The sequence below is a fragment of the Ctenopharyngodon idella genome, chromosome 10 (assembly GCF_019924925.1).
Source record: "Ctenopharyngodon idella isolate HZGC_01 chromosome 10, HZGC01, whole genome shotgun sequence".
Taxonomy (NCBI): domain Eukaryota; kingdom Metazoa; phylum Chordata; class Actinopteri; order Cypriniformes; family Xenocyprididae; genus Ctenopharyngodon; species Ctenopharyngodon idella.
The window spans coordinates 45,144,847-45,216,935 of record NC_067229.1 but is presented as its reverse complement, the minus strand read 5'-3'; the positions used below and the strand labels follow the sequence as shown (position 1 = coordinate 45,216,935).

At 37.2% G+C, this 72,089-nt stretch overlaps 2 protein-coding genes and 1 long non-coding RNA gene across 4 annotated transcripts in view; 2 read left to right on the top strand and 1 right to left on the bottom strand.

Annotated features, from left to right (window-relative positions):
* LOC127521640 (uncharacterized) overlaps positions 1-12,106 on the top strand; it is a 30,932-nt gene extending 18,826 nt beyond the window's left edge. Inside the window, exons 3-4 of one of the 2 annotated variants that reach the window (XR_007932429.1) lie at positions 1-80; positions 11,275-12,106. The exon at positions 1-80 is cut by the window's left edge and continues 39 nt beyond it. This is a non-coding gene — a long non-coding RNA (uncharacterized LOC127521640). Of the gene's footprint in view, positions 195-11,274 lie in introns of those variants that run through there. The other variant, XR_007932428.1, reaches the window with a different exon arrangement.
* Positions 12,107-20,307: 8,201 nt separating this feature from the next.
* rasa1b (RAS p21 protein activator (GTPase activating protein) 1b) lies at positions 20,308-34,306 on the bottom strand. The gene is made up of 26 exons (XM_051909981.1): positions 34,164-34,306; positions 33,078-33,752; positions 32,811-32,963; positions 32,490-32,625; positions 32,332-32,402; positions 31,575-31,692; positions 31,432-31,463; positions 31,247-31,299; positions 31,015-31,165; positions 30,068-30,146; positions 29,859-29,982; positions 29,618-29,774; positions 29,450-29,537; positions 25,773-25,853; positions 25,528-25,685; positions 25,369-25,445; positions 25,108-25,280; positions 23,734-23,893; positions 23,515-23,657; positions 23,023-23,138; positions 22,823-22,909; positions 22,502-22,569; positions 22,294-22,382; positions 22,114-22,191; positions 21,190-21,324; positions 20,308-21,118 (listed from the first exon to the last, which is right to left on the bottom strand). Exons 2-26 carry the CDS (start codon positions 33,569-33,571, stop codon positions 21,035-21,037), a joined length of 3,105 nt encoding a protein of 1,034 aa, XP_051765941.1. The 5' UTR covers positions 33,572-33,752; positions 34,164-34,306; the 3' UTR covers positions 20,308-21,034.
* A 722-nt stretch (positions 34,307-35,028) lies between these two features.
* Positions 35,029-64,246, top strand: edil3b (EGF-like repeats and discoidin I-like domains 3b). Its single transcript, XM_051909982.1, has 11 exons — positions 35,029-35,436; positions 37,953-38,027; positions 41,621-41,650; positions 42,962-43,090; positions 50,290-50,403; positions 52,602-52,783; positions 54,727-54,882; positions 55,295-55,439; positions 55,525-55,709; positions 59,883-60,038; positions 62,100-64,246. The coding sequence occupies exons 1-11, from the start codon at positions 35,370-35,372 to the stop codon at positions 62,247-62,249; spliced, it is 1,389 nt and encodes a 462-aa protein (XP_051765942.1). The 5' UTR covers positions 35,029-35,369; the 3' UTR covers positions 62,250-64,246.
* The last annotated feature ends 7,843 nt before the right edge of the window (positions 64,247-72,089 follow it).

Here is a 72,089-nt window from a genome sequence, read left to right as displayed (position 1 = left end):
AAGGTTCTGATCTGGATACTTTCATATCACTTCAGTCAGAGCTCACAGATCATCTTACGAAGATGGTTCAATCACAAGGGGTAAAATATTTAATATAAATAAAAATTCTACATATAACATGTATATATGCGTGTGTGTGTTTGTCTGTAAAAATATTTGCACATTTTTAAATAAAAACTGATATTTGATCAAAATATGTTTGTTTCTTTTTTATGTCACTCTTCGGTGTGACAGCCCAAATATCACACATCATAAGAGCATGTCAGTTTTCATGAATGAATGATATGAATTCATACTTCAGTATACATTGTATGTTACAAAAAAACTGAATGAAACAAGCTTTTAGTTTGCCTTATAAGCAGGTAAACTTTTTATTTATTTTTATTGCTCATTATAAGCAGGTGGTTTTAGGGGGAGGGGCATTCTCATACTAGAGAGTGTTTGATTGGTCAAAAATTTGCATATGACCCTGTAAAGACATTAATATTACTAAAAGATTAATATTAATATAAGAGAAAAATTCAATATGTGTATACCCGCTAAATGTTTTTGGGGCTCTTTAAGCTTTGAAAAATGTATTTCAAATTGTTCAGCAAATAAAATTTTTTTTTTTTTTACATCAAACTTTTAGAAACATGACTGTGTTGTGGTAGAGAAGATGGTGGGGAATCTACATTCTGACTAAAATATGTTGGAAAACCAAAGCTATTCAAAATACTGAGATAATTAGGAGATAATAGGCCTGAGATAATTAACACAACATTATGAATTATTAAGCAATATCAGCACCATTGAGTTGAGAGGGGTGCTCAGGCTCTAGTGTCTGGTCAGTATGTGGTGTTGTGAGTGGACACTGGTCCTCGTGTTAACAGCCTCCTCTCATCCTCTCAGGAGGCTCTTGTTAGACGAGGTGCCGCTGAAATTAATTAGCGTGATTCACAATCTACTCCACAGCCTGGAGGTGAGCGGGACTGTCATGTCTCTTTGTAAAGACTGTGCCTGTCCGGTGGAGCTTGTATTTACTCTCATTAAATTCTAAACAAGCCAATAGTGTTTAAATAACCAGCAGACATTAACAATGCACTTCCAGTAATTAGTTTACAACTCTTAAAAATGGAGAAGCCAGCAGTGGGCAGTACGTTAGCTGTCTCAGGACAAATATGAGCATTTATTTTTTTCTGCACTATTGCAATAATTATGTTTATCTGGTTAAAGTGCCCCTATTATGTTTTTTTTCGGATATAACCTTTCATGTAGTGGGTGATATAGCTGTTTGTAAATGTAAAATGTCTGTAAAGTTTCAAAGATGAAAGTGCATGATAAATGGAGTTATTTTCTCTCAAAAGAAACAACAGATTCTGAACTGCCTGAAACGAGTCATCAGTAATTCCTGCACAAACCTGTGTAGGTTTGTAACAAATTTGCATAATGCCAGTCTGTAATCTTCACTGGCTGCCCACGAACGACCTCTACTTTGCCCCGCCTTCAAACACTGTAGTTGTAGCTGAGACTGGAAGAGTTTAGCTTGTGTTGTCGATATGTCGAGAAGTTGCTGTTTTCTGCACTGAGAAAGTGAATCCAATACATGCAATTCCAAAAGATGAGGACTCACGCTGCAATTTATACTGTAAAACCATCATGGCGATGTCATTGTCACTGTTCGTTGTGTAATTCAGTTATGGTAATGGTCGTTTAGTTTCTGGCATGTTCTGTAAGCTGTCGACCAATCACAAAACTGGGCCATCTGACCAATCAGAGCAGAGCAGGCTCTGCGAAAGGAGGGGTTTAGTGCTAACAAACCATTTCAGACACTGTGAGAAAAGAGCTGGTACTGCAATTATGAGAAAATTAGTGTTTTTGACTTTGGATGAATGTAAACCTACTGTAGGAGGCTTTAGACTGCCTTTAAAATAGCATAATACACATTAAAAGATATTCTTTGTGTGTGAGGCAAATTCCAAACATAATCGCTTATGTATATTGGCTTGGTGTAAATTCTGACTACATGAACTGTCCAAATGTTACCGGTTGTTTCCTGTGTCCATGTTCTCCATGCATGACCCTTATATGTACTTAGGTTCATGAAACCCTTCTATGTTGACACTGAACATTCACACTTAAAAAAGGTTCAAGAAATGTTTTGATGTTCCTGATCATTTTTATACCGTAAGTCTACACAACATGCAAAGTATGTGAAACAAGTTTGGGGAGAGTTTATAGATAAGTGTCCTACCGGAATTTGCTGTTATCCTGGATGTGTGTTAGCATTGTGGCACTTCATATTACAAAGAAGGTAGTGCCTGATGATTACAAGTCATGTTTCTCTATGCTTGTTAATTATGTCACATTGATGGGTTAACCACATATAATAAAAAAAAGTGATATTAAATACTTTTTTTATGTTTTTTTAACAAACACACACAAACACACGCACACACAGTAACCTATATGGTAAAATAATATATTTTTAAAAATGTAGTTTTACTTTTAGAATTTTTTTGGGAGAAAATATATTTAATAACAAGGTATTATATATATGTATATCGAAGTTAACAGGCTAAAGGCAATAGAACTGGAGTGATTTCAACAGATTTAATAAACATTCACTTTCTTAAAGGGTTAGTTCACCCAAAAATGAAAATAATGTCATCTATTACTCACCCTCATGCCGTTCCACACCCGTAAGACCTTCGTTCATCTTCGGAACACAAATTAAGATATTTTAGTTGAAATCCAATGGCTCAGTGAGGCCTGCATAGCCAGCAATGACATTTCCTCTCTCAAGATCCATTAATGTACTAAAAACATATTTAAATCAGTTCATGTGAGTACAGTGGTTCAATATTAATATTATAAAGCGACGAGAATATTTTTGGTGCGGCAAAAAAACAAAATAACGACTTATATAGTGATGGCCGATTTCAAAACACTGCTTCATGAAGCTTCAGAGTATTATGAATCTTTTGTGTCGAATCATGATTCGGATCGCATGTCAAACCGCCAAACTGCTGAAATCACGTGACTTTGGCGCTCCGAACCACTGATTCGACACAAAAGATTCATAACGCTCCGAAGCTTCATGTAGCAGTGTTTTGAAATCGGCCATCACTATATAAGTCTTATTTTGTTTTTTTGGCGTCGCTTTATAATATTAATATTGAACCACTGTACTCACATGAACTGATTTTAAATATGTTTTTAGTACCTTTATGGATCTTGAAAGAGGAAATGTCATTGCTGGCTATGCAGGCCTCACTGAGCCATCGGATTTCAACAAAAATATCTTAATTTGTGTTCCAAAGATTAACGAAGGTCTTACGGGTGTGGAACAGCATGAGGGTGAGTAATAAATGACATTATTTTCATTTTTGGGTGAACTAACCCTTTAAATAAACAAAAAAGAGATTTTTGACATGGATGTGTGTATTAACTTTATATAAGGAATTCATATGAAAATTCATATGATTTATATGTTAAATTAGCAAGTGTATATAATTTATCTCAACAAAAACTATGAGACCTTTCATATTTTCCCATGTGCTATGGGGAAGCTTTTAGCTATGGCTTAACATATCCAGAGAACATTAAAGTTGGACATCTCAATGGACAGAGGGTGGGACGGGCTGTCTGGTTGTGTGCAGAGAGGTTCGGGGACAGACTATTGTCCCGTCACGGTCTCAAACCCCACTAGAGTCTCTCCCCCATTCTTGGAGTCAGACAAGGCTAAGAGGTTTCCACATTCACGTCCACCTCAACTCGCTCCCCACTTCACCGCAGCAATGCATGATACCGGCTCACTTCAGCCCGGAGAGGAGGCCAGACTGCAGCTGCCCGTCTGGGGCTGCATGAAAGAAAGAATGGGGTGTTTTTCAGTTGGGGCGGAGAGGGAAGCTGTGAATGCCCTCCCAAAGAGAGATGAGGCATATTGAAAACTATATTAAATTACCCTGATTAACAATTTAGCCACGAACAGGAGAGGCAGGGAGGGGTTCTATTGGCAGAGCCAAAGCCTATTCACCACCAGAGCTGCGGGGTCGAAAGGTCCCCCAAGTTCACAGGCTCTGCGGCTTTGTTATGCTAACACACAATCTCAAATCAGCAGCCAAGTGGAGTGTGAAATAGAAATGATTCCTTGAGAACTTTCAGCGAGTTTGTCGTCCACACCACCCCCTCCCCCAATACTAGAGGTCCGTCTGCTCCAATGCCTGTTAAAAACTACTTCGTCCATCCCATGGGACAGAAAACGACGTCAAGTGACAACTGCAAAATGTCAGAAGTAGTAATTTGATGATTAGTTTATTAAATAGCATTTTGTCTGAAACTATATTTGTATTCTTGGATGCTGCATTCATGACAAACAATTGTAATAGGGTGTTTAACTTCAGAAATTAACAGATTTCATTGTTTTCTATATGATATATTAAGGTCATATTAAAACTGTGTTGAACTTTTTTTTTTTTTTTTTTTACCACGCCGTCATCGTTTATGGATCATCAAAATCCATCATATATTAAATTGAATCAAATTGATAAAAATCTAAACAAAAAGTGAACTAATAAACCATTTTGATATTTTGGTGTTTGTGTGAAAATTAAAACGCAAATTATGACTGGCTCTCAGTTGTGACATCATTTCCATCACTGTCAGCAATTTTACTGCTGATAAAGTTTCTTCAAAAGTAGTTAATCAGGTAAACAACAGTAGGCTTGTTCGAGAAGCATCGGCGCTGCGTAGACCGATCGGCGTATGACATCAAAGTACCGCGAGAGCGTTTGGAGACCACGCGACTCCTCTCTCGCGCTCTCGCGGTACTTTGATGTCATACGCCGATCGGTGTACGCAGCGCCGAAGCTTCTCGAACAAGCCTAATGTCAGTGAAGAACAGGCATGAGATACAAATCAAGGTAAATATCACTTGTAATATTTGAAGCAAGCTGTAGTTTTGACCAATTATGACAAAATCATGATCATATTATTTAATGTTGTAGATACGATGCATAAAATGCTAGCCACAAAATTAGCTTTAGCAAGAAAAAGGGTGTATTTGAGATGTGGAAATGTTCATGACAAAAATGACAGATTCCTAACCCTATGTATAGGCTATACCGATGTAAATTAACCATGGTTTTATTATAGTAAAAGTGTAATAACCTTGGTTTTTTGGCAGATTGATTACCATTTGTATAATCACAGTTTTACTACAGATACCATGGTTAAACTATGGTTAGTGTAGCAAAACCATGGTTAATTTGTGGTTAGCATGGTTTAACTATATTAACCATGTTTTTTTTTCTGTATTAAAACCATGGTTAATTTTCGTAACACACACACACACACACACACACACACACACACACTTGGACATTGTTAGTAGACATAAACCAAAAGTGTGTTTTAAAGGAGTTTATTTTCCACAGTTTATTTTTCCACATAGTTGAAGAGACACCCACAAATTATGGTTATATACTTATAAATTATAATAATTTTTAAGAGTAGATGTCAAGTAGATGAAATTTTAATGCTGAATGTTCAAGGATTCCGTGTCCACTGGGAACCATGTTGCGTCCTTGGGGAACCATAGAGCCGCTCCACACTACAAGTAAACGATGGGTCAACCATTGTTTAAATCCAGGTCAACATGGCTCGCCCTCATAGGTCATATTCAGTGATAATCAATGACCCTCTATGATCTTCAGTGGGTTATGTCTCTCTTGGGTCTCATTTGGGAGGCATTAATTGATAGCAGAAGGTGGATGTCAGTGTCAGCTGTGGATCAAGGAGATGGACGTCCACTATGGCAACAATCCAGCCTGGAATTGTAGTCATATTTAGAACAGAACTACTGCTGAATAACCAGTTTGCAAATTAATTTTTTGGGTTAATATTTTTCTGTGATTATTATTTTTATGTTATTTTTTGCCTTTTTTTTTTTGTTTTGTTTTGTTTTGATGGTTTTTTTGGGATTAGCATTCATGTTTTGAAGAACCCTTTTTTTCCAGCTTATGAAAGATAAAAAAAATTGACAGCCAATCAGACTTTGATACCGTGCCTGACTAAAATATTGTGATATCAATACTGAATCGATACCATGGAAGAAAACTAAAACAACAGTAAAGGTAATTGAATAATATGACAGAACTTAAAATTCATTGTTTTATTCATTTGTCTTATTTCATGATATGAGTAATTTAATATGTTTTAATGTAATTCCATATCACAATATAGTTATTTAATTTTATCTTAAAATATATTTAAAATTATTTTATCTTTTATCTTTAAAATAGGCAAAGATTCAAATTACAATCAATATGACAAATACAATATATGAAAGAGACAAATGAAATAAACATTGCTTTTTGATTTTCTTAACATTAAGTAAGTCATCCGGGTACTTTTTGCCAACTCTTTTATGAGTACTGGGAATTCGGACATACCTCTTTTGTTTTTCGCCTACGCCTACTATATAGTATGCGATTTAAGACATATGCGTATGCGCCTTGGTTCTATTTCTGTTGTGGTGCACTGGGTAGCCCCTCCTACTGTTCAATTTCATTGGTCGAAAATCCTGCTCCATGTAACTGTACATCAGATATGTTCTGATTGACTGTGAATGAACCAATCAGCTATAAGCTTGAGGACAGAATTCAGTTAAATATTAAAATAGGTGAATTTGTTTATATTCAGTGGAAATACTTTGTAATGGCTGTTTTAGAGTAATGAAACGATTTAAATTTTTTATTTAATTGGAAAAAATTGTTTAAATATATCAATTGAAATTAAATTGCTTAGAATGGGAGTGCCCTAGTTTTGTCCTAGATTCGCGTCGCTCGTTTTCAGTGTAGACGGTGTTAGTTACCCCCCTTTTTCTTCTTACTTTCTCCTTTCTCTTTTTTGGGATAATTGCCAGAGAAAATTGCGCAGCAATTTCAGATTTATGTAGCACTTTGAATACATCCTCCCCCTCTCAAGTCTGATTGGTATCCAACCGCCTGTTACCATGGTAATGACAAGATCATTTTCCTGTAGCTCTTTGTGAGGTGGCCTTTCTCAGATGACAGGTTAAGCAGACATGCTTGACCTGTGGGGGCAGATCTATTGCCACCCTTACATTATTTTATCTTGCCAAGGAGACAAAATAAGGAGAACAAAATTACATCAAAAGTTCAAGAATTTACTTGTGATTCAGATGAAACAAAATATGCAGCGACAGACAGTTCCTCTTAGATGTAAAGTAGCAATACCATGGTACAGTAATGGTATCAGCTGGCAATACTGTGATATATCTGATGTGTATACACTGCTATTGTACTCCAAGTTCAAAGAATAGCATGGTACATGCCAAAAAAATATGGTACTACCATAGTACCACAAGCACATGGTACATTTGTGGTATTTTTTTGTTAGTGTTATTTTAGTATTATTTCTATACTGTTATAGCAATTATTAATATTTAGATTTTTTTTACATTTTTTTTATTTTAAATTTTAGCTTAAGTATTAGTAGTTTTGTTATGTGCTGTTATACTGTTACAATGCAAAATGGTACTGTTACAGTGTATATCCCTTACAAAAAGTTATCATGGTAACCTAATTTCTGCCATAGAGTTCCACAGTTATAAGCCGTTGTAAAACCATAGTAAATTAATATTGGATAAGTGTAAAAAGCTCCAAGAAATTTTTTTCTCTTGTATTTTTGATGGCACTGGTGGCTAATCCCATGATACTATAGTTTTACTATGGTATTTTGGTGGAAACTATGGGTATCATGGTCATTTTTGTCATAGCTTGTGGTAAAAAAGCTATCATGCAACATTATGTGTTAACAATATTACTCATGATTAGTGTTGGGGTATCTCATTACAAGTAACGTGAGTTACGTAATCAGATTACATTTGTAACTAATAAACGCATTTACAACAAAATATCTGAGTTACTTTTTCAAACAATGCAAGTTACATTGTGTTCCTATTTATTGGCTGACAGCTCTCCTATCCCCATGATGAGAGAAATGTGTAGTATGTGTAGAGACGTTGTGTGCGCTGTGTAAACATGATGGTTATTGTAGTTCTAGACTAAATATGAGCACAAAAACAGATTCAGTATTCCTCAAAATGTATATAAACAGTGAAATGCAAACTCGGAATATTACGCAAACCTGCAATAATATGTCAATGTGTTAAATAACACAAATATAATTTATGTATTTAATCTCACTTTATTAACCAATGTCTTTGCTGCTGACCTTTGATGATCCAATTCAACTACTACTATGCAAAAATGTCTTTAGATAAACATCACACTTATGTTTCATTTTGTTGTTTCATTGCTGAAATAAGAGTGTTGGGCTGTGTCCAAAATCGCCCCCTATACCCTTAAATAGGGCACTATTTGAGGGAGCAGCCATTTATAGTTGTGTCCGAAACCATAGTGGACGTTATCGAGTGCACTTAATCAATCCCACAATACACCGCAATAATGCAGTGTACAACCGATGTACGCTCAACAGCTAGAGAATACCCATAATGCAATGTGAAGTTCGTGCTGAATGAATTCCCGTGTCTAAACAGAAGATGGCACCCACAGCTGAATCATCCATCCATTCATTTTCCAAACCACTGGTCCAATGTGGGTACAGCGTAATATCATACAGGCATAAATTCCTTTTTAATTGATTATTACATTGTTTAATTAAGGTTTATACATAGTTTCCACGACAGAGTTCAAGATAAATCTTTTCATTACTACTGGAGCTGCCAGTTTGCTAAGTTTTAAATAATTATTTAACAGCAAGCACAAACTATGCAAAAGCGGCAGCCCTTCCGGCGCACTCAGTGTCCAAATTCATAGTGAATGAGGGTATAGGGGGCTATGGTTACCAAGGTAGTACATTTCCATGAGTAAACAACATCATAAATAAGGTTGATCTTGCTTTAATAAGACATGTAGTCGGTTTAGCCCTGCATAAGGAAAGTCATGGCTATTGACCGTACGTGGTTTACAATCTCCGTAGCAACAACTGGATCTCTTACTGTTTATAAGGGGCCCTTGGGCCCCCGCTGACTTAAGCCCAAGCCTGGGGCCAATATAATGAGCCTGTGATCGGCTCGTCAAACAAGAGCTCTATACCCCATGAGCTCAAGAACACTGCAGTGAATCTACAGCCACTACACAATTAGAGCACATGCACCAGAGTTTTTCCAGTGGTTTAGCTGAAGCCCAACCAGTTAGTGACACATTAAAGAAAGATAATGCAGCCAATTTGTACTTGTGTTCAATGTGATTTCTGAGAACAATAACCTTCAAGGAAGTTTGTTGTATTCTAGCCAACCGAAATAGTTTGGAATAAAGCATGAGCACTAATATCAGCACTAATATCAATGTCTTCTTGCCTGTCAAAGACGGATCTACATATGTTGGCACAGGCCCTGTTGCGCAGGTCAGAAGAGGTGAGAGGTGACGTGTCTAAGAAATTTGCAGCCTTCAATTAGCCGTGAGTAGAGTCGAGTCGCTTAACTCCCCTAATGTATCGAGATGTTGCTATTACCTCTGGGATCTAGATCGCAACTAATGGACACTCAAGCATGAGAGTGTGCTTGACGCCTGGCAAAAGTGACATGCGAGATGACAGCCTATTTTTGGTGTTAGGAGAATTTGAAGACGAGAGTAGAGGTTGTGATGGTGTAATCTGAGGGTTTTGTAGGGTTTTGCTTTTTGAAGTTTCAAAACCTGTTAAAAAGGAAGAAACAAGGTTTTATCAGATTAAAAAAAAAAAGCATTTAAGATTCTAATGCAGTGTACTACTTATACAATGTCTTTCAGAGGGGTTGACTTTTTTGAAGGAATTTTGGTAGGAAATTTTTGTGAGGCCATGTTGGGCTGCTTTAGAGAAGAGGAAGAGTTGTTGTAGTAGAGTGTTGTTGCCATGCCGTCATTTTACGCTGGACTGCTTCACAAACGAGGGTCAATTCGATGCTGGATTTGCACAAAAGATTAACATAACAGCACATGCTAGTCGATGAGTTGAATCAACTCCACAGCAACTACATAAATTTATCCACTAACCATTCAGAAATGTCCAGTTGCATTCTAAAAGTTGTATCTTCTTCCTGAGTCTCTCCATCAGTGTCCGACTCCGGTTTGAACAATGTAAGGCTGAACACCGTTACTGACAATCCTCATTTTGGCTGCGTGAGATTCTCCAGCTTTGTTGTTGTTTAGCAACTGAAGCGCGATCTGTTAAAGCTCCGCCCTCTTCTGGAAAGTGAGCAGCAGCTCATTTGCATTTAAAGGGACACACACAAAAACAGTGTGTTTTTGCTCGCACCCAAATAGGGGCAAATTTGACAAGCTATAATTAATGATCTGTGGGGTATTTTGAGCTGAAACTTCACAGACACATTCTGGGGACACCAGAGACTTATATTACATCTTGTAAAAAGGGGCATTATAGGTCCACTTTAAGTTTCAGTGATCATCCATTGTTGATCCTAATGAAAAAATGCTTGAACCCTTATGCAGAACATGATTTCACCAAGTGCAACATGTTCCTGGATCAACATCTTGATCATTTCAAATCAACCAATCAGATTTTGAGGGACAAGTTTTCAGTTTATGTCAAGTTTACGCTTACAGCCAGGGTTAGGTGCTTCTACATCAGTGTTATTCACATATCATTTCCCTCTGATTTTAGGGATAACTTATGGGTAAGGTTAGGTTTAGGGGTAGGGATATGGTTAGGACTAAATTTTCAAACTTGTTGACCCAGGAATGCGTCTAACTCGGCAAAATCAGGACATGCAATACTTAGTGTTCTTCAGGCAAAAGACAACATATTGTTAATTGTGGTTACTGAAATATCTGAATACTGTCAAAATTATGTTTTTATAATATGTTTTTCTGAAGTCAAATGATAGGTTTGTGTGAGGAAGAGTAACCTACATTTATGTCGTCCTTAGCTGAAAATCTTCCACTCTGCTGCAAATTTGGTGTGCCTCGAACCATTTACCAAATTTCAGTTGCAGTGGAGAGGATTTTTTTAAAGCAAATAATGACTCGGCTAATGCTAGTATTGTGTAATGAAAAGTCTTCAGAGAAATTTAAAGTGTTATGGATTAGCTTTAAATGAAAATCCAACAGTTTTGAAACAACAACTGATTTTAAGCATTGCTAAATACTGCTAAACAATTCTGTATTTAATTACTCTGTATTTTACTAATGGATAAATGCATCTATGCACTGTTTAAGATATTCTTTCTTTTGCAATCTTTGATTTTAGGTTGAGAATTTGGAGTCCTGTCCCACAAATCTGTGTGCCACCGGTGTTACTGATCTCCCCGCGGGAGGTAACAGCCCTGGATCCGGAGGGCGGTTTCTGACAGCTTGTGCACATTCACTCAAAGTGCTGCTTCACAAAAGATCTCCGCAGCAGCTCTACAGACCTAATTGTTAAGAGCAGCCAGTCCTGAGAGCCGAGCCGACCCTCACCGGCACCCAGTAATTATCACAATCTTTCTGCAGCAAAATCTACAGCACTGCTTCTCAGCTCGTTTGGCTTTTCGGACATCAAGTGGTGACCCAACAAAGCACTGACATTTTTTTGGTCGTACAAAAGTGAACAAATGTTATTCAAGTCAAATATTGGCATTTATTGATATTACTTTGAACTCTTCAGACCCAAGTATGCAAAATTACTGAATTTTTAGTTTCTAATTGTCTCTTGATTAATAGTTTAATGCTCTCAGCAGGCGATTAATTCACTGTACAAAACTCAATGTGGTCGGAAAGTTAACCCGTGTTTAAGTCATATTCTTTTGCTTTGTGTGGTTTTATTCATGGTTTTTGTACCAAGTGACTGCTGCAAAATATTAGCTATATGTTTTCATCACCCTGTTTTATGTGCATTTTGAAGTATCGCATCAGAAACAAGTGATGGAAATGTCAAATTTCGAAGAAAAAAAAATCCCTTAATTTGCAAAAAAAAAAAAAATTGCGCTCGCTTGAGGTGGTTTTTGACTTGTGCAAAAAAGAGTTAATGCGAATAATGGGAGAGGGAAACTCATCTGCCGAATAAATTCTGACGCAGCGAACATTAAACCCACTTGACTAATCGGCTGTTTCCACTGATGGTGTTTTATTTATTGTTAACACAGAGCCTTTGGCGTCAACAGAAAAATATGTAGTGTTTTCTTCTCCCTTTTAAAAGTTGATAAGCATAGTTATATTTCTATCCTAACCACGTTTGGACTTCCCTGCTGTCCATCACCAACCAGTTGAGAACCGCTCATCTAAATCATGTACATTACTATTCAAAAGTTTGGGGGTGGTATGTTTTTTTATTTTTTTTTTTTATGAGCCTCTTAAACTCACCAAGACTGCATTTATTTGATCAAAAATATTGTGAAATATTATTACAATTTAAAATAACTGCTTTCTTTTTGAATATATTTTAAAATGTAGTTTATTCCTATGATGGCAAAGCTGAATTTTAGAGAAGTTTGTTTCCACCATGAAATAAAAAATAAAAAAGGTAATTGCGACTTTTTATCTCACAATTCTGACTTTTTTTGTCTCAGAATTGTGAGGTATAAACTTACAATTGCGAGTTATAAAGTCAGAATTGTGAGATACAAACTCGCAATTGCATGTTATAATGTGCAATTGTGATGGAAGAAAGACTGAATTTTTTTCTCCGCATCGCAAGTTTATATTTAACAATTTAACGACTTCATAACACGCAATTCTGACTTTATATCTCGCAATTCTGATTTTATATCTCGAAATTCTGACTTTATATCTCGCAATTCTGACTTTGTCGCAATTTTGACTTCATTAACACGCGATTCTGACTTTATATCACATGATTCTGACTTTATAACTCACAATTCTGACTTTATATCACGCAATTCTGACTTTATATTACAATTGTGATGTTATATCTCGCAATTCTGATTTTATATCTCGAAATTCTGACTTTATATCTCGCAATTCTGACTTTTTGCGCAACTGCGAGTTTTTATCATACAATTCTGAATTTAAATCGCATGATCCTTCAGAAATCATAATATGCTGATTTGCTGCTCAAGAAACATTTCTTATTATTATCAATGCTGAAAACAGTTGTGCTGCTTAATATTTCTGTGAAAAAAATCATGAAACATTTTTTCAAGATTCTTTGATGAATAGAAAGTTCAAAACAGCATTTATTTGAACTGAAATACTGAAGTATTTACTGTCACTTTTGATAAATTTAATGCATTCTTGCTGAATACATTTATTTTCTTTCAAAAAAACCCCAAAACACTTTTGAACAGTAGTGTAACCTGATGCATGTGCAGAGATGAAAAAATAAACATTTTTCAATATAAATCCATAGGATTACCAGATCTAGCTGCATTATAAAAGACAGAAAGAGCAAGCCTTTTGACGGCGCCCCTTTACTCACGTCCCTCCAGCTGTGCAGAACCTAAAGGTTTTTGTGCATTGGAGACGGCTTTTAATACTACAGCCCGGGTGTTTTCATCGAACACAATGCATGATTGTAAATTGTGACATCAGCAGCCATTCCGCTACATGGTGCGACTGTCATAATATATAACAAAACGAGCCGACAGCAGAGACAGATGAAAACTAGGCTGGAACTTTGCTAGAAAGGCCTGTCAGATTTATTTCAAACATCAAGGGCTCGATTATTTCACCCAGGCCTCATTCATCAGAGGCACGTCTGAGCTCCAGCACGGCCTCGGCCCGGGAAAGGGGAGTCTGTAGCCGTTGACCCGCTGTCTCCGGGGACAGTTGCCAGGGTACGAGGGCCAAAACTATCTTTCCCGTCTGGCATCCCACAGAGTGACTCCTGGCATGATCTAGACAAGGTATGGTTGGAGGTATAAAGGCTGTCTTTGGAAATTAATGCACTGGCCTCTCGTCTCGCCCGGCGAGGACAAAGAGCAGGAAAAAGCTCACGCAGTGGTATAACTGTACTAATGTGTGTACAAGAGAGCGCGCTACGCAGATCTCTAATGCATTAGCGAAATGTAAAGAGGCTTTAAAAAGGCTGAGGCCTCGCACATTAGACATTCACATCACACCGTGATTCACGGCCCCCGCCCCGACGTGCACGCTAATTAGCGCTCGGCTAACGAGCTAGGTCCTCCATTAGCACCCCGAGCCTGAGGGTGATTAGCATTATGGAGGTTTGTATGGCGGAGTCTGGCTTTCTCTCGCTCTGCCTCTGATTAAAAGGGAGCGTGTTTCCTGTCTGAGAGACTCCACTTCCGCCATTATGTTCTGCTGTAGCCTTGGAAGAGCTGACAGAGACTGTGAGTGAACGCTTTGCTCCCTCTCTTGGCCGCGTCTCATTCAGATGTGTGAAACGTTGCAGGCAAAGAAAGAAACAAGGAAAGGGATGTGAATTGTGTGAGTAGCAGATCCATCAGCCTGAAAAAATACTTCTACTTAAATACATTGAAAATTGGCCTTACTTTGGATCTTAATAAATGTCTATGGACATGTTGTGTACATTATGATATATGCATTATGGCTAAAATCATGATAACAGTATATGTAAATAATTAGTCATTTTTGCTGGGAAAATTGTTCAAATTTATTTAATCTCATTCATGTTGTTTATCTGTTCTCAAAAACCTAAAGATAAGATTATTCATCATAAAAAATGTTAAAAAAAAAAAAAAAAAATCTATGGTTTGTTCATTTGTTCATTCTTTTGTTCTTTCGTTCTATTGTTCTATCTATCTATAGTTCCATCTATCTATCTATCTATCTATCTATCTATCTATCTATCTATCGTTCTATCGTTCTATCGTTCTATCATCCATCCATCCATCCATCTATCCATCGTTTGTTCATTCATTCTATATCATTCTACCATCCACCCATCGCTCGTTCATTCGTTCTATCATTCTACCATCCATCCCTCCATCCATTCATCTATACATCATACTATTGTTCTTTCATTCTTTCTATCTATCTATTGTTTTATCTATTGTTCCATCCATCCATCATTCATCTTTCGTTCTATCATTCTATCATCCATCCATCTATCATTTGTTCGTTCATTCTATTCTATCTATATCATCCATCCATCCATCCATCCCTCCGTTCTATCTATTGTTCTGTCGTTCTTTCATTCTTTCTATCTATCGTTCGTTCGTTCATTCTATAATTCTGTCTATCATTCCATCCATCCATCTATCAACATTCTATCATTTGTTCGGTCGTTTGTTCCATCCATCATTAATTTGTTAGCTCTATCCTTGTTTGTCCATCCATCCATCTATCCATCCATTGTTTTATCTATCGTTCCTTCATCTATCTATCTGTCATTCATTTGTTCATTCCTTCGTTTGTTCTATTCTATCTAACATTCTATCCGTCGATCCATTCGTTCTATCGTTGTTTGTTCTATTGTTCCTTTCTTCTTTCCATCCATCCTTTTATCTATCGTTCCTTCATCTATTTATCTATCTATCTATCTATCTATCTATCCATCGATCCATTCGTTCTATCCTTGTTTGTTCAATCGTTCCATCCATCCATCCTTCGTCTATCTATCTATCTATCTATCTATCTATCTATCTCTGTGTGTCGTTCCCTCTCACACAAACACTCCATTGAAAACTCCTCGGCTCCAGTCGTGTGTTCCAGAAAAACCCCTTACAGACTCAGCAGGCCGGAAAATTGGCCCACGCTGTCACAGTTAGCTTAGCTGATCCTTATTATCCACGTTTCCAAGGGAGCTATTGGTGGGTTTTTATCTAACGTACCAGGGAGACGCCCTGCAACCCAGTGGCCGACTGCAGCAGCCCAAAAGGGAAGGTTCAAACGTTAATGGCAGCTCTCGGCATGGGACAAAGAGCTTTACAACGCGTGGGAAAAAGTGGTCCATCAGCTTCCTGGTACTGGGAGAGTTTGCACTGACCCAAAAGGTCAGCCAGCGACAATGCTTCATCCCAACAGGGCCGTTTGAGACAAAGCCTTTCTTTTACAACTATATTCATCACTCAGGGGCGGTTTCTGTTGCTGTCTGGCGCACAGTCGCTAACACAAGAACATACACACACACACAAACGATGAACTTTTTTTTTGATGATTGTGTTTAAAAATATCTTTGAGTCACAGTTCAGTGTTAAAATCAAAGTAATTTCACTTCAAATACCAATCATTTAATGCATACAATTCATATAACTCTACAGGGGCCTATAAATGTGTGTCGTCCACTTCCCCTCTGGCCCCAGGGACGCCTGGACAACATGCTTTTTAGCACGTCCATATGGAGCGACAATGAAACAGGTCAAGTGAGTTCTGGTGAGTGTCTTAATTTTGTACCACAAAGTGAAGTGACCACTGCCCACAGAGAGTCATTGAAATCCACTTGGTCAACTATTGGTTTGACCTGCTGACCGGCCAACCTTGTTCATGACCGCATGACACACGTCGCACCACATACTGGTGCACAACCTCTTTCTGTTTACCACAATTACTAAAAACAAATGACAACAGGCATAAAATAATACATTGGTAATATAGAAAAAATTAAAACATGACTAGTCTATCAGAGAGATATTTTGTGATCATCTGAAAGTTTAACCCATTCCAAATCATTCATTTGTTCATTAGTGCATTCATTCGTTCTATCATTCTAGCTATCGTTCTATCCATCTATCAACATTCTATTGTTTTATCTATCTATCGTTCGTTCCATCCATCCATCCATCTATCGTTCATTCGTTTGTTCTATCCTTGTTTGTTCTATCGTTCCATACATCCATCCATGCAAAAATCTGTCCAAAAATAAAGACTAAAATATTTGAAATATGTGCACTTTAAAAAAAAAACTTACTAAAATTAGTAAATAAATAAATAAATAAACTGTTACATTTTTAAGTATTTCTTCATGCAAAATTAAATGATGTGCAGTCCAGCTAAGGTGTAAGGGAATTTAAATAATTAAACAAATAAATACATTTATCAAATAGTATTAAAATTTGTTAAAAAATGTGCACATTTATTTTATTAATATTTGTGCACAAATATTAATGTGCTCATTTTTTAAAACATGAGACCAAAATCCATCCATCCAAAAATCTGTTCAAAAATATCAACAAAACATATTTGTAAAATATTTGAAATATGTGCAATGCATTTTTTTTAAAATATTTCTTTCATGCAAAATTAAATGCATGATTAATTGCAAAGCCTAGCTAAGGTAGAATTTAAATTTAAAATTAAATAAAAATAGAAAATAAAAATATTTTGCTAAATAGTATTATTATTATTATTATTATTTTTTTTTAAATGTCAGCTAGAATTACAGACAATAAATGATGTGTGACTCTGTGAGACATGAGTGTCCCCCATGGCTGTCTCCCTAAAATGCAAATTTTAACATATTGTTAAAACCATCTGTGAGCAATAATTATGCATTGAATGGCAAGTGAATGGATGATGTCAGTGTCTCCATTATGTTCCCAGAGTCTTAAAATCCTGCTTGTTCTAAGGTAATTCCAGCTCTTGTGGGAAGTGTGCTCAAAAAATTAACCACAATGCACTGCTTTACCCAGAATTCCTTTATTTTGTCCACCATTTAACATTGCCAACACAAATATATAGTACTGAAAATGTTTTCCTGAAAATAGTTTGGATCTGTATTTTACGATTTAAAGTGTCAATATAATGAGATAAAGTTATATTATTTAAAGGTGTCTTGTTTTTTTTTTTTTTTTTTTTTTTTTGCGTGATAGAACAAATAGTCTATAATTAAGTCAGTTCTGTCCTCCTTTGTGAAACATGCAGGCACAGACAGCGGGACGTTGTAAACTCAGAACTCAATAACTAGTCCCCTGAAGTGGAGGGCAGGTCTGTTGGTTTTGACTTCAATGGATTAGGCAGGTTGTTAGTGCGTGGACTGAGAGGGCAGCTGCTCGCGCTACTTCGGTCATTCAAAGCGTATGGATTACAAGGTGGTAGTAACGCTCGGCCCAGCGGTAGGCAGTCCGGCTGCCCTAAGGGAGGTCAGGGGTTAAATGGTTTGTGTTAGAGGGGCCGAAACCCATAATTGAAAATAGACCTTGCCCTCCTTTAGTGCACAAAACCAGTAGAGTGGTTAAGGGCATGAGGTCTGCTCAAGGGGTGACATATGAAGTCCACAGGGCACGAGGTCATGGGCTAAAGATATTTATAGACATGTTGCATTTCCACATTCCATCAATCATGATAGTTATTGAAAAAAAACTTTTTTTTTTAGCATGTGATATTCCACAATCCTTTACATGTGAACCTGCAGGTCCATTTTAATTCTGTCCAACTGAAGACAAATGCATCTGCAACATATAATCTTACCTTCCAGTCCAATGGAAATAATTAAAAAATGAGTATGACCCATGGATAAATCTTCTCACTTGTATTTTACATTGTCAAAAACCAGTATATTGCTCTTTTCATTTGATGTCGTGTTGATTTTAGTTGTGCTGACATTGATTTAATCATTGCTGGGGAAAAATAAACGTTGATCTTTTGTTCACTGGCTGAAAAGTTAGTAGGAAGACGTTCTTTTACGTCTCTTTACTCAAACCTGCTGGGCTCTATTTGGGCCCTTTGAAAGAGGAAAATAATAAGAAAACTGAGGCAGGAATGGGGGGCATAGAGTCCCTTCTGCTGGCCAACTGTGCTGTCGGTGGGTGCTTGTAATCTCTATTGTGCCTCATCACAGGACAATTAAATCACTCCACCAGAGTCCTGCAGCTCTGTCGGGCCTGTGGGTTTGGACTGAACGCGAAGAGATGTCGCGATAGAGTTGAGTACGGAATGAAAAATAAGGTCATAGGCGTGAGTGTAAATATATTCGTATATCTACAATGGATGTTTACTATTAACCTTAATGCCCCGGTTCTATATATTCTAGCCTAGCAGAAGGATTGCATTTATAATTTACTTTTCTATTACATTTTAATAATGTGCTTATATTTTATAGTGAACATTTTATAAAAGCAGAATTCATTTTAAGGCACAGAGGACTAATTTTCGACAGATCAACCTAAGAATGAAGTGAAATGCTGCCATCTAGAGGTAAAACTGTAAACAGATTTTTTTTTTTTTTTTTTTTTTGTAAGAGAAGACCTAAATATACATATATTTCGTAAACTTAAGGCTGTAATACACTATTCGACTTTGCCCATTCAGAGCCAGTCTGCAGACTTTGGGCAGTGGGAGTTGACAGATGTTTTTTTTTTTTTTTTTAGCTTCAGATTATGATTCTTTATACTGGGAGGAAATCACATTTTGACGCGATTTCAAAACACATATTGGTTTCATTTGATATGCGTCTAGTGTTTAAGTATTTAAAACGTCGTGTAGCGTATTCCAACCTTTAGTAAAACAAGAAAAAAAAATTTTTTTTTAAAGGGTTAGTTCACCCAAAAATGAAATTTTTGTCACTAAGTACTCACCCTTTTGTAGTCAAGACCTTCGTTTATCTTCTGAACACAAATTAAGATATTTTTTTGCTGAAATCCGAGGGTTTCTGACCACACACAGGCAGCAACATCATTGTACCTTTTGAGGTCCAGAAAGGTAGGCCTATTAAAGACATCATTAAAATATTCCACTTGACTACAGTAGTTTAACCTTAATGTTATGAAGCGACGAGAATACTTTTTGTGCGCAAAAATAATTACTTTATTCAACTTTTTTTCTCTTCCCTGTCAGTCTCCTACCCTTTTGATGTAGTGAACGCAGTGCAGCGCTACCGTGTTTAAGTCTGAACACCGGCACACTATTGGCCGACTCTGTACACGTGAGCAGCACGACGCATTCCAATAATAAAGGTGCGTTCACTCCATATCGTAATTACTGTAACTACGAGATTCTGGCTCGTAAAAAGCGTTCACGTCCTCATAGAGCTCATAATTACAGTTTGTAAGCTGGGAGTTTTCTGAAAGCTCCCACGTGGCCACTGTACCACCTGACCGCTGTAGATTCATTTAGGCACTTAGTGTGTCATAGAAACGCATAATCCCCAGTCCGAGGACGTGAACAGCTCCGATTATAACATCAGGTATTGTCATCTCAAGATTACGGTAATTACGCAGTGGCATGAATGCAGCATGAGTCGACGTTCTGACGTAAACAAGGAAGCGCTTTACTGCGTTTGCTACGTCAACAGCGTAGAAGACTGACATAGAAGAGAAGAAATTGTTGAATAAAGTAATTATTCTTGTCGCTTCACAACATTTTAAAATGACAGTGAATGAACAATAATAAATGGTAAGAAATTCATAGAAATAAAACTGACAAATGACAAAAATCCTATGATTTATTTGCATATATATTAGAACACAATTATTGTATTTTTACAATAATGTATTAAATGAGTGCATGCATACTTGATAGTGTAATGTCACCCATATCTTTATGCATATTGTCAAGAAATCATTTTAGAAAAATTCAAAAGCAAAACGCATTATTTTCAATTCCATGATTCCAAGTATGAAAATAGTTTTGATACAAAATAGCTTCTTTTGCACTTCTTGGTAGTTCCTATATCAGACACATATATAAAATCAGATATGAAGAATGTTTTCTCTTGATGGCCTGCTCAATCACAAACCAGTCAGAGTGTAAATTCATAAAGCATATTTGGTCTTTCCAAGCATGTTTTCCACAGCTTCAGTTAGATAAAACGCTTGTCAAGCATCACAACTGTCAGACTTCTCAGTATAATGTTTTTTAGTTTGTTTTCAGAGCAAAAAAAAAAAGTAATAGTGTTTAACATCGCAGAATGCAAACAGCAGACATGAACACTTCTGTCACTCTGTCCTTTTTAACGACAGCTGTGGAAAGTTTCTCTTGCCTCTATTTTTATCTCTTTATGAAAACATCCTGTGAATAAGGGTGTGCAGATAAACAGAAACATTCACTCTGTCTCACTGCCTTGTGGCGTTTCTGATCACAAGTGGTTTATAGTGTCACAGAACAGACATGTAAAAGCTTTTAAAGTGTGTAGGACTGTGAAATCCTGCAGTCTATCGGCCGCTGTTGGTCACTGCATACTGAGTTTGGGTCTGCTGCAGAAGTTCAGTGACTGCCAAGAGTTTTTTCAAGATGTGCTGTGAGAGAAACACAACATGAGACAAGTTCTGGCTATCAGCATGAAATATGTCATAAGTTCTAATGTTACCTGCTGCGTGCCTCTCTCATTACTGAGTATCCTCAGCTCGTTTAAGTGTGTGACACAGAGCTGGTGCAGGGCAGCGAGGTCACGGGCCAGGTCAGTGTTAAAGTGCTCTGTGAGTTCAGGAAGCTCAGGGATGTTCTGAAAAGAGCAAACATATACAAATACTAAAGACATACTGAACATACTGCACAGGCCACGTAAATATGACTTCATTGTTGTGCTTATCCACCTACTTTTAGGCAAATATTGGGATATTTTATTAAAAAAAGCTGGATGTGCATACATTCTAAAAATGTGCAAAAAAAAAGTATGCACTCAATTCAGGAAAAAAGAGCCACAGTGGCTTCCCTGATTGCAAAAACTTCCATATTTATTAGATATTTTGAGCCAATGTTCCAGGCCGTGTCAATTTTGTTCTTTTGAACACATGGGATGGAAACAGTGCTTTATTCTCAAATATTTTATGCGATTTCCAATTTTGTGCATAAGTTAAATTCACAACTTTGGATGGAAACAGCTGTTTTCTATTTCCATGTTGCTGAATATGGATCATGGAAGATTTGCGCCCCCTGGAGGAAGTCTATTTTGTGTCTTAAAAGTAACAGTTGCGCAGCAAAAAAGTTGTACATAAAACAAATATTATTTTAGTATGTTTGACAAGAAAATACTATTTCAGGGTTTTTACTTCAAAATTTCATATTTAATTCAATGTGCTACTTGCCGTTTCTCTATAATTATTTGTGAAATTTACTAGCTGAAAATAGCCTGAAATAGTATTTTCTTCTCAAACATACCAAAATAATCGAAAAATATTTTTTTCGCTGTATAACTCATTTCTGAGTTTCAAAAGTAAAAATCCTACACCTTTTGTTCAATGTACTAGCAACATTTGCAGCAAAATAAGCAGTTTTAGAGATGCTGACAAACCCCAAGCTCGTCCAAAAACATGATCATTCTGTGTTTGTTGCTCTTGATGAATGGATTCACTCCTTCCATGTACGGCTCCTGAGATGGGGAAAAAATTAAGAATTTGAAGAAAGCAACAATTATAGAGCCTGGAAAGTCTACAAAAACTTTTGAAATCCAGTTAAAGTGCTTGTTTTTTACTTTGGCACCAAATTCCACCAGGTTGGCCAGATTCTGGACCGCTTTGGCCACTAAAGTGAGTGTCCGGGATGCGATAGGGGAAGGAGGGTCTGCAGAAATAAACGTAATTTTTTTTTTTTTTTACATTCAAAAGATTTATTAAAAGACATATCTTTATGTAAAGACTGCCAAAAATGTTGTTGATGTCTGTTTGTCATTCACAGCTCACCAGCAATGATGTTAAAAATTCTTGGGTTGACAATAGCAGGACAGATCAATCTGAGGAAGACAAATCCACTGGAAAAAAAAAAAAAAAAAAAAAAAAGAGACTTTCTTAATATATAAATTAAATTATATTATATACTTGATATATCTTATACTAATTCATAACATTATTTTAATATAAATATAATTTAATACAATTTATATTAAATATATAATTTAATATAGATTGTATTTAACTCATTAATTATTATTTATTAATGTTATTAAATTTAAATAAATAAAAAAACATTCAAAATGTCCTGCAACAAAAAAGACATTTCCATACCTTACAACTCTAGTTTTCATGGTTGTGTTTCTGGGCCACTTTTGCTGTACAGATGTCTGTAAACACCCATAAATGAACCTGAGAGTTCTGCAAAAAGAAAAAAAAAGGCAACAATATGTATAAATCTCCATTCTCTCACATTATATCCTGATTAAATGGTTTATTGGCTGAATTCCTTAAAAGTCATGTCAGAGACTCACGGAGGCAGGATTTCAGCAGCCATGAATATTTTCTCCACCAGCTCAGACACGATGCTCAGGAGATGAGTGAGATTCACATTCACATCCTCATTCTTCTCCAGTTTAGAGGGATTGAGCTAATTTACAGTATATTTACCAGGCATAAAAAGGTTACTGAACATTTCTAATGACATTCACAAATGACCATCAAACTAGGACGCATCAGCTGCTAAAACGGTTCATTCATTTTTGAAGCATATTAGCAGTGTCATTTGACAGTCATAAAACATAATAGGTTATGTAGATATTTAAGCATTAAAGATCTAGTTTAATTCTAAGGGGTTAAATAGAGGATAGAACTGGTCATTTAAAATAAATTACAAATAATGAAACTATTTTAATGCAAGAAACCTTGACTAACATTATTAGCTACAAAAGGAGGATATGGTTGGTGCCTTTCAGCATGATGATCTATATGCCACTTTAGATAACACTAAAAAAATGAACCAATACCTCACAGGACTGTCTAGACTCCATGATCTTCAGGATGGTGTCTTTCAGAGCGTGGTGAACGAATGGAGTGGCTGTGGCCTTCATGTACTGCTCCATCAGGGTACTGGCCAGAGTGGTGGCACGAAAAAGAGTTGTAGCTTCATCTGTAAAAACAAGCAACTCTGTGAATAATTCTGAGAATTCAGCCATACAGCATAACAAGAGGAATAAAAGGATTACCTTCAGCACTGATCTCACGGTCACTGAGCTCTCTGAGCAGCTGGGCCTCCAGGTTCTCGTGTCTGAATATCCTGAGCAGAACGCTGGCCAGGAGAGTGCGGTCCTGTCCACAAACGTGGGCCAACGCGTTGATCACATGTAACTCCTTCAGCAGAACCAGCTGTAAAGGATCAAATATTATATGAACCAGGGTATATTTGTTAACTAAAAATATTTAAAACATTTCTGTTTCACTGGCAGTAAAAAGTTTGGAATAATAAAGACTTTTTTAATGTTTGCTGCTCACCAAGGCTGCATTTGTTTGATGAAAAATACAGTAAAAACAGTCATGTTGTGAAATATTACTACAATTTAAAATAACTGTTTTCTATTTGAATATATTTTAAAATGTAATTTATTCCTGTGATGCAAAGCTGAATTTTCAGCATCATTACTCCAGTCTTCAGTGTCACATGATCCTTCAGAAATCATTCTAAAATTATGATTTACTGCTCAAGAAACATTTCTGATAATTATCAATGTTGAAAACAGTTGTGCTACTTCATATTTTTGTGGAAACCATGATACACTACCATTTAGTAAGAACTTTTTAAAAATAGAAATGAATAATTTCAACAAGGATGCATTAAATTGATTCAAAGTAAAGACATTTATGTTACAAAAGATATGTATTTTAAATAAGTGCTGTTCACTGAAATTTCTATTCATCAAAGAATCCTAAAAAAAAATTGTATCACAGTTTCCACAAAAAAATTAGCAGCTGTTTTCAACACTGATAATAATAAGAAATAATTATTAAAATAATTATTATAATAATAATTAATATAATAATAAGAATTATAATATAATAATAAGAATTAATAATTGAGCACCAATAATAATTGATAATAACTGAGCACTAAATTGGCATATTAGAATTATTTCCGAAATAAATAAATAAAAAATAAAACTGAACTACAACTAAAACTTAATTAAAATGAACCTAAATAGTAACATTAAAAACAAACTAACCAAATAACAATAAAAATAACAAAAGCACATAATAAAATTACCAAAAAATCAACTAAAATTAAAATATAAAATTAAAAGCTAATTCAAAATATTAATAAAAATTATAATAGTATATAAATAATACTAAAAAACCCTCAAATGCCATGAATATTTCTCTATTACTCTGCATTTTCTAACATTTCAATAAAAAAAGATGCCACTTCCATCAGCAAGGATCAGACTAACGTTCTAACATTGTGATTTAAATGTAATATATTGTAATTTCTAGGACATTTACTAGCCAACTGGCCAGTAACTGAGTTTTATTTATATGTGGACCCTGTGTATATATCAACACGTGTATATTTCCAATGAAAATCCCACCTCTTTTAACTCACTGTACACCTCCACGGGCATGATCTTCTCCACAGAGTAGCGCACTCTCAGGCGGAGTGAGCTGGGCACCACGTTCTTCAGGGGCACGTGAGAGCTCAGAGGAAACCACTCGTCAATCATCTGACCCCTTTGGAGCCGACACAGTGGGCAGCACATGAACACTGTGGGAGAGCACAAGAAGAGTGTACATTATTCCTTATACAAAACAGTATTGAAAGTCTGAGCATGAAGTAATAAGGAGGAACTTACAAATATCATTCTCTTTGCTTTTTCTTGTCTTGTTGCTCAGGCTGATCTCAAACCTGTTGATTTCACTGGATAGGTCACTGCAGGAATATCATGAAACATGTAAATAAAGATATATACAGTTTTATACAATTATTATCAACATCTGAGGATGCGGCTCACTCGAAAATGAATTCCTCTGTCCACACAGGGTTCTGGCCCTCCCGCGGATGGGTCTTTGCTACCTGAATGCTGTTCAGGTAAATGTTGCAGTAAGCATTTGTGAAATGTTTACTGGGCAGTTTGTGAGCCTCCTCAACATTCAGAAATATACTGCTGACCTGTAAAGATACATTCGAGTAACACACGAGGAGTAGCACTGTGGTAATTCATTGACATTAGACATCAAGATGCAACTGAGAGTTTACCTGACGCAGGCGTTTGTTTGAGCATGGCTGGCTGGGTTTCCTCAAGTTACTGCAAAAGGTTTGCAGACATTTCATCCAGTCCTACACAGTTCAGAAAGAACAGATGAAGAGAGCAAGAATAAATTTAACAATCATATTCAGTGTTCTATGGTGCGACAACCGTTTTTCCATCCTCATTTCTGCAAGATGACAATGTAACAGTCAAAAAGATCATAGGTTATTTATCAATCTATATATATATACATATACAGTGGGTACGGAAAGTATTCAGACCCCCTTAAATTTTTCACTCTTTGTTATATTGCAGCCGTTTGCTAAAATCATTTAAGTTCATTTTTTTTCCCTCATTAATGTACACACAGCACCCCATATTGACAGAAAAACACAGAATTGTTGACATTTTTGCAGATTTATTAAAAAAGAAAAACTGAAATATCACATGGTCCTAAGTATTCAGACCCTTTGCTGTGACACTCATATATTTAACTCAGGTGCTGTCCATTTCTTCTGATCATCCTTGAGATGGTTCTACACCTTCATTTGAGTCCAGCTGTGTTTGATTATACTGATTGGACTTGATTAGGAAAGCCACACACCTGTCTATATAAGACCTTACAGCTCACAGTGCATGTCAGAGCAAATGAGAATCATGAGGTCAAAGGAACTGCCTGAAGAGCTCAGAGACAGAATTGTGGCAAGGCACAGATCTGGCCAAGATTACAAAAAAAATTCTTAAGGTTCCTAAGAGCACAGTGGCCTCCATAATCCTTAAATGGATAACGTTTGGGATGACCAGAACCCTTCCTAGAGCTGGCCGTCCGGCCAAACTGAGCTATCAGGGGAGAAGAGCCTTGGGGAGAAGAGCCTTGGTGAGAGAGGTAAAGAAGAACCCAAAGATCACTGTGGCTGAGCTCCAGAGATGCAGTCGGGAGATGGGAGAAAGTTGTAGAAAGTCAACCATCACTGCAGCCCTCCACCAGTCGGGGCTTTATGGCAGAGTGGCCCGACGGAAGCCTCTCCTCAGTGCAAGACGCATGAAAGCCCGCATGGAGGACTCCAAGATGGTGATAAATAAGATTCTCTGGTCTGATGAGACCAAGATAGAACTTTTTGGCCTTAATTCTAAGCGGTATGTGTGGAGAAAACCAGGCACTGCTCATCACCTGTCCAATACAGTCCCAACAGTGAAGCATGGTGGTGGCAGCATCATGCTGTGGGGGTGTTTTCAGCTGCAGGGACAGGACGACTGGTTGCAATCGAGGGAAAGATGAATGCGGCCAAGTACAGGGATATCCTGGACGAAAACCTTCTCCAGAGTGCTCAGGACCTCAGACTGTTGCATCTTTCCCAAAAAGACTCATGGCTGTATTAGATCAAAAGGGTGCTTCTACTAAATACTGAGCAAAGGGTCTGAATACTTAGGACCATGTGATATTTCAGTTTTTCTTTTTTAATAAATCTGCAAAAATGTCAACAATTCTGTGTTTTTCTGTCAATGGGGTGCTGTGTGTACATTAATGAGGAAAAAAAATGAACTTAAATGATTTTAGCAAATGGCTGCAATATAACAAAGAGTGAAAAATTTAAGGGGGGCTGAATACTTTCCGTACCCACTGTATATATAAACAGGGGTTGGACAATGAAAATGAAACACCTTCACAGTGGCCGGAGGGATTTTGAGCCATTCCTGCTCCAGAACAGTGTCCAGGTCACTATGTGATGCTGATAGAGGAAAACGTTTTCTGACTTGGTCCACCAAAACACCTCAAAGTATCTCGATAATATTCAGATCTGGTGACTGTGCAGGCCATGGGAGATGTTCAACTTCACTTTCTTGTCTCATCAAACCATTCTGTCACAAGTCTAGCTGTGTGTATTGGGCATTATCATGCTGGTACACGACACCACCGTCAGGGAACAATGTTTGAACCATTAGGTGCACATGGTCCTCCAGAATGGTCCAGTAGTCCATGGTAGTGATGCTCCCATCAAGCACAGTAGGGAATGCCATGATATTGCAGCCCAAACCATCACTGATCCACCCTGTTCTTCATTCTGGCCAGCAACAGTCCGGGTGTTAAAGGGGTCCTTGATTATGATTTCACTTTTTTAACTTAAGTTAGTGTGTAATTTTGCTGTTTGAGCATAAACAACATCTGCAAAGTTACGATGCTCAAAGTTCAAAGGGAGAATTTACATAAACCCTGCCCCTGAAAACACGCAACAAAGGGGGCAAGGCCATGTTGGGCTGCTTTAGAGAAGAGGAAGAGTTGTTGTAGTAGAGTGTTGTTGCCATGCCGTCATTTTACACCGGACTGCTTCACAAACGAGGGTCAATTCAATGCTGGATTTGCACAAAAGATTAACATTACGGCAAATGCTAGTTCATGAGTTGAATCAACTCCACAGCAACTACATAAATTTATCCACTAACCATTCAGAAATGTCCAGTTTCATTCTAAAAGTTGTAACTTCTTCCTGAGTCTCTCCATCAGTGTCCGACTCCAGTTTGAACAATGTAAGGCTGAACACCGTTACTGACAATTGTAATTTTGGCTGCGTGAGATTCTCCAGTTTTGTTGTTGTTGAGCAACTGAAGCACAAGCTGTTAAAGCTCCGCCCTTTTCTGGAAAGAGGGCCGGGAGCAGCAGCTCATTTGCATTTAAAGGGACACACACAAAAACGGCATGTTTTTTCCTCACACCCAAATAGGGACAAATTTGACAAGCTATAATAAATGATCTGTGGGGTATTTTGAGCTGAATCTACACATTCTGGGGACACCAGAGACTTATATTACATCTTGTGAAAAGGGGCATAATGGGTCCACTTTAAGCCTCTTTGAGGCTTCTCCTCACTGTAACTCTCCAGTATGTGGAAGAGACAGTGAAGATGGACTCATCAGAGAACAATACATGTTTCACATTGTTCACAGCCCAAGATTTGCACTGCTGGCACCATTGAAACGATTGTTAGGCATTGGCACGAGCGACTAAAGGTTTGGCTATAGCAGCCTGACCATGAATATTGACACTGTGGAGCAGTTTGGTGGAAACAGGAGAGTCAAGATGTGCATTTAATTCTGCAGTGAGTTGGGCAGCTGTGGTTTAGTGTTGTTTTGGATACAATCCAGGTAAGTAGCTGGACATCCCTTTCAGACAGCTTCCTCTTGTGTCCACAGTTACTCCTGATGGATGTGGTTCTTCTTGTGTGGTGGTATGCCGACATTACCCTGGATAACATAGCTCTCAATACACCACAAAGACTTGCTGTCCTGGTCACAGATGAGCCAGCGAGACGCGGACCAACAATGTGTCCTCTTTTGAACTCTGACTTGTCTCCTATTATGTTGTGTGGATTGCAATATTTTATGTACAGCTGTGCTGTTGTTCTGCTAATCCAACCTTCACACTCTGCTCTTACTGATGGAATGTGAAATTAGTGAAGATTGGCCACCAGGCCACGCATATATAGGCGTAAAACCTCCAACACTATATTGGCTGGTGTTGTGGAGATGGATTTTGGATCAATGAAATTGAAACCGACTGACTTACAAATGCATTATTTCTCATGTTAAACTCAAGACAAAAACTCTGATTAAAATGTGATTTAACACTTGGACAGTATTACTCTGATGAAAGTGTATTAGCCATCATTGCTAATGAAAGAATCGTTACCTGAGCTTGTTCTGGCGTCTCTCCTGCAAAGTAAAAGATACACTGCTCCTCGCTGAAGTGCTGCACAACTATCTGGAAACAGTTTGGCCTGCAAAAAAATACTTATTTGTAGTTCAAGTGAATTTTAAGTTGAACTACTTTTAGCACATAATTCAGCGAGAAACAAACCTGCCAAACATGCTGTCATGGACCTCATATACAGAACACACACTCAAATCAATTAAACCCTTCGGTTTAGTCGCACGTTTCTCGCTCTCGAAGTAGATCAGCTGGGAATCATTACCCTCAAGGATGAAATATAGATTTTTCCATCTTTTTCCTTTTCCTATAAAAGACATTAGACAATGTATCAGTAAAATTATTTTGATATTGCCTTCAACGTAAATCTGCTTTGAAATGTTGGTGATACCTTTATTGAACAGGACATAACCTTTCTTCACAATGTTTTTATAGAAAGCATCCTTGGTCTTTCGACGGATGGTGTTGTAGATTTCTTTGCCTTCGACAGTGTCTGTCAGCACCTGCTCCTGGTGCTGATGAAATCACACAATTCAAATAATCTGACACAATAACATCAATAAAATGACTGAGAATTTTCCAAATGGTTGTTGCACATACTTGGACAGATAGAGCATCTTTAAGGTTGTGGCCCTCAACTATCTGTTCCTTCCTGTAGTGTTCAATGATGTCATCAATACTGTACAAACATAAACAAGAAAACACAAGCAAGGTGTCATGAAACTAGGATTGTCAAAAGTACCGACTTCGGTATTGAAATTTTAAAAAGGTGACGATACCAACATTTCCCCCTAGCATTTTGAGGGCTACTGAGTGGATACTTAAACGGATCCTCCGATTGGCCATTGTGTTCACACACTCAACAGATATGTCTATGATTGGCTACAATGATCAACGCTTCAAAAACATGTTGTAAATAGACATCTTTGACACTCTTCACCGAGTGCTTACGACAGGGGTGTCCAAACTATGTCCTGGAGGGCCACTGTCCTGCAGAGTTTAGCTCCAATTTGCCTCAACACACCTGCCTGGAAGTTTCTAGTATGCCTAGTAAGACACTGACTAGCTGGTTCAGGTGTGTTTAATAGGGGTTGGATCAGGAACAAGGGCCCTCCAGGAACAAAATTGGACACCCCTGGCTTGCACAGATACACAGGGGAGTTTTTTTAAAGCATGTGTCCATCAGCGGATCCATTTGTCAGCGGATATATTTGAGATCTGCTGATAGATACCTGCTTTCAAACGCTCCCATGTTTATCTGTGTACGTGTTTGGTAAAGAGCATCAAAGATGTCTATTTACAACATGTTTTTGAAGCGTTGATCATTGTAGCCAATCACAGACATATCTGTTGAGCATGTGAACACAATGGCCAATCAGAGGTGTTTAAGAATCCACTCAACTGCGCACAAAATGCTAGGGGGAAATGCTGGTATCGTCACATTTTTTAAATTTTAGTACCGACTTGGTACCGAAGTCTACTTTTGACAACCCTACATGAGAACTCAATTTTATACATTCCAAAAACGTTTATCAAATTGCATGTACCTGTTGTAGTAACGGCCTCCCATCAAGAACTGGTTGCTGGGTGTGGGGCTGATTTTGAAGCGCCGGATGGTCTCGGTGGTGCGGAAGTACAGCGAATAGTCCCCAGGTGTGCTGTCGGACGGCCGCACTAAAAATCTGCCCACCTGACCAACTAGGGAGAGCGATTACAGAAGTTTCGCAGGTGTAAACCTTTGCTATTTTTTTCATTTAAATGTTTTTTTTTCTGACAGACCTGCCATCAGTAGGTTATAAGCCTCTGGCTTGTTGATCTTGCCATGAAACCAGCTGAAACAGACAAAAGATGTTGATCAGAACATATGAGATGCATGAATATAATTAGATATTCCTATCAGTTTTATGTTGTAGATAGTTTGCATTACTACTCCTCAACTAGAAATCTAAACAAATTAAACTCACGCTTTCCCCTCATGTGGGTCTTCCTCACGTCCCTATGAAAGTGTCGATACAAGGACAACCTCTGTCATTACACTGTATCTTTTGTTATTCTTCCAATAATTGACACACATTTTTTATTTAAAATCTAAAGTGTTTCCACTCACCACTTCCTTCACCAAGTCCTCAACTATAAGTCCCTGCTCATCTGTTCGGACATTTGTCACCCACAACCAGCCATCCTCCAGTTCATTATGAACTATAAATGTGTCACCTTTGAAGAAACTGTGAGCAAAAGATGTCCATTTAAGTAAACTTTAATCACAATGACAATGCAATTTTTTCATTACATATTTTATAAAATGTTTTTTAAAAATCCACAATCACTAAAATTACTAACAGGAAATAAATAAAAACTAAAACCGAAATATAAATGTATTAATCTAAATAGTAATGTAAAAAACACAATACAAACAAAATTACTAAAAAATTTTAACTTAAATTAAAATGAAAACTGAAAATATAAACATAATACCAAAAAAACATAAAATTCAAAATATTAATAAATACTATAATAGTATACACATAGTATCAGTAATGATTTTTTAAGATATACATTATAATTATATATATATATATATATATATATATATATATATATATATATCACACACACACACACAACTGTGCTAATATTTTTTGCTGCGTTGTTTTTTTTTTGTTTTTTTTTTTACATTACATTGATACTTTGTCTTTGATGAATAGAAAGTTCAAAAGAAAAGCATTTGTGACAATATAAATGTCTCTACTGTCCCTTGTGACCAAAATAAATTGTCCTTGCTGAATAAATGTTATTTTCTATAAAAAAAAATCTTTTGAACACTAGTGTATATACAGTATTTGAAAATAACAAAATAAATTTACCTGATCTCATCAGTTTCGGGCACTTTGGTGTATGGGAGAATTGCTCGCACCCTCCTGCGGTCTTCAACAGGCTTACATAACAAAACGTATAGTTTTTTTATACACAGTGGAAATGACATTGTCAATTTTTCTGTTAATAAATAATACAAAATGCCTACCTCTGGAGGGGCGACTGGTGATATCAACTTCTCTCCTTTCAGCAGACAGGACACATAACTGTAATAACCAATCAGATCTGACAGAGAGGAGAAACGACGGCCTCCAATGTAGTAATCGCCACACATGGCGATGATCCTGCAAACATTTATTACTCTGGTCACCACAGACATCATCTCATTATCTTGGTATAAAATCTTTTAGATTAAAATAAAAGAAAAATTATTAAATTGTCATGGCCATTAGTGATGGTTCAATATAAAGATGTGGTCTAATTTGACACTGATGCTGAGGAGAAAAAATTAAGAGAAAAAAACAAACACCTGAAATGACTGACTGTGTTGGTCATACTAAGGAAAGATAACACAAATGAGCCAGGTCGGCGGTCACTCTCCCTGATGAGGTAGCTGCCCGCCACCTGGACCTGAAGTAAACGCTCCTCTGCAATCATCCGGTCCAGCTTCCCATGATACCACCTGTAGAGTTACAAACTCCATTATGTACTTGCCAAATGATCTTTTACTGTTTTCAGTAAAAAGTTCAGAGTTATACACTCATAAGATGCAAAATGTCATATTACAGCGACTTACTGATTAGGAGGCGGTGCAGTGAGGGTTAAGACAACTTCGTCATCCTCTCCAATTTCCTGCACATCCTGAGCATCACCTTCTTCAACTATGCCCAACGGGTGAATTGAAGAGGTTGGCAGGCAAGCCTCGGGACTCAGGGATGTGGATGATATTCGACCGACAGCACCTTCCTGTGTAGGATCTGACATCCCCCTCCCAACTCCTGAAAGAGACCCCAAAATAACATGTCCAGGACTAATACCACCTCCCCTTGAGGCAAACATGACGGTTCCAGGTCTCGGATCCTTCCCAAAGACGGAAAATGTGACCCCAGGAGGCTGTTTAGGTGGTAAAACCGTGGTATGGACAGGCAAAGTTGAGCTCAGGTCCGAGATCTGCATCCCCTGGCTGCAACAGGCTGGTAAACGGGTGGTCCCGTCTCCTCCTGCCCCAGCCATTCGGGTCACCACCGAAAAGGGATCAGGCTCCTCGCCGCCACCCTGGGTTGCCATCATTGTCACCCTGGGAAGTTGGCAATGAAAGCTGACAAAGTTCAGGAGGGTTTCCCCTCCTGAAACCCACAACTACACCTTTATTCCCTTTTAGGAGACAGTTTTCCCTCTAATTCAGTGTGTTGGTTTGGGTCTAATACAAGACAGACAGCTTCAGGTCTTCATTGTTTGATTTTCTCCTTATCTGAAAATAGGAAAGGACACAGTAACTGAAATACTGGAATACGACTTAAAAATATAATTATTTTTTTGCACATGATGCTAGCACATTTTGCCTTTGTAATCACAACAAGATATTATTTATCTGGAATGGGAATAAACATCAAAACTATTATGAGGAACTGTGAAACTGCATTTCAGCAAGAATAAGCCTAAAGAAAAACAGAATCAAATCAAATCTGCATACAAATGACGGCTATGTGCGTTAGCTGTTAGCTTAGTTTGGTTCTGGCCAAGTTTGACAGCACAAAAGTCCAGCGTTTGAGGTTAGTTGAGCGCTTATGCTTATTTACAGTCAGGCAGGAGTGTTAAAAAGTGGGGAAGAGATGTTAAAAACGATGTTAAGGAAGTTTTTCGTTACATTTGTTTCACTCACTTTGGCTATTTTCATGTTGAGAGTTGTGTTGTGAAGTCTCGCGCAGCCCTCGCGCCCCTCAAACACTCCCACCACGCGTGAGCCCGCCCGCCGCGCTCCTGACTGAGGCGCGTGCCCGTGCCTTGCCACCCTTCACAAAAAAATACCATGGTAACAACGGTTTCTGCCATACATAGTCACGTAAAATTAATGTTGCTACTGTAAAATCATAATAATAAATTATGTATATGGATTTTTTATTTAAATATTGGCTAATTAGCTAATTTATCTTTAAAGGCATCGGTGGCAAATCATGTAAACTATCACGTTTCTAATGTTTTATATAAACTATTTTCTCAGTTTTATTGCAACTTTATACGTTTTTAATAATTAAAGATGAGTATGATAATCAGAATCGAGGTTTTACTTGGAATTAGAGGCAGTTTATGCGAAATATCGGGTTAAAATTAGCTTATTAATTCGAAGATGCTTAAACATTATCTATTGTCGAATGCTGTTACTTCCTCTTGTTGACCTACAGAGGGCGTCAGATACACACACTCACACACACACACACACACACACACACACACACACAACTTTGAGGTTATCATAAAGCTATACTTTATGAATGTACTATGAAGAACATCAATATATGTGCAATAAATAAACATGTTTGTAGACATAATGAGAGCACACCATAGGAAAAAAAAAACATGATTATCTTCGATGCACGACGTGATGTTTTTATTTTCTTGTAAAACAGCCAATAAAGTAGGTTAATATGGGACATTATAACATTACATTTGCACGTGGGGATTTTACGTTGCACATCACGAATATTGGAGAGTCAAATCAATTACGTGCCCCTATTTTTTCTTTCATTTCTTTGTTTGTTTTGTAGGCTATATTTGTTTAACTCTGTAAAGTACCTTCAGTAGCTACATTTAAATTCCCTGTAAGCCCTAGATATTAAAGTTCAGTATTTTTTCTTGCTTTCTGAGGATGAATGGATCAGTGGGTGCGTCTTCACTGATGCCAGTGTCGAGTCTCCATCATCATCTTCATCACTGCAGTAAGAAGCAGCAGCATCACTGCTCGGAGTCACAGCATCACCGGACATCCTCGCTGCGAGTCTCTCTGCCATTACATCTGCATCACAGCTGAAACACGGGACGGATCGAGGCTTTACTGGAAAACCAGCGGACATACACAAGTTTCCTCGCGATGGTTCCTTTATTTTTGTTCCTGATCGTCCGCATTGCTGCGTCCATCCCACATCCGACATCCACTGGTGAGTTCACTGAACACAACTCTGTGCGTTCATCATACGACTCACATTTGCCCAAAACAAACCTACATTAAGTTTATTACACACATCAGAACTTCAAGACTACGTTTAATGCGTTTATATTCACAGGTCGGACATCAGCTGCATCACTTTGGTATTTTATTCAAACGTCCTCAGACATAATTCATAAGGGAAATGATAATGAGATGTCGGGTTATTTCGGGCTTGATCAGCGCCCTCTAACAGACGTTCAATTAAACATGATATTAATCCAAGCACATGCAGCTGCTTGACACATAAAGATGGCAATGAATAGTAAAACGCCTGCTCGTGCATGTTACTTTGCTCTTAATCTCTGTTATGATCTGTGATATTTGTTTGATATTACTTTGAGGTGATCCAGAGGTCATCTGAACAATAAATAGGCTTCAAAACACTATCATCTGCAAGCCTGAAACATCACCTTGTGTTTTTAATGGCTGAACCCAGTGTGATTGTTAAATGTCATACTGTGGCTGACCTTTACTAGAATGACTCAGTATGGACTGTCACTGAGATGTCATTAGAAATCAACTGGGTTAGTGTTGTTGTGATAGAGTTTTTTGTGTAATATCACTAATTAGAGCTGTTTTTAGCTTGAAACCTGTTGTTTTTTCACGCCTATAATTTATTAAAATGAATATTATCATTGTAATGCTGATAAAAATATACTTATAAATCATAGTTTCCACCAAAATACCATATTTACTACAATTTTTGAAGAAAATGTATGGTAATTCAGTCAATTTACTTCAAACAGTATATTCCTCCATATATATATATATATAGAGAGAGAGAGAGAGAGAGAGAAACCTGTTGTTTTTCATACCTACAATTTATTAAAATTATTACTGATGCTTACAAAAATGTACAATGTACTTATAAATAGGGCTGCACAACGATTAATCGCGATTAATCGTTTGCAAAATAAAAGTCTGTTTACGTAATATATGTGTGTGTTCTGTGTATAATAATTATGTATATATAAATACACACACATACATATATATATTTAAGAAAAATGTAATATTTATATATAAAATATTTATATGTAAAATAAAATATATATAAATATATATTTATTTATACATGCATATATTTCTTAAATTTATACATGTGTGTGTATTTATATATACATAATTATTATACACAGAACACACACATATATTACGTAAACACAGACTTTTATTTTGCAAACGATTAATCGCGACCTACTTATAAACCATAGTTTCCATCAAAATACCATATTTACTACAGTTTTTACAGTAAATTTTACAGTAAATTGTACAAACAATATCATCTACCATGTAATAGGCTAAAGTAAAAAAAGATACAATAAAAACAGTAATATTGTGAAATAACCATTTTCTATTTTAATATAGCCCATTTTAAAATTACAAATATGCGATTTATTCCTGTGACGCAAAGCTGAATTTTCAGCATCATTACTGTCACATGATCATTCAGAAGTCATTTTAATATGCTAATTTGCTGCTTAAGAAACATTTACTATTATTATTAATATTTAAAACAGTTGTGCTGCTTAATATTTTTGTGGAAACCCTGAAATGTTTTTTTCAGGATCTTTGATGAATAGAAAGTTTGAAAGAACAGAAAGCCTTTGAAACATTATAAATGTTTTTACTGTCACTTTTGATCAATTTAATGCATTAATTTTGTAAAAAAAAATTAAAATAAATCTTACTGGTGCACTTGTACAAAAAACATGATATTGCCATGGTACTTGTCCCAACAACTACATTATTGTCATGGTACCATAGTACTTTAATGTTAGTGAAGTTACAGTTTTATCCCAGTAGTAATAACTAGGCCTACTTTTTGGTGGAAAATGTGACTACCTTGGTACATTTCAATAAGGGTTTTGTTAAAATAGAACTGTAAGCTTTGAGGAATCATTCTTTTCCTTCCGATTCACTGTGTTACTCATAATCAAATTGTAGCAAGTTTTCTGTGCCAGTGTTTTTGTGTCAGTGCACATAACGTTCCTGGCAGTTTAAAATTCATTGTACTGGAAAGCACAAGGCCGTGTGGATCGTGCTACTATAATCCACTCTGAGCTTTATGCCCTCAGGTTGTGTCGGATGATCAGCGTGAAACTAGACAGCTCCATCAGCCATGTTTCTTTACACAAAGGATTTTCTCTAATCTTCCATCTCATGTAGCCTTACACATTTCTGAAGCACTGACATTTTGTCATCACCAAACATCTGCGCTGCATCTTTAAGAGTCAGCCAGTGTATTCCAAAGTTTGGCCGACAGGACACCTGTGTAAACACTCAAAGTCCCACTCCAGATTCCTGTGGCTGAATAATTCAGGTTGAAATGACAGCGTGGCTGAGGATAGCATCACAAACTCATGCGCATCACTCTGCAACACACATTTCTAAGTTGTAGAGGTGACTTGTCTTTGGAAAAGAAGATACATTCATTTCCTATTTATATCTCTTCATGTTTTGTAGGTGAAGTATGTGAACCGGTTCCGTGTGAGAACGGTGCTGACTGTCCCAGTACACCATCTGATGAAAATGTTTCCTGTGAGTTTTTAAGGCACTTTTTAATGTGTTCATTTGGATTCAAGAAGCCCAAAGGCCCATGAGATTTTATTTCTTGGAATTTTTTCTCTGTAAGACCACATTTTAAAATTTATGGAGTGATATGTGCCTCTGAGTTGAGTTTTATGAAGTGTTTGCCTATTCCTCATCATCTGAAAACGTATCATACATGAGTTTACAAATTTAAAGTGTTTTATTTCTCCACACTCCCACAAATAAAGCTTCTCCAAAGATTCTTAGATTCAGCAAAGAACCATTTTCTTATCAAGAATCATTTCTGGCTGTGCTGGAGTTGCTATATGGTTCTTCAGATCAGAATTTTGTTTAAAATGTAGAAAATCTACAGTGCTTATAGAAGGTCATCATACCCTGTGAAAATCTTTACCTTTTGTCACATTACACCCTGGAAAATAAAATAAATTAAGTCAAAGCTATATGTACACATTATAACCCTCATCATCAAAGTGAAAATAACCATTAAACATATTCTGGAGGATTATTAAAAATTAATTCATGATGAATACTTGCTCAGGTGCAACTAATCAACTTCAGATCAAACACCAGGCTAATTGACCCTTCGTCTGGAGTTTGATTGACAAACGATCTAACCAATCATAACGCCGAATCCGCCATTTTGTCTGACAAAGCAGTCAGGAGTTAGAAGATTAACCTTGGTGGACTTGAACTTGAAAAATGGTGTGTACTGACATCTTTCCACGTTTGAAACAACATTCCTTCTCATGTTCATTCATGTTTATTTGATGCTATAAATTAACTAGTAGGAGATGATCGGTTCACGAGCCGATTGAGCTGAGGCGCTACAACAATGTCACGATGCATTAAAGAGCCACAAAACGTTTTTTATTGTTCGAATTTCTTTAAAAAATTACACAGTTTGAAAGCTGTGACTTTGTTTAATATCATAAGTAACCTGCTCTGTCTTGTCTGTCGATGTGTTGTCAGTGTCCTCTTTGCTCCGCAATGTATTTTGGCGTGACAGCGCCATGGCTTGTCGGACAAAGCAACAGTATCTAAGGGGGGCGGGTCTTTGCGAAGGGTCAATCGTTCCACCTGACATCAGTTGTAGTGGTTTTGATTCCTCCAGAATAAAACCAGCTGTTTCTTGAAGATTCCACTGTTAGTAGTGCATGGTACTGCAAAGAATTCACCATATGCTTGGGAAAGAGCTTTCAAAAGGCCTCAGGGATAAAGTTGTAGAGAGGCACAAGTTAGGAGTAGTGATGCAAAGTCCGATTCATTTCCGCGAACCGGCTCTTTTCGGACAGTTTGGCTCAATGAACCGGTTCAAAAAGCCGATTCATAGGTTCATCGTGCTATGATGTCACAATGCATTTCTTTTCTAACAACTCAATGTCATATCAATGAAAGGTTTAAATAAAGTCATTTGTGTCAACGCATATTGAAACGTTCAAATAAAAAGTTATTTGTGTGAACGCATAGCCTATTGCTGATTATTGCCTTTCATTCACTTAATGGTTTGTGAACCCCCTCTCGTTTGTGGTCATAGTTTCATTGGATCGCGGATCCTTTATGTCGGACATGACTGATTAATATTGATTAGCCTACATCTTGGATAAGATTCGCATTTTTCTAATGTCTAATGTCTAAAGTATATAGAAAGAATAAACTCTTTGATTTCACTTTACAACTTATAAACTGCATGTATAATTAACCATAGTAAAATTTATTTACATCTCTCGACAAAAAGGTTTTTGCAAGTTTTAATTAAATAGTCACAATAAGCATGTTTCCATTATGTGCCTCAGGCTTGCATGGTATTGTCAACTCAATCATCAGACTCCTCGGTAATCCTCGGCAAACCTCGACAGTTGGTTGAACCGGCTCAATCGGTTCTTTTTGAGTCGGACGTGCTACTTCGTCTTGTGCGTCTTGCGCCATCAACCCGGAACTAAAGTTCGATTCCGTTCGATTAGTGAACCGGCTCGACCGGTTACTTCCTATGAACCGGTTTCAACCGGCTCAAAAGAACAATTCGTTCAAGAACCAAACATCACTAGAAGGCTACAAAAATATTTTTAGCTATTCATCTGAGTACTGTTCAGAGCATCATTAAGAAGTGGAAAGCATATGGCAACACATTGCCTAGATCAGGCTGTCCGTCCAAACTGAATGACCAAGCCAGGAGGACATTGATCAGAGAAGCTACCAAGAGGCCAAAGGCAACAATGAAGAATTTAAGGCTTTATGGCCAGGACTGGTCGGTCTGTGCATGTGACAACTATCTCACAAGCTTTACACAAAGCTGGCCTGTATGGCAGGATGCCAAGAAAGAAGCTTTTCCTGAAAAAGTGCCACACTCGTTTGTGCTATGCAAATACAACACCTAAAAGACTTTGATGCCATCTGGCAAAAGGTGCTATGGTCTGATGAGACCAAAATTGACCTTTTTGGACTGAACTCCCAGGGCTGTGTTTAATGAATAGCAAACAAAGCACACCACCCCAAAAAAACACACCATACCTACTGTGAAGCATGGTGGTGGCTGCATTATGTTGTGGGGGTGTTTCTCTTCAGCGGGACTGGGCGATTGGTCAGGATTGAAGGGAAAATGGATGCTGCCAAGTACATCCAAATTCTTGAGGAAAATCTGCATCCCTCAGCTGAAGATGAGCAGGTCATTCACCTTCCAATACGACATCCTAAATATACTGCCAAAAGAACAACGCAATGGCTTAAGGATAGGAAGGTGAACATCTTTAAGTGGCCAAGTCAGAGCCCTGACTTAAATCCAATGGATGGACTCTGGAAGAGAGCAGCCCATTGCCACTAACCATGCAATTTGACTGAACTTGAGCAATTCTGCAAGGAAGAATGGGCAAATATTCCCCAATTTAGGTGTGCAAAGCTAGTACAGACATATTCAAAAAGACTAATGGCTGTAATTAAAGCAAAAGGTGGCTCTACGAAGTATTAAATCAGTGGACTGATGACTTTTCCAACCTTGTTATTCTAGTTTTTCAATTTTCAGAACTGTTGCTTTTTGTTGTTGTTGTTGTAAGGCAAAATTTGTAAATAAAGCTGAAAAAGGTTTTTTGGAATGGGTTTTGATTTCAGACTGTACAACAAATAAAGTATCTATTTCAAAGGGGTATGATGATTTTCTAGGCACTGTAACACAAAACATCTTAAGCTAAAAATCTAAAAATGAGAAGAAATACAGTAATTTATACAAAATATAATCATATTTGGTGTCATGCAGAGACTTATGGGTATGTCCTTTTACTGTTGTTTTTTACTGTAAATTATATGGTAGTTTAAGTCAGTTTTTATTTGACAGTATTTTACAATAAAATTACATGAACATGTACAGTATGGTAAACTTACTTAATGGTATGTTAACTGGTAAGTTAACCACATAACAGATTTTTACTGTAGCATTTTTACATTCTTTTACTGAAAAAGTATAAATGAATAAAAAGTTTGTAGTGGAACTTTAGAAGGTTCTAAAGATCTAATTGGAATCTTTATTTTTAATAGTGCAGATAGAATATGTCAGAATCTCACACAAACTGTACATTCTGCTCTCTCAATAGCATCAGGCTGGGAAGAGGAATCTGTGATTGGTGAGTTTGTTTATTTGAAGTTTCCTTTAATGGTGTGTTCTCCTCATTTTAAGAAAGGTTCAAAAGAGTTTGCTCATTGAGACTCCAGATATGAAAGCCATATTAAGCAGATGGCTCACGTTCGGCTTATGAGCCGTGAACATAAATGATGTCAGCCTCGATTTCCATTCACTTGTTAATTCATATTTAAACATCTGCTTAGCGTTCATTAGGAAGTCACACTTTCTGGAATCGTCTTTTACAGCTAATGCAGTATTTATTGTGATGTTCAGACTGAGCTGAAAGACATGAAATAATAATCACCTTGTGGGAATAGTGCATGCGATTAAGTACACTGATCATCAAGTTCACTTATACATGAACCTGCAAGTAAGACTTTAAAGGGTTAGTTCACCCCAAAATGAAAATTCTGTTATTAATTACTCACCCTCATGCCGTTCCACACCTGTAAGACCTTCGTTCATCTTCAGAACACAAATTAAGATATTTTTGATAAAATCCAATGGCTCAGTGAAGCCTCCATTGCCAGCAAGATAATTAACACTTTCAAATGCCCAGAAAGCTACTAAAGACGTATTTAAAACAGTTAATCTGACTACAGTGGTTCAACCTTAATGTTACAAATGCAACAAAAAAACAAAATAATGCCTTTATTCAACAATATCTAGCGATAGGTGATTTCAAAACACTGCTTCATGAAGCTTCGAAGCTTTACGAATCTTTTGTTTCGAATCGGTGGTTCGGAGCGTGTATCAAACTGCCAAAGTCACGTGATTTCAATAAACGAGGCTTCATTATGTCATAAGTATTTCGAAATTTTAATGGTTTACCACTGGGGGGCGTGACTTTGGCAGTTTGATACGCGCTCCGAACCAATGATTTGAAACAAAAGATTCGTAAAGCTTCGAAGCTTCATGAAGCAGTGTTTTGAAATCGCTCATCACTAGATATTGCTGAATAAAGTCATTATTTTGTTGTTTTGGCGCAAAAAAAGGTATTCTCATCGCTTCATAACATTAAGGTTGAACCACTGTAGTCACATGAACTGTTTTAAATATGTCTTTAGTAGCTTTCTGGACATTTGAAAGTGTTAATTATCTTGCTGGCAATGCAGGCCTCACTGAGCCATCGGATTTGATCAAAAATATCTTAATTTGTGTTCCAAAGATGAATGAAGGTCTTACGGGTGTGGAACGACATGAGAGTGAGTAATTAATGACAGAATTTTCATTTTTGGGTGATTTAACCCTTTAAGTACCATTTAAAAATGAATCCCGCAGATTTCAGATACTATGTGTTTTCCTCATTCAGGGCCCTGCCACCCGAACCCATGTCACAACGGAGGGGTGTGTGAACACAGTGAGACATACCGCGGAGACACTTTTGTCGGATATTTGTGCAGATGTCCACTTGGCTTCGATGGTGTCCACTGCCAACACAGTAAGAAACATCTTTTTTAGGCACATTTATTTTAATTTAGTGTCAGTTATATAATGAGGAAGATTATATGATTGTACCTTATCAGTGGATATGTTTCTATTCTATATATATATATATATATATATATTTATACAGTGTTGGGGAAAGTTACTTTTAAAAGTGATGTGTTACAATATTGCTTTACTCCCCAAAAAAGTAACTAATTATGTTACTCTTTATGGAAAGTGCATTACTTTTCTCACCTTGCTGAGGCTCACTCTCTTCCAGGCCATGGACTTGTTTTTGACTGTGAAGTTCTTTTTTGCATGTGTTTAACAAGGTAATGCATTCAACAACATAGCCTATATAACATACACCTTTATTTTCTTTTAAAAACACATTTAGAATATTATATTGCATTAAAACTCAACACAAGAGTGATTTTCTTCACACACAGTATGTATGAGTTGCAGTCTGAACACGTCTTTCCGCACCCTTTTGATTGACAGGATATAATCGGCCCTGACCATCGGCAGTTTTTAAACAATCGGCGATAGTGATAATAATAGCTTTTATCGGCCGATACCTATTGTTAGCCGATACATCAGTGCATCTCTAATATATATCTCTATCTCTAGCTACCATAATAATAACATGTCTAGTTCAATGCTACAGACATCTGAATGAAACTGTCACCCACTTGAGTACTGACTGAACGCATGTCAAGTTTGTACAATGCGACAGTGCACTTGCTGTAATGTATTATTTTGGCATTAGCCAACAACTAGTGTAGAAACACAATCCACATTAATGTAAATATCTATGTTTTTCTGCTTCTTTTAATCTCAAAAACACTTGTATAGCGTATTGTACCAGAACACTTAGCAAAGTGACAAGAACATAATTAACAAAGAGCTATTTTTTGTCTGTTTGCTGCTGTAAGAGCTTGTTATTATTTGTTTTGTTTTTTTGTCCCGATTCTCCTGTTTCTGTGGTTACCTCACACCGCCTGCATTTTTCATGGATTGGGAGAAAGAATACTGTGCTCTGTTCTACACAGCCTGCACATCTTAATACACATCACACATGTGCATCAGTGACCTTAATTTGCACTGTCTCCTGAATTGACTTCTAAGCGTGGTCTATAATTAATGCCAGAGTGAAAGTACAGCTGAGAAAGATAAGACACTGAGGCTTAGTTAGCAGCTGGAGGCTGGGCGAAAACAGACTGAGCAACGGCCTTAGAAAATCATTTTGGAGAATGACATTCGGTCTCATTATCTGCACCAGTCCCCATGACCTGCTTGGTTTTTTCATAATAATTAGACTTCACAGCATTAGCCTCGTAGGATGTTTAGCTGGGTGTGACATGTATAAAAAACCAGGGATGTCACTAGACAACCTGTGCTTAGACCATTATTCCATTATAATGCAAAGCTTGTGTGAAGAGTTCCACTGAGATTTGTTGGAAAAGATAAGAAAATTAAATATGTGATGAAATAAAAAAAAATTAAAAGACAGATACACTCACTAGCCACTTTATTAGGTACACCTGTTTAACAGCTTAACGCAAATATCTAATCTGCCAGTCACATGGCAGCACATGGCTGGTCTGAATATTTCAGAAACTTCTGGTCTACTGGGATTTTCAGGCACAGCCTTTTCTAGGGTTTACAGATAACGGTCTGAAAAGAGAAAATATCCAGTGAGCGGCAGTGGGCGACAACGCCTTGTTGTTGCCAGAGGTCAAAGGAGAATGACCAGACTGGTTCTGCTGATAGAAAGGCAACAGTAAGTCAAATAACCACTTGTTACAACTGAGGTTTAGAAGAGCATCTCTGAATGCACAACACGTCCAACCTTGAAGCAGATGATCTACAGCAGCAGAAGACACACCAGTGCCACTCCTGTCAGCTGAGAACAGCAAACTGAGGCTACAATTCACAAGGGCTCAACAAAACTGGACAAAAGACGATTGGAAAAAACGTTGCTTGGTCTGATAAGTCTTGATTTCTGCTGTGACATTCAGATGGTAGGGTCAGAATCTGGCGTAAACAACATGAAAGCTGGATCAATTATGCCTTGTATAAACGGTTCAGGCTGCAGGTGGTGTAATGGTGGAGGATATTTTCTTGGCACACTTTGTGCCCCTTAGTACCAACTGAGCATCTTTTAAACGCCACAGCATACCTGAGTATTGTTGCTGACCATATCCATCCCTTTATGACCACAGTGTACCATCTTCTGATGGCTACTTCCAGCAGGATAATGCGCCGTCACAAAGCTCAAATCATCTCAACTGGATTCTTGAACTTGACAATGAGTTCAATAGAATCAAATGGCCTCCACAGTCACCAGATCTCAATCAAATAGAGCAACTTTGGGATGTGATGGAACGGGATATTCGCATCATTGATGTGCAGCCAACATATCTGCAGCAACTGTGTGATGCTATCATGACAATATGGATCAAAATCACAGAGGAATGTTTCCAGCACATTGTTGAATCTATGCCACAAAGAATAAAGGCAGTTCTGAAGGAAAAAGGTGGTCCAAACCAGTACTAGCAAGGCGATGTGTGTGTGTGTGTGTAGACCAAGAAATATTGAAACTCTATGTTTGTTGCTTTTACTATAGAACAGAAAGATAGCAGCAGAAGTGAATTTTAAATCAATAAAAAGTAAAGAATCAAAGACAGAGAATTATTAAGTTAAAAAATATAAATGAAAGAAACTGTGATGTAATATGTCCAGTTGAATCCCTAAAAAATATATATTTTCCTTTTTTAATAGACCAAGAAAAATGGCAATTGTATGTCAGTGGCTTTTACCATGAGCAGACAGACAGATTGCAGCAGAAGTGAGAGGGGGCGAGAAAGTATAGCACAGGGAAAAAGTTACCCGCTAGATCACAATTCATTTTCAATAAGAGGTTCACAGGAGAACTGGTGCAATCCCGTGAAACTGTTGTAGAGGAGCCATAAAGAAGTGAAGTACATGCCACCTCAGGGAGTGCTGCCATCCTCATCTATATCATCTATGCAGGATTTGATGCTGGTTCTGACTTAGTGTTCATACTGTGTGGAGCACCACTGACTTCATTAACCTACAGTAGTTGCCTTGGCACAACTCAGCACACTGAATTTGCATTTTGTAAGAAATGAAATGCTGAACTCAGCATGTGTTCAACAATGGCACGAGCTCTGATCAGGGGAAGAAGCAACCAAAAGGAACTTCGGCATCTCAAAATGACATTTATTAGGTCAGAAGCTCTGTGTTTTATTATGGAAAAAGCGTACAGTACCACAAATCCAGCGTGACAGCCGACCAACCCCCCTCTGCTCCTCACACCAATTTACTTGCTTGACTGCCTGGACTTTGGGCCCACGGAGGGAATCCCACCAATCAGGACGAGTTTGTTCTATCTCAACTGACAGCGTTGCTTGGATGCACATGACTAGTATGAAGGCTGAATGCCAATGGTCGTTCCCCACTATGAATGTGCCAAAGTAAAAACAATGCTTTGTGTTGGGGGTCATATCATGGACAAAGCTTTCTTTCGTTTTTGAAATAAAAGCGTTCAATGCACTACTATTTCTAGTTTAGGTTGGTAAGATTTTTAAAATGCTTTTGAAACCATTTTCTCTTAAGCATTCATTTAGTCTCTTATGCAAACAAGGTTGCATTTATTAGATCAAAAATACAGTAACACACATATATTATAAAATAACTGTTTTTCATTTGAATATATTTTAAAATGTAATTTATTCCTGTGATGCAAAGCTGAATTTTCAGCATAATTACTGCATCAGTTTTCAGTGTTAAATGATCCTTCAGAAATCATTCTAATATGCTGATTTGCTGCTCAAGACAGTTTAATATTTTGGGGTAAAACCTGATACAGTTTTTCAGCATTCTTTAATGAATAGAAAGTTCAAAAGAACAGCATTGGACCAGTTATTTTTACACCTGATCTTATTGCATATGCATTTGTAGGAGTTTCCCATTTCAGATGCAAAATTTATGGGTGGAGTATTTAAATGAATCATGCAACATGGTTTACCAAGGTCTGCGGTAGTCATTTCAGTGGTATTTGCACCAGTATTTACAACCCCCCAAAAAAACATAACTGATTGTGCGCCTGAGATGAAACTGCATCTGCGCTTTTATTAGACGGCGGGCGCATGCTAATTTTGCCCTGTTTAGTAAATCTGGCCCTTAATATGCTCATCATCACAAGTACAGTATGAGCACATTGACATATGACCACCCACATTTACATATCAATGCATATTCATCACTGCACCCAGGTGAGAACTGTGAGAACTACAGGTGAGCATATCACACATATCAGGTAAAGTAGAATGGAGGTACAGAAAGCAAGAAAGGTCTTTAATTGGACCTAAAATGCAACAAAATTGTAGAATGTGGCCTCTGTAATATTCAGTACTAAACTGAACTACATTTGTGGGATGAAAATGTCACCATTAATACTACTATTGCTCTACTTGCTGATAAAATGAGCTGGAAACCTTCCATAACAATCCAGCATCGTGACAATGAGCAAGACCCACTCACATTTTCTTCAGAAATGCAAAAGTCTAGTTTTGAAATTGCAATGAGATTTTAAGTCCTATTCCTTTAGCTTTTCTTTTTATTTTGGCACCACGCCACAAGATCCTTAAATCCCACATTTGTTCTGTTCATCCGTACTTTCATGCCCATGAGATGATGCTGTTTAAGCTGTGGATTTTGTTGTTGCCCTCCAGTGCTCTTCTGCTGTAGTAAACCCAGAGGTGTGGTTTATCTCTGCCAGATACCTGACACAATTGAGCCTATGCTCCACCTTGCAGATCTCTGAATTTCTGCTCGGACAACCCCACAGCTTGTTGTCTGTAACGAGTCTCTTGAGTTCCTTTCGTGCTGCTTAAAAATCAAAGTGAGAAGTCAGTGCAGCATAACTGTGAGATAGGAGAACATGAGCTTTTCTACTAGGAGTCAATCTGTTACGAAGCCTGCTTATTTCATGGCAACTCGTAACTATTTTACATTTTGGAGAACTGGTGGCAAATTCGTATGAATTCGTACAATCTTATGCATACTAATGTTGTCAAAAATATCGATATTTTGACATGTATCAATACTGAAATATCTGAAACGGTTCCAGTACACTTTTTCTGCAGTATTGATTCACCGATACCAGCTGCACGTTCCTGCTCTCTCTTCTCTCTGACGGTGAACTGACACACACACCCCTCCTCTCACTCACTCGTCTCATTCACTCCGGTTGAATAGTCCTTGTATTGTGCATAATTTTAGTCGTTCCCGCAATTTTTGTGCTCACACCAAAAGCACACCCACCACTAATCTATATAAATAGCGCTCTCATAAAGCTGCCTCTCAAACAGCTCCAAATTGACTTCTTTTTCGTGGCTTATTGCACTTAAACGGTCAAATACACACAAAATGGTGTCAAAATGCCCGTCTTGCTGAGTATTCAGGTAAATACAGTCTGTTTTGGAATGTAAATAGTTGAGAGAAAATGCATGTTGTATAAGGACCATTTCACACAGAACACGTTTTTGCTGTTAAAAACGTGAGACGCAGGTCAGTGGAATGAAAAAAAGTGCAAGGTCTAGAGAAGCGTTTTTTTAAAAAAAGTTGAACTTCTTTTAACTTGAGCGGCACGTTTTTAGAACGCCCTGTCATGCACAAGATGCTGCAAAAGACGCAAGACGTGAGCGCAAAGGTTAAAAACGTCCATCTAGCGCGTGTTTGCATTGAAAAACAATGGAAAAGTAGCGCAGTGGAATGGAAAAATGCTAAAAGTATATTGGATCCATGCGTAAACTCTTAAAGTGACAGCAGTCTAATAAACCTGCTGCTGTCTGTCATGTTAATCAAAAAGAAAAAGAAAATCACTCTCTGCTCTTGACTAAACTTTTGTAACTCTAATTGTAAGCATTAATCTGTATTTCATTTTTACAATAAAATAACACAGGATAGTCTTCACATTTGATTACTTTAATTTCTGTAGTATTTCTTACCTGAATACTACTGTTAGACCCACCTGAAAACCTTAAAGCCATGTTTATTTATCTCTTTATTCTATTGTAATTATTTGTGCTATTGTTTGCAATTTGTTTATTTGTTCTTATTTTATTACTAACTGTTTACTTGTCTTTTTTTGTTGTTGTAAATTTAGTTCAATGATTCAAATAAAGCCTCCCTGTGCTGTGTGTAAGCTATTGCAACCAAATTATTAAAAAATTATGAGATAATAACAAATTATCTGTATGGAGGTATATGGATCATTGAAGAATAAGGTTTTTAAAAAACATAATGAAGATATAATTAATTCTGAATGATGTCACATCCTGTCACAAAATACTGACGGCATGACTTGATCCAAAACGGTCCCTTTATATTGGTAACTCCGAATGACATCAATTAAATTAATTTTTCCGGACATTCTTTCTTATAACAAAGCAACAACTTCTACGCATAATTTTAATACCATTTATGATGTTATAAAATCATGCCAGAATAAAAAATATATACATTTATATTATATTTTTAGATATTTTAATCACAAATGAAATGGCTGTATTGGCCTTTGGACAGTTAAACCGAATGACCTTTTGACACTTCAAAATCTTTAAAATACCTTTATATGTTGCAAAATATAATTAAAACCTTTGGGATTCAATAAAAGAGATCTAGTTGTACTACCTTACATACATTGGATGTCATGTCTTTGTTTTTTATTAATATTAAGGCCCTTTGGACAAAAAATGACCCGTCACGTCATTGACCCATAAATGTCAGTTTTCCCTGTGGTATCAAAAATGGTATTGAATATCAATATTTTTCAAGGTATCATATCGAAGTTGGAAATTCCAATATCGTGTCAACACTAATGCATGCATTTTCCTACAATCTGCTTAAGCTTGACATTTGAAACAAAGTAGATTCTTCAGTATCAAAGTCTCATATGAACAACATTTAAGCAATAATATTTCCTTCTCTGCATTTAGTTTCTCTTAGCAAGTAAATAAGCAGTTTCGATGTAAATCAGTATGATGAGAGAGATTTATCATCACTGTGGCAAATCAGCGCATAATGAGAAACAATATTTGACCTTTTGGAGCTTTTTTTTTCCCAAGTTGTCACTTTTGATAATTTCCTGAGGTGCCTGTGGATGTCTGCTTGTCTTTTCAGATGTTAACGAGTGTGAGAAAAATCCTTGCAAAAATGGAGGCAGCTGCACAGACCTGCGAGCAAACTACACCTGCCAGTGTCCCGGCGAATACATGGGGCGGAACTGTCAGTACAGTAAGTGTGAATCGACTTCATCACCTCATTTAATTAAACCCATGTGCATAAATATTCGTTATCATCTCTTGAGGAGCAAACTCAAACTAAAACTGGATTCTGCATGTGTCAGCTTGGGGATGAGAGCCATCTGCCTTCGACAGCTTTTTTAGGAGAATCTGAGTGAATGAGGCCAATATGACTTTGACAGAGTAGGGTACCACATTGCTCATGAAATCATTCTGTCATTTCAATGAATTCAGGCGGGGAACTGATTCTGTGTTGCTTATTTTTGTCCATGCAACATTTCCTAGACATTCTTGCTCCTGAGTGTACCAGAAACCCCTCATAACTCACTGTACGCTCCAGGACTCCAGGACTCCAGAATACCAATACTTACATAACCATGACTTATTTGCTGGTATTTTTTGTGCTGACTCAAAACAAGATATTCCCAGCTGTAGCTTAACACATCTTTGAATGCATAATAGAATTAGTTGAAGATTACTGTCATGCACTCTTACTTACACGGCTCTCAGAGGAGCGTATATAAAGTTACTCCCCACGATAAGGTTTGGTTTGCGATCATGCTGTCCAAGCATAGCAGGCAAAGCTCCCTACGGACAAGTCTGAACAGCCTGCGGCTCCTTTTTGAATCTCCCCAGTCGGTGCGATCGTTAAGTGGAGATGGTTCAAGTACTCCGTTAATGTCTCAGCGAGCGGGCGCCATCTCCGCAGGTGGACGAACCGATGACAGCAATGACCCTAGGGAGGACATCTTAGGCTTCGAGAGTGAAGACAGCATCTCTGTGTGTGAGAGCAAGGACACAACATCCATCGATGAATCCAAGGACGTTGCATCCAAAAGTTCAGACCTGCCAGATGATTTTGAGGACAAAACGGAGAAAAATGCCATTTCCGGGGCCCATACGGAGTCTGTGGCAGGAACCTGCGAGAGCAAGAATGATATTATCATATTACCGTTTGAGACCAAGGAACACTGCATTTGTGGTATTCCTTTGAATTGCTTAATCTTCCCTTATTATATTTATTTTTTAGAGAAAGGAGACTGCCTGTTTTGCGCTGCATATTCAGTAGCGGTGTTGAATAAGTATTGCAGGACACTCTGTCAGAGTAGTTACTGATATTTCTTTTAAAAATAAAAAAGGTTCGAATGAAACAATTGTTGACATACATTAAGCGTATAGAAATGAATGTGAACATTCAGTTTTGGAAGAATTTGATCTTAAACGTTTAATTTTATATTGAAATATCTTTTGATTGTTTACTTTGGTTCAGATCTTTTCTGAAACTCCCTATAGAGATTATGGGGGTCTTTTTCTCAGGATAATCATTTGAGAAGAATGTTACTTGAGCAAAATCTCTCCAGTTAAATGTCTATGAGAAGGAAACAACTGAATATTTTAAAGGGACAGATCCCCAAAAATGAAAATTCTGTCATTAATTACTCACCGTCATGTCGTTCCAAACCCGTAAGACTTTCGTTTATCTTTGGAACACAAATGAAGATCTTTTTGATGAAATCGGAGAGATTTCTGTCCCTCCATAGACAGCTATGCAGCTGACACTTTGATGCTTTAAAAAGTTCATAAAGTATCTTAAAACTAATTCAAATGAATTGAGCAGTTTAGTCCAAACTTTCTGAAGAGACTCGATCGCTTTATATGATGAACAGATTGAATTTAGCTTTTATTCACATATAAACATTAATCAACGCACACATCAGTTGTGGTAAACGGAAGATCAAGCATGTTTGCTTCACATGTGAGAACCAGTGAGGTTCATTCTCATGTGTTACACAGCACGTTTGAGCTTCAGCAAGAACCAGTGAGGTTCATTCTTGTGTTACGCAGCAAGTTTGAGCTTGAGCTTTTCATCATATAAAGCGACCGAGTCTCTTCAGAAAATTTGGACTAAACCACTCAATTCATATGGATTAGTTTTACGATCTCTTTATGAACTTTTTAAAGCGTCTAAGTGGTAGCTGTGTAGCTGTCAATGGTGGGACAGAAAGCTCTCAGATTTCATCAAAAAGATCTTCATTTGTGTTCCGAAGATAAACATAAGTCTTACGGGTTTGTAACGACATGAGGGTGAGTAATTAATGATGGAATTTTCATCTTTGGGTGAATTATCCCTTTAAGATGAGAATAAGTTATATGTGATTTTTCTTACCATCTCTTTGTCTGTTCTCTCAGAATGTTCTGGACCTTTGGGTATGGAAGGGGGGATCATTTCGAACCAGCAGGTAACAGCTTCCTCCACGCACCGAGCTCTGTTTGGACTGCAGAAGTGGTTTCCGTACTTCGCCCGACTCAACAAGAAGGGCCTCGTCAATGCCTGGAGTGCAGCCGAGGGCGATCGATATCCATGGATTCAGGTAATCCTGCCACATTTTGACTGCATTAAATGAAAATCTAAGCTAACTTCAACAAAAAGACTATTCATTTCTTAATACAGTACACATTTAAGTCTCATCCCATGCTTTTATATTTGTTTTTTTATAACTGAATATAAATTCATAAGCAAAATATGAGCAATAGTAATAGTGGTGTTTGCCTTAACAACTAACTTAACATAACTGTATACCAACTATTCAGCACAGTAACTGCTTTCAAGGAAAAGTATAAACACCCCACAGTAATTAGTTTATACTTGGAGGCAAATTTCATCAGAGATTTTAGGACTTCTAAAGGCATGATTTCATTAGGAGACACACAGAAAGAACAGTGTGGGCGTTCACAGCCACCGTAATGACTTAAGTGGCAACCGCACACTGCCACCAGCTATGCCCACACAACACCAGCGCCCCTGGCCTTGTTCTGCTTGGCGTCCTTCGTCTGCCTGACTCCATTTTTGTGCTCTAGGGATTAAAGAAGGCTTTGATGCCAATATGCTTTTAAATAAGACCTCAATTTGTTGCTGGAAAACTGTGTTACCTGTGTGTCCAGTCCTCAGATGTTCTCATTGCTGCTTTAGAGTTTGATTTTGCATCAGGAGCCACATTTTACATTGGACATCAAGTGGTGATCCAACCCAGGATGGGTTTTCAAACGACTAGATGGCAAGGATCTCAAATAAAAATAAAATTTTGGCTTTTACATTGTCATTGTACTAAAGCAAAAACAGATTTTTAAAATAGATAAATTAGTAAATCAGTAAATAAATAATAATAATACATTTAATTTGTATTAAAGGGGTCCTTGATTATGATTTCACTTTTTTAGCTTTAGTTAGTGTGTAATGTTGTTGTTTTTTATTGCAGAGAACGGGAACATACAGAAGAATAAGCATACAGTACATAATATCTGTAATGTTTGATGTTTGCACATAAACAACATCTGCAAAGTTACAATGCTCAAAGTTCAATGCAAAGGGAGATATTTTCTTTTATAGAAATTGCTTTTTAAGGACTACAACAAACATCTGGTAGGACTACAATCAGCTTCTTCCTGGGTTGGTGACATCACAAAGCCCAAAATTTTAAGCTGTATTTTGAGCTGAAACTTCACAGACACATTCTGGGGACACCAGAGACTTATATTACATCTTGTAAAAGGGGCATAATGGGTCCCCTTTAATTTCATTACCTGACAGCCACTATCAGGGTTCATTCGTTCAAAGCAGCAGAAAGTTTCAGGCGTTGGTTCCAGGAGCATTTTTTCCATTAATTTCTCCCATAGGTATTTTAAAAAACTACTTAATGACTTTGGTGATGGAAAGAACTACAATCCCATGAAGCATTTCAAATTGAATTTAAATCTATGGTGAAAAATAAAACTATTCATTTACAGTTGATGATAATATCTATAAAAACGATATATTTTATATTTGTTGCAAAATATGCTGACTCGATTACGTCATTCGCGGTGCTTCATTGGGAGTGGGTGGTTCTTTTGGTGCAATTTGCTTGCCGCGACTCTCTGATTGGTGGAATTTCTGCACAGTATCATGGGTAATGTAGTTTTTCACTACTAATTCGCTTTTAAAAACAATTCTTTTAAAAATAAGTTGAAATAATGCAATCAGATGGCTTCAACAAAAGTATATCTCATCAATTAACAACCTCGGAACTCACAACAGGTCCGTCTTTAAAGGAAAAAAAGAATCCCGTTTTTCTGTTGAACTGTTGAACTATATATATATAGAGAGAGTGCAAACTTTCATAGCTAACTTCCACACAGCCCCTCTCCAGATACACGGCCATTATTGTCTCTACCACAGCAATTTCTGATAGGGACAAATTATTACTCCACAGCCCACGAGGCTTCGCTCGTTCATCTTGTGAGCTGAGGCCATCGATTTTATGCTGTCCCCTCACAGATAAATCTACAGCGGAGGATGAGGGTGACCGGACTGATAACACAGGGTGCCAAGCGAATCGGAAGCCCCGAGTATGTGAAATCATATAAAGTGGCATACAGCGATGACGGAAAGGCCTGGAGCATGTTTAAAGTCAAGGACACAGATGAGGACATGGTAAGACAGGGCACGCCGTTCGTTCCAGATGAGATGAGAGAGCCTGGGGGGATTTTTTTAAATTAAGAAAGTGTACGCTTAAGAACTTCTCCTGCCAACTTGTCCCTCTTTCCAGTTTTTATTTTTATCAGTCAGACTCTTCTTATTTTATACATCTGCAACAAATCTGCCTGTGAACTGTTTTATCCCTTCAATGTAACATTTATCTTAATTTAGGCCAGCTATATTTGAATTCTTGTTTTATATGATTTAGCATCATTGTACGTGATTATTTGACCTGCGAATGTAAAGTACAATAAGCAAATGCTTTTGGTGTTTTATAATATTTGTACATATTTGCATGATTTGTGATTTTTGCATTTTTGGATGTTTTTATTTTTGCTATTAAAAGTTTTATGCTATTTTAATGCAGATATTCACAGGAAATACCGATAACAATGCCCCCTCGGCCAACTCCTTCAGCCCACCGATTGAAGCGCAATACATCCGTATTTACCCACAAGTCTGCAGGAAACACTGCACACTGCGAATGGAGCTCCTGGGCTGTGAGCTCACAGGTCTGTGTTTTGACACTATGGGCACAGTGTTCAACACAGTCATGAGTCATGAGAATTATGTTCACTCTTGCAATTGTTTTTTCAGGATGCTCAGAGCCCATAGGGATGAAGACCGGACACATCCAGGACTATCAAATAACCTCCTCCAGTGTGTTTCAGACCCTGAACATGGACATGTTCTCCTGGGAACCCTCCAAGGCCAGACTGGACAAACAGGGCAAGGTCAATGCATGGACGTCAGCCCATAACGACCAATCACAGTGGCTGCAGGTGAGACTTGAGACTTTCATGCTGTAAATATTACTGTGTATATACTGTACACTCACCGGCCACTTTATTAGATAGACCTTGCTAGTACCAGGTTTTGGTACCCTTTTTCCTTCAGAACTGCCTTAGTTCTTCGTGGCATAGATTCAACAAGTTGCTGGAAGCATTCCTCAGTGATTTTGGTCCATATTGACATGAGAACATCACACAGTTGCTGCAGATTTGTCGGCTGCACATCCATGATGAGAATCTCTTGTTCCAGCACATCCCAAAGGATTGAGATCTGGTGACTGTGAAGCTCATTTGAGTGAACTCATTGTCATGTTCAAGAAACCAGTTTGAGATGATTTGAGCTGAGTGTGTTATCCTGATGGAAGTAGATGGTAAACCATGGTCATAAAGGGATGGACATGGTCAGCAACAATACTCAGGTATGCTGTGGCGTTTTAAAGATGCTCAATTTGTACTAAGGGGTACAAAGTGTGCCAAGAAAATATCCTCCACACCATTACACCAGCAGCTGCCTGAACTGTTGATACAAGGCAGGATTGATCCAGCTTTCATGTTCTGACCCTCCCATCTGAATGTCGCAGCAGAAATCGAGACTCATCAGACCAATCAGTGTTTTTCCAATTGTCTTTTGTCCAGTTTTGGTGAGCCCTTGTGAATTATAGCCTCAGTTTCATGTTCTCGGCTGACAGGAGTGGCACTGGTGTGTCTTCTGCTGCTGTACCTCATCTGCTTCAATTTTCGACGCGTTGTATGTTCAGAGATGCTCTTCTAAACATTGGTTGTAACAAGCGGTTATTTGAGTTACTGTTGCCTTTCTATCAGCTCTAAACAGTCTGGCCATTCTCCTCTGATCTCTGGCATCAACAAGGCATTTTAACCCACAGAACCAGTAGCCCTTCACTGCAGAACACTTGATATCCAGGGGGCGGAGACGGTAGGTTAAGGGATATGTAAAGTGGTAGGAGTTGGATCCAGATGCAGGGGGTGGAGATGGGTAGGTTTAGATCCAGGGGGCAGAGACGGGTAGGTTTAGGGGTATGTAAAGTGGGAGGAGTTGGATCTAGATCCAGACCCCGCCCCCTGGATCTTGTGTTCTGCAGTGAGGACCATCTCCACAGAACTGCCACTAACTGGATATTTTCTCTTTTTCGGACCATTATCTGTAAACCCTAGAGATGGTTGTGCGCGAAAATCCCAGTAGATCAGCAGTTTCTGAAATACTCAGACCAGCCCATCTGGCACCAACAACCATGCCACATTCAAAGTCATTAAATCACATTTCTTCCCCATTCTGATGCTCAGTTTGAACTTCAGCAGATCGTCTTGACCATGTCTACATGCCTAAATGCATTTGCTGACATGTGATGGGCTGATTAGATATTTGCATTAAAAAGCAGTTAAATGGGTGTACCTAATCAAGTGGCTGGTGAGTGTACTACTATCTACTGTTCAAAAGTTTGGGCTCAGTAACATTTTTTTGAAAGAAATTAATACTTTTATTCACCAAGGACACATTAAATTGATCAAAAGTGGAAAAAAATGAGATTTTGCTCGTTAAGACTAAATATCAAGCTTTTCTGTGTTTTCGCTGTTGTTTTTTCCTCTTATCATAATTTTTTTAACCCATTGTTAAAAACACTATAAATCATGGTTTATGAAGCTCTATCTGGAATTGTGGTGCCAAAGGTGCTCAAATGTTATTTAGCAACAGGACAACCAATCGTGAACTAAACAATGTTTACTACATTAAATATTCATGACTTTGTACAGTTTCTGCCTCTGAGGGAGTTTAAAAGTCACACAGTGACAAGCACAAATTGGAGTGATAAACAGCTGGTATTATTTTTACGACAGCCAGAGAATATTTATGTGGTGATTTTAGGATTTCTAAGTAGGCACCAAATAGGATATTATATCATAAAAGTTATTTCAGCCAATTGGATTATTTAGAGATCCAAGTGGGCTGAATTTGACACATGGTGGGTGGTAGGATGTGGCATCAACCTTGTTCAGTATATGATTTTAGCCAAAATTTTCCATGCCACAAACACATTCATCCTCATGCAATCAATATACTGCAGGATAATCTTTCATTTCTTCCATAACCCTCCATGTCCACTCACAGGTCAGTTTGAGGTCATCTACTGCACCACCAACATCACTAATCTAGCTAAACTGGTAGACCACTCATTGTCAGTGTTTGCCCTGCTGATAAAACTGACCGTAAATCTGAACTCGTTCTCAGAACTGAGAGTCATGATGGTTTTAAATGGCTGAGTCTGTATCCATTGAACTGAGATTGGGAAATTGGATCCGAGAGACCAGCCTAATGTATATATTATATTACACCTGCACGCTTGCAGAGCCGAGCCCAGCCGCTCAAACCCTCCTCTGAGATTGCAGAGCTGCTGTGAATGCTGCTCACGTCAGTCCAGGTCAGAAAGCAGAACCTCATGAAATAATAATACGGAGGCAGGAGGAGAGAGAGCGAAAGAAACTGACTGCACAGTTGTGTCCCATTCAGGATGTAGGAAACCAAACAAAAACATTCATATAACAGCTGTAGATTTTAATTATATGCCTACATTTCATTGTTTAATATGAATTATCCATAAATACTGTATGTTATCATATGAGGTATTTCCAGAAATATATGATATTAATAATTATTAAAATAGCAATAATAATATTTATTTTATTTATTTTAATATGACGGAATAGATATTTCTCTAAACTAATTTCAATACTGTAAAAACAATTAAAAATAAAAATATTATTTTAAAATAAAAAGAATAAAAATATAAAAAAGTATCGCCTATGATGTGAATTTATTAAATATAATGATATGAGTACAAATGTGCTTATTGTACTTATAAGTACTTAATTCATTATATTTAATACATTTTAATTTACTCAATATACCATTTATAATAAATAATAAATTAATAATTGCTATGCCATTATTTTATAGAGCTGTTTGAAAACAAAATGATGCTTTGTCAGAGTTAAATTCTGCTTTGATGGTTGTGTTAATTCATTTTTCAATTCTTTTTTCAACTAAAGTTCTTTAGCTGAGAAAAAGACATTAGTCTGCAAAATGTATCTTAAAATAAAGAGACTTAAAAATAAATAGAACTATGTTATTATAATTAATATTATTATTAGTCTCATTAAAGTTATTTGACCTATTATGACAAAAAAAAGAAAAGAAAATAGGTATAAATGGTCTACATTTTGTCATTTTTTAATGTTTTAAATACAATTTACATAAACACGCCCTGTGGGTGTGGCCAATTTAATTCATGAATTGAAAAACATGAATTTGCCCAACCCTAACCATCCAGAGATGTATATGCTGAATTTAGCGAGAAGCACACTGTAGTTTCAGGCCTTTGGGCATCATGTCATCTTCATTTTCATGAGGCACGGCCAAGTTCATTAATCAGGACTGGCAAAAAACAAGAAGCTCCAGAGCAGTTAATTACAGCAGACTTGAAATCCTGTAATACCACTAAAGTAATAGACTTACAAAATCCAGCGTCCTGAAGACGTTCCTGCGGTGTCAGTGGCGCTGATTTACTCCGGTCCTCCGAGGGGAAACTCTGCAGTGCAGACGAGCGCTGTGATTTACTCTGACGTCCATCATCCCGTGAAGGGCACTAAATTCAAGCTGTATTGAACAGATAACAGGTTGAGAGAAAGTCCTACCAAAGCAGGTGTGAGATTTGTTTTACCCTCAGACACCTTTCTAGTGATTTGCAGAGGAATAACCTACTTTACAGTGACACTTTTAGACATGAGCAGAGCCGTCTACACTGCAAGCGCCTTCAGTTGGATGCCCCGTTTCTATTTTTGCACAGCTACTCCTGCAATTTTACTATTCCCTTTTCATCATTTTATTTCATTGTTGCTGAAATCTATCTTTGAGCTCAATACACCATAACTACACCATTTTCTCCCTTCAAAATTAGCTGTATGCTGATGAAAAAAAAAAAACATTTTCTGTAGATAACATAAAAATTGTAAATATTTCATTGCATTATAATAGATGTTTTAGAAGGGTTTTTTTTTTTTTTGGAGTGTAAAATGTGCTTCTTAAGTGATATATGTGGGCTGTGGGCTGCTGTTTTCTTCACAGAAACATCTCTCTCTCATTATCACCAGGTGGATTTGCTGATTACAACCAAAATCACAGGAATTATCACCCAAGGAGCCAAAGATTTCGGGCATGTACAGTTTGTTGGTTCCTTTAAATTGGCGTTCAGTAATGATGGAGAGAGATGGCTCATATATCAGGATGAGAAACAACAGAAGGATAAGGTAGGACACTTGCTGTGTTCAATGGAGTATGTGAATGAACCTGTATGTTTCATTTTTGATATTTGATGCTATTTGAAGGAGATACCATACTTTTTTTTATTTATTTACCTTCTTTACCTTATGAGAATTTAATGTCTTTCATAAAAATCACTCAGGTGATTGTAAGGAATAGATGGAGCCTCTCACACAGACTCAGTGAAGGACATGACATTGGCATTAGCTGCGAGACATTTTGAACCTCTCAGCATTTTTATGACAATCTCCCACCTCTAGCTGAAGAATCACCTCCATGCTTCCAGTCCGGAGCGGCAGCAGCTGACAAGACGAAAGCTTTTGTCAGACACAAAACTCCAGCAGAAGTCCTTCTATAAAGAAGAGAGACAGTTATTTCTATTTAACATTCATTAGACAAATACAACTTGACTGATTCCAGTGTTGCTGTGTGGTTGATAAGGTGTTCCAGGTGCTTCTGAGTGCATTGATTGATTGTTTATTTATTATTTTAAAATAAAATATTATAAAAATGAGTAAATATTAAAATTAAATTAAATATTTTTCCAATTTTGACAATATTCAATATATAACACAATGTTATTTTTAACAGCCACTGTAGCCAGGTAAAGTGTTTAATATAAGAACTAAAATGCAGTGAAAGTCTAGAAATAATCATAGCATATTTTCCATAATTTTTAATTAAATAGACACAAAAATAATTTTATATATAAGCACACTGCCATTCAAAAGTATGAGGTCATTAAGATAAAACAAAATGATATTTTTTTTTCAGTAAGGATGCATTAAATTTATCGAAAGTGACAGTAAGGATATTTATAATTTCAGCATATTAGAATGATTTCTGAAGGATCATGTGACAATGAAGACTGGAGTAATGATGCTGAAAATTCAGCTTTACATCACAGGAATAAATTACATTTTAAAATATATTCAAATATAAAACAGGTATTTTAAATTGATGAATATTTTACAGTATTTCTGTTTTTACTGTATTTTTGATCAAATAAATGCAGCCTTGGTGAGTTTAAGACACTTTTAAAAACTTATATTAAAAAATATTGCTGACTTTTGAATGGTAGTGTAGGTAAATATTGTTATTTATTACTAAAATATTTTAATAAATGAAAAAAATTGTTTGTTGTTCCATAGAATTAAAGGGATAGTTCACCCAAAAATGAAAATTATCATATGATTTACTCACCCTCAAGCCATCCTAGGTGTATATGACTATCTTCTTTCAGATGAACATAAGCTAGTTATTTGAATTTATAAAGTTTTAAATATAGATATTTTCTTACAAAAACCCATTGCTTCGCTTCAGAAGGCCTTCATTAACCCTCTGGAGCCGTATTATAATGAATGAATGCATTTTTTTTTTTTTTTTTTTGGCTTTAAAATGTGCCCCCATTATAAAGCTTGGAGGAGCAAAGATATTTTTAAATATATCTCAGATTGTGTTCATCTGAAAGAAGATCATCATATACACCTAGGATGGCTTGAGGGTGAGTAAATCATGGGAAAATTTTCGTTTTTGGCTCAACTATCCCTTAAGTCATACAGGTTTACTCATGAGGGTGAATAATGACAGAATTTAAGTAAACATTCCCTTTTTTCACTTTTTTTCAGTCTCAAGATGTGATGTGTTATCTTTTCTCCTCATAACCCTCTTCCTTCCCTCTGAACATACAGAGACGGTGGTTTTTGTCCTCTAAATACACACACACACACACACACACACACTGTAAGGTCATGAGTGTCATGGCTGGGGGTTGTTAGTGGTGTTGGGTGGGTAATCTATTCTGACAGTGTGCTGATAAGAGACGGTCTACTGGAATAGATTCTCTCAGAGGACTAATCTGTGAACGACGTCCTTTAACGAGTGCTATTAAAAGAGCGCAGGTTAAGGGTGTATGAAAGCCAAACGTTTGCTTTATATGGCCTATTTCGCTGCCACATTATTGTGCACTTTTACATGACATCAGAATGTGGTCCTTTCACCTGATTCAGCATTTTTAATAATTCATTGTCCTGCTGTGTCATTGGCAGATCTTCCAAGGAAACTTTGACAATGAAACACACAGAAAGAACGTGATAGATCCGCCGATCTACGCCCGATTCATCCGGATTCTTCCGTGGTCGTGGTACGGACGCATCACTATGAGGGCGGAGCTTCTGGGCTGTCCGGAGGAACAGTGAAAGTTTGCCACATTTATGACAGACTGTGTAAAAATAACTTTAAACATTTCTAATGGTGATCTTTCAAGGATGCTGTTGAGACTTGTCTGATTTGAAAATGAAAGATCTTTTGATTACAGTCGATTATGATTGTGATGACTTTGAATGGATTTTTTTTTCTTTTTCCTGAAAATATCACAATGCTTTTCAAATGTTACTGTCACTGTACAAATGACTACTTTTATTTGAGAGTATAAACAGCTGAAGTAGGTCAATTGAATCCACTCAGGTCAAAGGTCACCTGCTAGAATAGTACTTTGAGTTCATGATTTATGAATAATAGAAGGAGGTACTGAGAACTGTTAACATTCTTACAAATTTATGTATATTAACTACTGAATGGTGTTCATTTGTAATTTATTAATATTCAATCAAAGCAAACTCAAAGAATGAATAGTAGGGGAGAGTGGGGTAAACTGTGCCGCTTATCAAGATTTATTTTACACAAACAAAGACTAAAGGTGTGGTCACTTTTACTGTATGGTGAATTTTTGTGGTTGAAAGCTTATTTAAATAAAAAAGGTAAATGTGACTTTTTATCTCAGAATTCTGAGAAAAAAACTGAATTGTGAGATATAAATATCATAAAGAAATTAATATAAATATTAATATACTTTTTTCTTGCAATTGCGAGTTCATATCTTGCAGTTCTGACTTTTTTCTTTCTAATGAATAAGATATAAACTTGAAATTCTGAGGGGGAAAAAAATGGAATTTTGAGAAAACTCGCAATTACCTTTTTTATTTTTTTTTATTCCATGATGGAAAGAAGCTTCCATAGAAATCCAGTTATTTAAATAAGAATCAATGCAGTTTTTCGGAATTTCACGTGAGGATTTTCACAAAAGATGTTCCTACTCAGATTTGCCGCTTTGACCAATATGGAAGCTCGTTTCCGCCATGAAATAAAAAATAAAAAAGGTAATTGTGAGTTTTTATCTCATAATTCTGACTATTTTTCTCGCAATTGCGAGATATAAACTCACAATTGTGAGTTATAAAGTCAGAATTGCGTGAAAAAGTCAAAATTGCGAGTTATAAAATCAGAATTGTGAGATAAAAAGTCGCATTTACCTTTTAAATTTTTTTTATTTAGTGGCGAAAACAAGCTTCCATAATAAAAAGCTGCTTGGTTTGAAAATGACTTCAAGCATCGCTACACTATTGACAATAGACAGTGGAACTTTCTACTGAAATTGAACTAATGTGACATCATATTTCAGAAGAAAGTGTCTATAATAACCACAGTGGTTCAGTGACACAACTTGCCCCATGTTAGGGGTAACCCGTGACATCATGGGGTACACTGAATAATTGGGAAAAATGTGAATATATTTACTTTTCCAATAAAGTACATATGAACATAAATGAAAAAGAACAATTTACTAATGCATAATCCCATTCTAAACATGTTGCTGCACATAATTTGCATTTTCATAACCCAGCCAAAAATTTTAATATTCAAAATATTTGGGGTGACACATCTTACCCCACTCTCCCTACATACAGCTACAGGTAGAATTATTTCAGAACAATATAGTATTCAGTATTTCATATCCTGTCAAATATCCATGAAATCTAAATTAAATTAGTTCCTAGATGGGAAAAAAAAGATTTTTGTACCGTCGAATATTACGTTTCAGTCGGAAATATGTCACAATATAGAAGTGAAATGGGTTGCAGGCTGCGTTTCATGTCGACTTGTAGCAAGCATACAATTTTCTTCCTTTCTTTCTTTTGTAGTGTTTTTGAAAATGTGTAAATATAATACAGTAAACAGCCAGAGCAGTTTGGTAAATGTATATCTATACTAGCTTTCTATTTCTTCATAGCAGTATTCACTGGACAGTTACTGAACAAACCTGATTATAATGTAATATAGTATTACTGAACTGGTCATTTTAAAAATAAAAATCAAACTGTGAGACTGTTCCTGCACAGCTACAGTTCTATATCCACTGTGTCTGAATATGCATAAGGACATTTAGTTGCAGGTCTGTTCCGATTTCGCTGATGTTTTCACTTTGCATACTTCAATAACCACAACAAGCACACGGCCTGACCTTGAACACACAATTACTTTCATAAAATACAGTATGCAGAGGAAAGCTATTGGGTGAGGATTGTAGATTGGTTTGATGTACATTCTGTAACACACACCAGATTTTTCAAAGACTTTGTATGTTGACATGTATCAATTCTGTATACCAGCTTAAAATGTCCAAACTGCTCTTTGGAACCTGACAGATGGTTTACTGCTGGTCCAAAGTGGTCTGTCAGGTTAACATCAGGTCCACCTGCTTCTAGGCCACCTAACTCACCAATCTAAACCAGCTTGGACCGATTAGAAACCATGTAAACCAGCTACCACCTGTTTTAGCTAGATTTTCCTTATCTAGAAATAAGAATATTTGGATTATGTTGACATGATAACCTTAGTAACACACGGACACACACACACACACACGTTGGGTTTCATTGTTTTATGGGAACTTTCCGTAGACATAATGATTTTTATACTGTACAAACTGTATATTCTATCCCCTAATCCTAAACCTACCCATCACAGAAAACTTTCTGAATTTTTACATTTTCAATAAACATCATTAAGTGCGATTTATAAGCTGTTTTTCTCATGCCGACCAAAAAAAGTCCCCACAAGGACAAGGATTACGGATATTGCCATCTTTGTGGGTGTAACCAGTCCTACTCGACCTGCTCCAAGCGGGACTTGAACCGCCGTCTCCGGCATGGGAGGCGGGCACACTAACAAAGATGCTAAAGACCGCAATAGCGTCAGTCACTAGCGCACCTCTTGAGGCCAGGGTAGTGAGGTTTACACGCACAGCTCTTACTAGCTTGCTTCCGTTACACTCACCCTCCCTAAACCTCACTCCCATCTGGGTCACGGCACCAAATGTAACCAGTCCTACTCAACCCGCTCTGAGCGAGATTCAAACCGGCGTCTCTTGCACGGGAGGCAGGCATGCTAACAAGGACGCTAAAGACCGCAGTCTATAGCGTCAATCGCTAGCGTGCCTCTTGAGGCCAGGGGAGTGAGATTTACATGCAGAGCCCTTACTAGCTTGCCTCCAGTACACTCGCCCCCCTAAACCTCACTCCCATCTGGGTCATGGCGCCAAATGTAACCGGTCCTACTCAAATAATTTCGAGCGGGATTTGAACTGGTGTCTCTGGCATGGGAGGTGGGCGCGCTAACAAGGACGCTAAAGACCACAGCCTCTAGCGTCAGTCGCTAGTGCGCCTCTTGAAACCAGGGGAGTGAGGTTTACATGCACAGCTCTTACTAGCTTGCTTCCGTTACACTGGGACATTTTGTCCCTATAATGTAGGGTTTACCAGGACCGCACACACACACACACACACACACACACACACACACCTCAGTCATCTGAAAATCAAAGTGCAAATGCGCAAAGATGCAAATTTTGATTTTAAAAAGCTGAAAAGGAAGAAAAAGTGTCAGACGTTAACACTTGAAGAAGAAACGGGTTCATTCACCTGCAAACATAATCAGAACTGGCAGAAGTGATAAATATAGACTTTGATGTCATTTACACGAGTGACACAACAATGCAAAGTTAAAACACACAAATGAGCAATGTGATCATACAGAATGTGAGGTGATTTCAGTTCTCAGCTGTATAGACAGAGGTTGACATGAATTCAGAGGTTTCTGAAGCAATTAAACGCACCGTTATCTCACAGGCTCTTCTTCTGAGCTGAAGCACATGAAAAATGCATGAAAATCTTCTTCTGCATCTCCTGATAATGTCAGCACTAAGAAAACACACCGCGGCTCTCTTGAGATACATTCAGAAAGCTCACAACACCTGATGCTTCAAATACACAGATCATTTTCAACTGGGCTACTTAATATTTTTCAACTTTATAGATCACGTATTGTGATAGTTTCTTGCAAAAATGGCTGTTTAAGGTTACAATAACAATAAGGTTTTATTAACGAACATTAACAAAGATTAAAAAATGCTGTAAAAAAATGTTTCTCATTGTTAGTTCATGTTAGCTAATGCATTAACCTTATTGTAAAGTGTTACCATGACTCATTTAGTCTATAATTATGAGCAGTGTTATTATTGTTAACTAAAACTATTAAAAATTGGTAATTGAAGGAAAAAAAGCTGAAATAAAACTTAAGCTTAAAAAACTTAAATTAAAATTTTTAAATTAAAAGGTTGCCTTAGCAACTAACCAGAATAAATAAGCTGAAGTACTAAAATTACTAAAACTAAAATAAAAATACTGTATATTAAAGCTAAAAAGAAAAAGATAAGAAAAAACTAATGAAAATGACAAAATCACATGAGAAAATTACTAAAACTTAAAGGGTTAGTTCACCCAAAAAATTAAAATTCTGTCATTAATTACTCAACCTCTTGTCGTTCCACACCCGTAAGATCTTCGTAACACAAACAAATGAAGATTTTTTAATGAAATCTTAAATCTTTCTGTCCCTCCATTGACAGCTACACAACTGACTTTCAAGCCCCATAATTGTAAAGACATCATTAAAGTAATCCATGTGACTCCAGTGGTTTTACCTCAATTTTATGAAGCGACGCAAGTGCTTTGTTTGCGCAAAAAAAAAAAAAAAAAAAACATAATTTACCACTTTATTTACAAAATATTTATCACCAACACACTTCATAAAATTGAGGTTTAATCACTGGAGTCACATGGATTACTTTAATGATGCCTTTACCTTTCTGGGGCTTGAAAGTGGTAGTTTCACAAATTCACATTTTTGTAGTTTACATGGAGACCATAATGGTATAGTTTTTAAAAACTTGCACTTTGAAAATGACGGCCAAAACGAATAAAAAGTATTTCATTTTGAGTTGAAAACTGTGTTGTGTAAGAGTTGCGAATGGATTTTGATGTTAATATATTGTTAATGAAAAAACAAAAATCACAAAAGAAATCTCTTCATAATGTAATTTACTACTCCCCGAGATCAAATAATCTCATGTCTCTAGAATTTCAGAAGAGATCTCAGCAGTGTCTAGCACAGATTTGCCAAGATGCCAGAGTCTGAAATCAAATGTCAGATCTTAATATGAACATTTCTCATCAAATTCTTCCAAGACCAAATGATCTGAGCTGCTATTATGATCTATTTGATAAAAATGACCCCAGTGTCTGAGAAAAATCATGCACAAATCCTGACTGGTGGAGGACAGAGTGTAAATTTTAGCCTGTAAATCATGTCGAAAGAGGCCAGTTCCTCAGAGACGAGGCCTCACTAACATCTCCATCACTGTCTGAGCCACATAAGCTGATCCACAGCAGCTCTATAAATAATTTAACAAACAAGTAAAAGAACCGTGCATCATAAGAATGATAAAGCAAATGAAGTTTGTTAAAGTAGTTAAGTTAAAGTGGAGTTATATGCACAAACGTGCTGATATAGCTTTTAAAATGAATGTAGTTGTGCACCAAGAGTTTTACTTTTGATATTTATTGTACTACACTTTTCTATCAAGATTTCTGGGCATTTTTAACTACTTGTGCATTTTAATTTATAAGGTAAACTGATAGTTGAGTCACTTGTACTACTAGAATAATGACAGCAGCATAAAATAAAGTGCATTAATGTCGCCCTCTAGTGGTAATAGATGCCCATTGCAACAAAGAACACAACTGCCATCTAGCGGTAGTTTCAGGATTAGCAGTATTTACAGCAGCTCTATCATGAACTTTTTTTTTATATTAGAAAACAAAATAGCATGTCATATAAAAATATTAAAAAGCTGGCTAAGTGTAGTGTTTGAACAAATTAACTGCCACGCCGAGTTGAATCTCCTTACTGCACACAGTCAGCCATAGAGACGCAGGAAACAGTCACCTCTCTGTTAGCACAGATAGCCTTGGCTTCATTCATTCAGCTGTCAATCAGACAGCAAACACCAGGCACCAACACTGGAGACAGGATGTGATGGACATTCATCTTGTGTCAACAGGAAGTACAGACAGAGGCTTCTGTGAAAACAAAGATCCCCTTTGGTCTCTCCACCCATTGCAAGTCAAGAAAAGGGCCCACTTCAAATGGCCCGCCTGACAATATCAGCACACAATAGATTCAGTGTGACATGTATTCGTTTAAAGATAAACAACCGATAAAGAACAGACCAAACGCGATAAAAAGAGGAAATGCGTGATCTCAGTTCCTAAGCTTTCTTTTCTAACGAATGAAACATAAAAGACAAGTTTCAATGACAATTTAGAGAAAATGCAAAACTCCCCATGGTTTTCAAGCTGAACTTATGCTAAACTATTTCTAATAGACCTTATGCGTCAGAGAAACAAGTGCGCAGCCATCTTTAGAATTTTGTTTGAACTTCCGTTTTTGCGGTGGCTTCGCTTGTGATGAGTGATTAACCGGTGAATTGGATTTACTTATTGTAGAGTTAACGAAAGTTATCATCATCGGCATTGTAAGGTTTGAAGCGGATGTCATAACAAATGTTAGTAGACTGGGAAGATTTTAAAACGAGCGGTTCATTCATAAATCCGCAAGTCTTACCGGTTGGAAATACAAACCGGAAGACAGAACACAACGAGCGCGGCGCTTATTTTATTTCAGCTAGTTGCAAACATCTCTCATGTTCATGTACTTTAACTTGATATAAAATAACTAAAACTGAAATAAACGTTATATAACGTTAAAGTATAAAAAACAAAAACAAATAAAAAACACAACAAAATTAATAGCCTAAAACTTTAAATAAAATGAAAACAGAAAATATCACTAGTTACATTTTGGAAAAATACAGCAAAAACAAATCCTTAGTGACAACATTGTGATTAACACTGACTTTAAGACAATTTCTCTGTAGCTTATAATAGCTTCAGAAGTTTTCTGAGGTGTAGCAGTGGATGTTGGCTGTGTGTCTTGTGGTTCTTGAACCCCCATGAAATGTTTCCTAACATGCGTTTGGCCAACTTTAGCTCAACATGGAAATCAGGACAAATAGGCCGTTCATGGCATCCAGCAGCAGAATGTTGATTTTTGGGGCGTGTGTTAGCGTAGCCGTTTGACTGGGCTAGTTTTTGTGTAGTCTGTATTACTGGGTGTGACTGCTGGAAAACTGCTGACTACCAAAAGAAACCAATTAACATCTGGAAAATCAGCAGATGTGACAAAGTTCTGTGTGGTTCTACTTTCATGTAACAACAGCGGAACAACAACATCATCGCCAGTGGAATTGTACAGAACAAGAGTGACCCTGATTCACACTGCAAGATGACAGAATTGAGCCTATATTAATTAAAATTAGAGAGCTGGTTGGAGCTGTGGCCTAGCAGTTTACAACAATTCCTAAACTCATTATTTTCTGACTCTCTTGGCTAAAATGTCTAAAAATAGACATTTTTTTTTCCTTTCTCTTTTTCTTCTTCTTTTTGTGTGTGTGTGTGTGTGTGTGTGTGTGTGTGTGTAACTCTTGTACAAATAAGATCAAATATTTGCTAAACAAAATGATTACAAAACCAGCAGAGATCTCTACAGCTGGACGAGGGAGACAGTTTGTCTGCTGTCTATCTATATGGATTTATATGGATGTGTGTCCACTGATAGACTTGAGGAAGTGCCTCTTCCTGGAGTCTATCAGTGAAGAAAACACTATTTGACTGGGTGTTTCAGTGATTTTACCATGTTTAAATGGTGTAGTTATAACTTCGTATTGATCAAAGAATCTTGAAAAAATGCATCAGTTTCCACAAAAATATTAAGAAGCACAACTGTCTTCAGCATTGATAATAAGAAGAAAGTTTCTTGAGCAGCAAATCAGCATATTAGAATGATTTCTGAAGGATCATGTGATACTGAAGACTGGAGTAAAGATGCTGAAATCAATATATTTGGTGAGCATAACAGATTTGTTTTGTTTTTGTTTTTTGCCCATTTTATCGCCTGCCAGGCAAAGTCTGATCATTCAGGAATGAACATTAGTATACTGATGGATAATACTAACATAAGTCATTGTCGTTTGCTGTCCTATAGAGTAAGAAGACCAATTGTGCTGGTGCAGACATGGGACAGGGCAACAACAGACACAAGACTGAGGAGTAAAGCAACAATAAATGCATAAAACAGTGTTTCATTCTCTCTGACTTTAAGTCACTTCCTCTATATGACCATTGTGCCCTGGAGCCACAGCATTTAACTCAGACTGCTGCCGTGGGACTGTCCTTGTTCTTCTCACTGTGATTGAGAACTTTCTGCTATAAGTCAACCAAGTAATGAGTGTTTGTCATGTCGATCTCTAGTTCTTGGCCAAAAAAGCTGTAAAGCTGACCAGTCTTTATGCAAGATTAGAGATTAGGTGACATGTTATTATTTACCTCAGTGTTTCATTCTGAATTTGTTCTTCACGCATTTCTGCCACTAACATAATTGAGATATTTAGAAAATGATAAGATCATCTCAAACTACGAGCCTACAAATGCCTCTGACAGCTTCTTAAACTCCTTGTGCTCTGCCCCTCAGCAATTTCAGCAGGCGAAGAAGAAAGTTAACCGCCAACCTCAGGGAGCTGTGCTGAGAAATTCCTAGCGGCTCGGTTTTCTAAAATGAATCAGACCTTGTAGCCAACATACAGTACCTGCTTTCTAAGAGCAAACCTGCGCACTGTGCCTCTGAGAAATGCAAAAAAAGGGATGGAATGTGTGTCTTTCTGTGAGGTATGTTTCTGCAGAAAGGTGTCTTTGTGTGCGCTGATTGTAAACAGCAGCGGTTCTCATGCATGCATCCAAAAAACAGCACATATGCAGTTCAGGTGTATAGGGATATGAAATGTTTTTCTATCTGCCCACCTTTTTTTAATGGAAGCAGAGTTGATGAACCCCACTGGATCTGCTCTGAAGTTTTCTGATGTGTTGTGATGTTTACTTACTAAAAAAAGGAAAGCTTAGGAAAGCTAAGCCAAAAATGAAAATTCTGTCATCATTTACTCACCCTAATGTCATTCCAAACTTTATTCTGTGGAACACAAATTAGAAGAATTTTACTGGTCATTGTGTTGTTTTTCATGCAATTATACTGAATGGGAACTGGAGCGAAAGCATTATAAAGTAGTCCATATGACTTATATGTGTATTTATGTCTTATGAAACCAATATCTTTGTGTGATGAAAACATCAAAACACCACTTATTTTCTTTAATATTACTATATTACTATTAATATTATTCATTAATATACTTCAGTATTTTCGTAGCAATCGTTTTATTTTGTTTTCATTCACTTAAAATATATTGAAAGGACTATGATATTCTTCAAAATATCTTTTGTTTTTCAAAAGAAGAAAAAGTGTACAACATTTAAAATGACATGAGGGTGAGTAAATGATGACAGAATTTGGCTGAACAATCCCTTTAAAGTGATAGTTTACTCAAAAATTAAAATTCTGTCATCAATTACTCGACCTTAATCTTGCTCAACTTCGAAACACAAATGAAGATATTTCTGATACCGTTTTCTGTCCCTTTATTGAAAGTCTATTTACCCAAACTCTTCAAAACATTCATATAGTATAGAGCCCCTAAAGGGACATGGTGGGGAAAATTATGAGATAGGAGGGAAAATAGAAAGTTCTGTCATGAAACTCTAGATGGCACAGGCTGATAGGTCCTTAACTCAATCTGCTTGCAATCACATCATTCTCTATAGGGCACAGCTGATTGGTTCCTGCTGTATCAGTAGCCAATGAACTCAACCTTCAAATACTTGGTCAGCATTTTCTGTAGCAGTGCAGTACAA

What these genes read in the sequence shown, in the direction of transcription:
- rasa1b (XM_051909981.1), bottom strand. Translation starts at nt 33,571, where the DNA reads ATGATGGCAACCCAGGGTGGCGGCGAGGAGCCTGATCCCTTTTCGGTG. An exon ending in CATGACAGCATGTTTGGCAG is followed by an intron (nt 29,538 to 29,617) that starts GTTTGTTTCTCG and finishes ATTTTTTTGCAG; the next exon opens with GCCAAACTGTTTCCAGATAG. An exon ending in TGTTTTTGGACGAGCTTGGG is followed by an intron (nt 21,325 to 22,113) that starts GTTTGTCAGCAT and finishes TGCTCTTTTCAG; the next exon opens with AACATCCCTGAGCTTCCTGA.
- edil3b (XM_051909982.1), top strand. Translation starts at nt 35,370, where the DNA reads ATGGTTCCTTTATTTTTGTTCCTGATCGTCCGCATTGCTGCGTCCATC. An exon ending in GGGGCGGAACTGTCAGTACA is followed by an intron (nt 50,404 to 52,601) that starts GTAAGTGTGAAT and finishes CTGTTCTCTCAG; the next exon opens with AATGTTCTGGACCTTTGGGT. An exon ending in AGGACACAGATGAGGACATG is followed by an intron (nt 54,883 to 55,294) that starts GTAAGACAGGGC and finishes ATTTTAATGCAG; the next exon opens with ATATTCACAGGAAATACCGA.